The sequence below is a fragment of the Lithobates pipiens genome, unplaced genomic scaffold, assembly GCF_037356315.1.
Source record: "Lithobates pipiens isolate NorthernLeopardFrog02 unplaced genomic scaffold, aLitPip1_a1.2 Scaffold_8, whole genome shotgun sequence".
Classification (NCBI taxonomy): Eukaryota; Metazoa; Chordata; class Amphibia; order Anura; family Ranidae; genus Lithobates; species Lithobates pipiens.
The window spans coordinates 305509403-305581491 of record NW_027507903.1 but is presented as its reverse complement, the minus strand read 5'-3'; the positions used below and the strand labels follow the sequence as shown (position 1 = coordinate 305581491).

Below are 72089 nucleotides of genomic sequence, written 5' to 3'. Positions count from 1 at the left end.
ATAAGAGAATCCTGGAGTTTGTTTGATTTGTTTATTCACTTTGTTTGAAGGTGAGAGTTCTGGGAGCCTTGAGTAGCGGACATTCTATCAGTATTCTATCATTGATCCCTTCTCCATTTTTTATATTTTTACCCGTGCTGTTTTATGAACTATATATTTTTTTCACGGCATTATATGTATGCACATGTTTATATTAGTTTGAATTTGTGTATTTATTTGAGTGGCACGATTTGCGCAGGACCCACCCCTCTATATCCATAGCTCTGGGATGCCCTTCTCTGAGAAATACTTCCTTCCTGGGACCTTCCATTGTGGTGTTCCAATGGCCACAAATTTGCGAAAGGCCTCGGAGTCCACCAGTTTATATGGCAGTAGTTGGCGGGCTATGAGTTCTGACAAGCCAGCCGTCAACCGTTGGGCAAGAGGGTTATCTGGCGTCATCATTTTTTTACGCTCAAACATTAGGCCCACGGAAGCCTGCCTTTTTGCAGAAAAACGTGAGCTTGGCGTGATGGAAGGTGGAGTGGAGGACAATTGTGAGGAGAGAGGAGAAGGAGAAGTAGAAGACGAGGCTGGACGGTGAGAGCCTGCAGTGTGGCTTTGTGTGTTCCGTTGCTCCCACTGGGCTCGGTGATGGCTGCTCATGTGCCTTCTTAAGGCGGTCGTCCCTAGGTGAGTGTTGGGCTTACCGCGACTAATGCGTTGACTGCAAAGATTGCAGATGGCAACGCTATTGTCAGCAGCGGACACGTTAAAAAAAGCCCACACTGCGGAGCCATGTGCCGGTGTCCTGGGAGTGCCAGATATGACCGTACATGGTCGATGACTCGCTCCTGATACATTAGCAGTCTGCTTTTCCCTCCTGTGCAATGTAAGTTATTCCTGCTTCTCCTCCCTATCTGCTGGTCCATATCTCCCTCTGAACTCCCCTCCTCTTCCTCTCTTGTGGGCACCCACGTGACATCACTAGACACGTCATCATCAACGTCATTTTCCCCACCGCTATAAGTAGAGATCTCGGAGTAGGCAGCAACACCGGGGACCAACCTCCTCCTTGGGCTGATCTGGGTACTGTCGTCAGACTGCTGAGTAGCGGTTGTTGCTACCTCCTCTTCCTGATCCAATACCAAGAGTGGCTGCGCATCAGAAATGTCCTCTTGATATGGATCGGAAAATAATTCCTGTGACTCAAGCGGAAGGTATGTGGTGGTGGTGGTGGTGGTGGTGTTGTTGGTGGTAGTGTCTTTGGGGGTGCACATAGCAGAGAGTGAAGAAGAGGGTGCAGATCGAGAGGATGAGGAGGGTGCAGAAGAGTAAGGCTGAGCGAGCCACTCAACCAAGTCTGGTGCATCCTTTAAAGTAATTGAACGCACCTTCTGCAACTTCCCACTTTGGCTCAAGCCTGTTTCGCCTGCCCTACCCCTACCACCCCTGCGGAAGGGCCTGCCTCTTCTTCTGCTTGTCATTTTTTAAATGACCCTGAAGGACTGCTGCAGTATAGGGCAGCGGTCAGCAGTAGTGCACCTTAACCCTATGTATTGTGGACCGATACCAGTCCTTATAGAATGGCAGACTGTATCTCACTCAACCCTATGTACTGTAGCACCCTATACCTTACCAGTCCTTATAAGGACTTTTGTGGACCAAGTAGGTTGTGTGTGAGTGATTAGCAGACTGTACGTCAGTCCCTATACCGATGAAGGACTGCTGCAGTATAGGGCAGCGGTCAGCAGTAGTGCACCTCAACCCTATGTATTGTGGACCTATACCAGCCCTTATAGAGTAGCAGACTGTATCTCACTCAACCCTATGTACTGTAGCACCCTATACCTTACCAGTCCTTATAAGGACTTATGTGGACCAAGTAGGTTGTGTGTGAGTGATTAGCAGACTGTACGTCAGTCCCTATACCGATGAAGGACTGCTGCAGTATAGGGCAGCGGTCAGCAGTAGTGCACCTCAACCCTATGTATTGTGGACCGATACCAGTCCTTATAGAATGGCAGACTGTACCTCACTCAACCCTATGTACTGTAGCACCCTATACCTTACCAGTCCTTATAAGGACTTTTGTGGACCAAGTAGGTTGTGTGTGAGTGATTAGCAGACTGTACATCAGTCCCTATACCGATGAAGGACTGCTGCAGTATAGGCAGCGGTCAGCAGTAGTGCACCTCAACCCTATGTAGTGTGGACTGATACCAGTCCTTATAGAATGGCAGACTGTATCTCACTCAACCCTATGTACTGTAGTACCCTATACCTTACCAGTCCTTATAAGGACTTTTGTGGACCAAGTAGGTTGTGTGTGAGTGATTAGCAGACTGTACGTCAGTCCCTATACCAATAAAGGACTGCTGCAGTATAGGGCAGCGGTCAGCAGTAGTGCACCTCAACCCTATGTATTGTGGACCTATACCAGTCCTTATAGAGTAGCAGACTGTACCTCACTCAACCCTATGTACTGTAGCACCCTATACCTTACCAGTCCTTATAAGGACTCTTGTGGACCAAGTAGGTTGTGTGTGAGTGATTAGCAGACTGTACGTCAGTCCCTATACCGATGAAGGACTGCTGCAGTATAGGGCAGCGGTCAGCAGTAGTGCACCTAAACCCAATGTATTGTGGACCGATACCAGTCCTTATAGAATGGCAGACTGTACCTCACTCAACCCTATGTACTGTAGCACTCTAGACAGACCAAGTTAACAGTCCTTATAAGGTGGTTTGTGGAACAAGTGGGTTGTGAATGATTAGCAGACTGCAGCAGAAGGGAAGCAGTCAAGTATAATATGCTTTCTATATTTGGAAGAAAGAATATTATACGTGTACAGGCCTATTACCATACCAGTCCTGAAAAGAACCTTTGTGGAACTAATAGTAACAGCTACTGATTAAACTGACCCCTCACTCAACCCTATGTACTGTAGCACCCTATACCTTACCAGTCCTTATAAGGACTTTTGTGGACCAAGTAGGTTGTGTGTGAGTGATTAGCAGACTGTACGTCAGTCCCTATACCGATGAAGGACTGCTGCAGTATAGAGCAGCGGTCAGCAGTAGTGCACCTCAACCCTATGTATTGTGGACCGATACCAGTCCTTATAGAATGGCAGACTGTATCTCACTCAACCCTATGTACTGTAGTACCCTATACCTTACCAGTCCTTATAAGGACTTTTGTGGACCAAGTAGGTTGTGTGTGAGTGATTAGCAGACTGTACATCAGTCCCTATACCGATGAAGGACTGCTGCAGTATAGGGCAGCGGTCAGCAGTAGTGCACCTCAACCCTATGTAGTGTGGACTGATACCAGTCCTTATAGAATGGCAGACTGTATCTCACTCAACCCTATGTACTGTAGTACCCTATACCTTACCAGTCCTTATAAGGACTTTTGTGGACCAAGTAGGTTGTGTGTGAGTGATTAGCAGACTGTACGTCAGTCCCTATACCAATAAAGGACTGCTGCAGTATAGGGCAGCGGTCAGCAGTAGTGCACCTCAACCCTATGTATTGTGGACCTATACCAGTCCTTATAGAGTAGCAGACTGTACCTCACTCAACCCTATGTACTGTAGCACCCTATACCTTACCAGTCCTTATAAGGACTCTTGTGGACCAAGTAGGTTGTGTGTGAGTGATTAGCAGACTGTACGTCAGTCCCTATACCGATGAAGGACTGCTGCAGTATAGGGCAGCGGTCAGCAGTAGTGCACCTAAACCCAATGTATTGTGGACCGATACCAGTCCTTATAGAATGGCAGACTGTACCTCACTCAACCCTATGTACTGTAGCACTCTAGACAGACCAAGTTAACAGTCCTTATAAGGTGGTTTGTGGAACAAGTGGGTTGTGAATGATTAGCAGACTGCAGCAGAAGGGAAGCAGTCAAGTATAATATGCTTTCTATATTTGGAAGAAAGAATATTATACGTGTACAGGCCTATTACCATACCAGTCCTGAAAAGAACCTTTGTGGAACTAATAGTAACAGCTACTGATTAAACTGACCCCTCACTCAACCCTATGTACTGTAGCACCCTATACCTTACCAGTCCTTATACGGACTTTTGTGGACCAAGTAGGTTGTGTGTGAGTGATTAGCAGACTGTACGTCAGTCCCTATACCGATGAAGGACTGCTGCAGTATAGGGCAGCGGTCAGCAGTAGTGCACCTCAACCCTATGTATTGTGGACCGATACCAGTCCTTATAGAATGGCAGACTGTATCTCACTCAACCCTATGTACTGTAGTACCCTACACCTTAACAGTCCTTATAAGGACTTTTGTGGACCAAGTAGGTTGTGTGTGAGTGATTAGCAGACTGTACGTCAGTCCCTATACCAATAAAGGACTGCTGCAGTATAGGGCAGCGGTCAGCAGTAGTGCACCTCAACCCTATGTATTGTGGACCTATACCAGTCCTTATAGAGTAGCAGACTGTACCTCACTCAACCCTATGTACTGTAGCACCCTATACCTTACCCGTCCTTATAAGGACTCTTGTGGACCAAGTAGGTTGTGTGTGAGTGATTAGCAGACTGTACGTCAGTCCCTATACCGATGAAGGACTGCTGCAGTATAGGCAGCGGTCAGCAGTAGTGCACCTCAACCCAATGTATTGTGGACCGATACCAGTCCTTATAGAATGGCAGACTGTATCTCACTCAACCCTATGTACTGTAGTACCCTATACCTTACCAGTCCTTATAAGGACTTTTGTGGACCAAGTAGGTTGTGTGTGAGTGATTAGCAGACTGTACGTCAGTCCCTATACCGATGAAGGACTGCTGCAGTATAGGGCAGCGGTCAGCAGTAGTGCACCTCAACCCTATGTATTGTGGACCGATACCAGTCCTTATAGAATGGCAGACTGTATCTCACTCAACCCTATGTACTGTAGTACCCTATACCTTAACAGTCCTTATAAGGACTTTTGTGGACCAAGTAGGTTGTGTGTGAGTGATTAGCAGACTGTACGTCAGTCCCTATACCAATAAAGGACTGCTGCAGTATAGGGCAGCGGTCAGCAGTAGTGCACCTCAACCCTATGTATTGTGGACCTATACCAGTCCTTATAGAGTAGCAGACTGTACCTCACTCAACCCTATGTACTGTAGCACCCTATACCTTACCCGTCCTTATAAGGACTCTTGTGGACCAAGTAGGTTGTGTGTGAGTGATTAGCAGACTGTACGTCAGTCCCTATACCGATGAAGGACTGCTGCAGTATAGGCAGCGGTCAGCAGTAGTGCACCTCAACCCAATGTATTGTGGACCGATACCAGTCCTTATAGAATGGCAGACTGTATCTCACTCAACCCTATGTACTGTAGTACCCTATACCTTACCAGTCCTTATAAGGACTTTTGTGGACCAAGTAGGTTGTGTGTGAGTGATTAGCAGACTGTACGTCAGTCCCTATACCACTAAAGGACTGCTGCAGTATAGGGCAGCGGTCAGCAGTAGTGCACCTCAACCCTATGTATTGTGGACCTATACCAGTCCTTATAGAGTAGCAGACTGTACCTCACTCAACCCTATGTACTGTAGCACCCTATACCTTACCAGTCCTTATAAGGACTCTTGTGGACCAAGTAGGTTGTGTGTGAGTGATTAGCAGACTGTACGTCAGTCCCTATACCAATAAAGGACTGCTGCAGTATAGGGCAGCGGTCAGCAGTAGTGCACCTCAACCCTATGTATTGTGGACCTATACCAGTCCTTATAGAGTAGCAGACTGTACCTCACTCAACCCTATGTACTGTAGCACCCTATACCTTACCAGTCCTTATAAGGACTCTTGTGGACCAAGTAGGTTGTGTGTGAGTGATTAGCAGACTGTACGTCAGTCCCTATACCGATGAAGGACTGTTGCAGTATAGGGCAGCGGTCAGCAGTAGTGCACCTCAACCCAATGTATTGTGGACCGATACCAGTCCTTATAGAATGGCAGACTGTACCTCACTCAACCCTATGTACTGTAGCACCCTAGACAGACCAAGTTAACAGTCCTTATAAGGTGGTTTGTGGAACAAGTGGGTTGTGAATGATTAGCAGACTGCAGCAGAAGGGAAGCAGTCAAGTATAATATGCTTTCTATATTTGGAAGAAATAATATTATACGTGTACAGGCCTATTACCATACCAGTCCTGAAAAGAACCTTTGTGGAACTAATAGTAACAGCTACTGATTAAACTGACCCTCACTGCCTGACACACTGCTTCCTGCCTGTCCCTATATAAACTTACAAAACAGAGGCTACTGGAACAATAACTGGAATAGCACTTTTGTGGACCTGATAGTAACAGCTAATGATGATGACTAAACTGACTCTCCCTGCAGCACACAGCATCCTGTCCCTTTCTCTAAACTGACAAAAGACACTCAGGCTGCTGCAACAATCAGTAGCACAGCAAACCTATATACACCTAACACCTATACCAGTCCTGAAAAGAACTTTTGTGTACCAAATAGCTAGCGATTTGGGTCACTGGAATCTCTCCCTGCTCCACACAGCAACCTCTCCCTATAGTGACAGAAGAAAGAATGTAAAATGGCCGCCGGATTGGGTGAATTTATAGGTTGCGGGGAATGTCCAAGTGTCCATGTGCTGTAATGTCTCAATTGGCTGTCCTGTACCCCATGATGGATGTGTCATCATAGGTCAAAGTTCTTTTACACAGAAAACACGGAAGTCCGCCGGGCGAACGGCGGCAATAGTCCGCCGATCGGGCGAATCGCGAACAGCCGAAATTTGCAGCGAAACGACCGCTGGGCGAACTGTTCGGCCATCACTAGTCTTGGTATGCCTTACGAGTTCCCTTCACTGGAACTAAGAGGCCAAGCCAAACCCTTGAAAAACAACCCCACATCATAATCCCGCCTCCACCAAATGATTTGGACCAGTGTACAAAACAAGGTCCATAAAGACATGGATGAGTGAGTTTGGGGTGGAGGAACTTGACTGGCCTGCACAGATTTCTGACCTTAACACAGCAGAACACCTTGGGGATGAATTAGTGTGGAGACTGTAAGCCAGCCCTTCTTGTCCAACATCAATGCCTGACCTCACAAATTCACTTATAGGAAGAATGGTCAAACATTCATATAGACACACTCCTAAACCTTGTGCACAGCATTCCCAGAAGAGTTGAAGCTGTTATAGCTGCAAAGGGTGAGCCAAATTTATTTTGAACCCTAAGGACTAAGGCCGCGTACACATGCGAGGACTGTTCGCCCAACTTTGTCCGTCCAACAGTTTCAGCAAACAGTCCGCTCAAAATTAGCATGGACGGACATGGCCACACACGACGAACGAACAGTTTGCTGAAACCGTGCGCGATGACGTGAACGGCACGTACGACGGGACGAAAAATACGACGTCCTATACACTGCATTATAACTTTCGGCGTGTAAATCCTTTCTGAGCATGTGCGGAACTTAGTTTGACGAACAAGCCTACACACGGGCGGACTGTTCGCTGAAACAAGGTTTCAGCGGACAGTTTTTCGGAAATTCCGTAAAACCTTGTTCGTCAAACTGTCCGCTGAAACTGTCCGCTGAAAGCACACACACGAGCGGACTGTCCGCCCAAACACTGTTCAGCGGACAAAGTTGGGCGAACAGTCCGCCCGTGTGTACGCGGCCTAAGACTCTGATGCAATTACAGTTCATGTGCATATAAAGGCAGGTGTCCCAATACTTCGGTCAATATATTGTCTATTGCTTGTGACACCATGCATGGCTATGGTCTTAGGGCTGGTTCACACCACAGAGATGTAAACAACATGCGTGAGGCTTCCTGTTAGCAGCACTAGAGTTGCTGGTTCAATTCCCCAACATCCTTTTGCTTGTGTTGAAGTTTATATGTTCTGCCTTTGTGGGTTTCCTACCACAATCCAAAGACATGCTGGTATTTAATTTGTCTCCTGTCTAAATAGTCTCCAATGTAAGAAAGATAGTTTTGGACTTTAGATTGGAAGCTCATTGCAGCCAAGGACTGATGTTAATGTTTGTTAGCACTAATCATGCCCAGGGACTTGGACATTTAAAATGGTAGGGTTTACACTGCACGAGTACATATGCTTAGAAAACTGTTGCTTTGTTTATGTTCATGCAAATGAACTTCGATCTTTTGCCTGTAGTGGGAGATTTGATGCACATAGCCAAGAGCTAACAGAGTTGCAAGTAGTATTATGTGTTCCTGCTCATCAGGTGCAATCACTTTAGACATACATAAAGAGACAGATTGAAAGATACTGGTGTGCTAACAATACAACCCATTTGCCGAAAGACAGGCACCGTAGACATCGGCGTGCAGGAGCACTGAGCGCGCCGTGGTCAACGGCGATATGCCGCGAGTGGCGGCTCCCGTGCGCATGTGTGGGAGTGATGTCATCGCGGCTTCACCGAATGACAGCGGCGGAGCTGCGAGACCCACCGAGAAGATGGATGCGCCGTACTACAGGGGACAGCAGTGACTTTGCTGGCTCTTGTGTCAGGTAAGTGACACATAATGGACTACTATGCAATGTACAGTAGTCCATTATGCTTTACCTTTGCAGGGAATGAAAGAGGAAGTAAACCCATCAGGGTTTACTTCCTCTTTAAGTATGTTTCTATATTTTTTTTTTTTTTTGAAGCTAGTAAATTAATGTACATAATTTTGTTTCTGCTGGCAAAATAAAAGTACATTATTAAGCTTGTTTGTTGTGTGTTTTTTTTCTTCTCTTTTCTTTCTATTTTTTTTTTTCACAAGAAAGAGAATGTTTATTCGATATTTACAGTACAAGCAATGCATATTCCCAGTTGTTCACAGGAATATTGTTACATGAATTGTCACAATATAAATGTGTTGCACATTTAAACAGGAGAAAGGTGCAGAACTGTTAAGTTACATTACATTAGAATACGGGTTTAGAGGTAGTAGATTCCAGCAATAATATTTAAAGAGGTCCCGGGGGAGGGGGGGGGGGTCCGGGAAAGGCAGGATATGTGGAATATTAAAAAAAGGAGGGGGGAGTGGTGAAAGAGGGCGAAGGAGGGACCCCAGCTATTTTCCTAAGTTCACAGAGCTCGAACAATGATTAGACATTAAGGAGATCATAACAGTGGTATCCTATTGCGGGGCAGGTCCATCAGCAATATCTCGGTGGTCATCCACCACTTCTGTGCCCAGGCATTTATCCATCCTGACCATATATTATCAAATTTGCCAGGGCAGTTTCGGTTGGCACAGGTGAGTTTATGCAATGGTAACACCGAGTTCAGTGTTATGCGCCATGAGGACACTCTGGGAGGCGCAGTGTCCTTCCAATGAAGGAATATCTCTCTGCAAGCATAAAAAGTAGCATAATTCAGGACTAGTCTAGTATATTTGCCCCTTACCCTAGAGTCAAACACATTTAGCAGCATCATTATGGGGTCTGTTCCCAGTTCTAGGGGGGTAATCCGACTAAGGGTGTTAGCTATTTCTGACCAATAGTCTCCAAGGTGGGGACAGGACCATGTCATATGAAAGAAGGAGGCTGATCTCTTATCACATCTAGGGCAGGCCACCGGGGTGTTAGGATTCATAATTGTTAACCGCTTTGGAGTGTAGTAGGCCCTATGGAGGAACTTGAACTGCATAAATCCTTTACTTTCTATTTAGTTTTGGGGGTGGTGGTTTTGGAAAAATGCTATATTTCTATATGTATTTGTGCACCAAAAAACAAATCTCTTCAGCACACCTGCAAGTAAATGATAAAGGTGGAGAATTGCAGGTAATTAATTCAGCTGGTAGATAGGCAGTGTTGTATGTGTCAGCCCTGGTTCCCATTGGTGCAATTTGACATGCGATTGACATGTCAAATTGGCGGCAATTGCACCGTTCTATTTGTTGCAGCACCGCAATTTCCAAAAGTAGTTTCTGTACTACTTTTTGGCGACTTCAGGGTGCAATTTTTATTGACATCATTGCAGAAACCTGCACAGAAGTCTCTGAAGTTCCCCCCACAGTCGGGACTAACATGCAGGAATGAAAACGTGTCAGTTCAGCTGAACTCACGCGATTTTCTCCCGCTGTCAGTGTGAACCAGGGTTCAAACTGGTCCTTTGTAATTCACCTGCTGCTATCCCATGGACACCATTTCTTATCAAACTCCCTTAAGTTTACCTTCAAATAGCATATTTAGAAATACAGATTCACATATATGCAAATAAACAAAAAGAAAAACTTCTAATCGTGGTTGCGACCAAATATTCGCAGCTGTGATCAAGAGCGTGGTTTCACCTTCTGACCCAGAAATTAGTCATTGTAATCACCCAGAAGTACCTGTGCTTGTCAGGATCTCCATCTAGGTGGACATGGCGAGGTGCCTCTTTAGCAAAGAGGAGGTGCTGCTCATTTGCCGGCTAAGTGTAGGATATGTATTTGTGCTTACTCAATGTGGGGGGTGGATGTGGTAGTTAGATTTGATGTGGATGAGGTTTATTGATCTGTTTGGTATCACCACACGTTTGCTTCTGGACACACCACTTCCTGCATTTGTTCTGCTGATGTAAATCAGTAAGAACTATGCAAATATAAATGAGAGCTCCTTTCTGTTAAAATATATATGACTTATTTCACAGTTGGGTGATTTTTCCAGCAAATTTAGACCTCCGAGTTGTATGACAAGTTGTACCCCATGATTCTCAATGATAACCATTCATATCTGTGCTACTTCAAGTTGCAACAACTTCAGAGTTTTCCCTGTACTACTTTGGTGTGACTTTTATGTGACTTGAGGTACATAGGGCGCAATATTACACAGGCATTACCTGAAGTTGGGGCCAAGTTGCAGCAGCAAAGTGGCAGCAAAATAGTGTGACCTTCAGGTCGCAGCAGTGTGAATGAGATTAATGGATAATACCTTTGAATTAGGCACTATTCTTATTTTTGCATCCTGCAAGTGGGTCAACTTTGTCCCTGCACTACTTTGGTTTGACATAGATGCGACTTGAGGCCCATATACCGCAAGATTACACAGGCATTGGTCACACATGTGCGATTGGGGCCTAATTCAAAGGTGTTATCAATGAATTTCATTAGGTTTCTTTCACACTTGGCTGATTTTTCATACCACTTGAGGTCCATAAGGCCGCTTTCACACTTGTGCGACCAGAAAGTCGCGCAATTTTGCAGCACTTTTTTTCACAAATTTTATGTGATTTGAAGCAATGCCAGTGTAATCTTGAGGTCTATGGATGCAGGAGTCGCAGGACAAGTCACACAAGTGTGAAAGGGGCCTTAAGGCTGGTTCACACTGCTGTGCTGTCTGACATCGGATGTGATTTGCCCCGCACTGCAAATCACATGCAATGTCTGTGTGATGCAAAATCAGCCATAAAGATTGTATGGGTGAATTTGCATCGCATTCAGACCAAACTGACACAGGACCCTTTTTTTGGTCCGCAGCAGAATTGGATCGCATGGGTGTTGTCTGAAGTTGCAGTTTGCTCTGTGATATGCAAACTGATTTGGGGGTGTCATTTGCTTTCTACTGACACTCCCAGCAGTTTGCATATGGCAGTGTGAACTGCCTATGAGTTGTATGCGATGCTGGAACCCGCACTGGATTCGCAGGGTTCCAACATCGCTCCAGTGTGAACTGGCCCTGACCCTAAGTTCACACTTATGCATTTTTTAGTGCATTTTGCAGTTAGCAGAAACACTCCATCTAACATGGTTTCCTATGGTACTAGTTCACATTTATGTGTTTTGTGGCCAGTGCATTTTTGGAAATGGACGGGGACTATTTTCGTGCGATTTGTGGGTAATAGATTTCCGTGGAACCACACCAGAAATTCAACTGATTTTTGATGTGTTTTGCAGTTCTTATTTTATCACTGTATATAGCTGGTTGCTAACTGGGGGCCGGGAAGCCAGCAGCCACGTCCATAACAACAAATGAATCATCGGCTGTCAGCGGCATAACCACTGAAAGTAAAAAAAAAAAAATGCCTGCCAAAAAATTGCTAAAAAATTGCATTGGGTCCCCCCAAGGTCTATACCAGGCTTTTCTGGTCTATACCAGGCCCTTATCTGAGAACGCAGTCTGGCAGACCACAGAAAAAGAGGGGGGATGAGAGAGCGCCCCCCTCCTGAAATGTACCATGCCACATGCCCTCAACATGAGGAGGGTGCTTTGGGTCCCCCCCAAAACACCTTGTTGTTTCCAATGCTGGAGGCAATTTACAGCAAACAGTCATTTTGATAGCATAGTTATTAATATGGAATGTATGTTCTTTGTTAACCACTTGCTGCCAAATCGCATACCTGTACATTATTGGCTTCAAGTGGGTGTACTGGAGTGATACCTGCAGCTGCAGACATCACCCTGTTGCTGTTTTTAAGAGTTGACAGTCAGCTCTCTTGTAATAACAACCGTTGCAGCTAAGTAGCCACTCAATTGGTATTACAAATATTTGGAGGGGAAGTTCCCCCTCCCGCAGCTCACCTGGGCTCTCCTGTTTCACTGATAGACCCGAGCGACCAGCAGGCACATCCGCTTTCGGCTTTGATCAGATCCCCAGATCCCTCCATAAAGAGTACCCATTCCTGCCTAATACTGTCACAAGGGATGTTTACATTGAAGTATTGCCGCGATCATTAGAGCGAGTGCAATAATTATAGGGCAAGACCTCATCTTTAACTCTAAACAGTTAACCTTGAAATTTTTTTAATGCGTGGCCTATGGAGATTTTTAGGTAATGCAGTTTGTCGCCATTCCATGAGAGAGTGCAATTTTAAAGAATGACATGTTAGGTATCTATTTACTCAGTATAACATCTTCTTTCACATTATATAAAAAAATTGGCTACTTTACTGTTTTGTCTCTTTTAAATTCATTAAAGTGTATTTTTTCCAAAAAAATTTGAAAGACCGATGCACTAATACCGTGTGATATAAAATATTGCAACAACCTTCATTTTATTCTCTAGGGACTCTACTAAAAAAAAATATATATATATATAATGTTTGGGGGTTCTAACTCATTTTCTAGCAAAAAATACTGATTTTAACTTGTAAGCAGCAAATGTCAGAAAAAAAGGCCTGGTCTTCAAGTTGATTCAAAGGATTCATAGATTCATAGTTTGTAAGGTTGAATAAAGGCACTGGTCCATCCAGTTCAACTAAGAGTAGGTGTGTGTATGTGCATGCGTTTATTTTCTGTCAATAACATTGCCCATATGCCTGTGTATTACATTCGCTGAGATGCCCATCTAAGAGATTTTTTAGATCAACACTTCCCACTGATTGTGAAAAGGAGTTCCACATCCTTACGGCTCTACAGTAATTGTTATTAAACTGTTATGGGTAAAATTCTGCGTTAACAATGGTATAATATACATACAGTGACATTACTGTGGCTCAAAGTTTCCATTCAAGATAGTGATAGTTACTTGAGTGGGCAATCACATGGATCCCATGACTGGTAAATGTCTTATAAACACATCACATCTTCTGTGATTTTAGTGGCAAAAACAGTGGTTAATCATCTGTGAATGTAACATCTGATGTTTGATAAATATGTTCCGTAAAATCTTAAAACGGGTGGAAAAGTGTGTATTTAAACACTAAACATACTCCTGGTTCACTTAAAATCAAAGAAAATAAAACTAGACTGACTGGCTCTTTTTGTAAAGTAGCATGGTATTACCATTCTTAGGTTGATGTGCAAGTGTTCTATTCAGGACAGATGTCTTTCTGTGGAGCACCACTTCTTTTTCAAAAAGGTATTCATGTTTTGATTTTGGTTATCAATGTTCATGTGGCTAAGCAACAATTATTTTCCAATAGTGGATCCATATCAATAGAGTATTGAGTTTTTCATGTTTTTGGACTTATTGTAGATTTGTGACAAATAAAGGCATTTACTTGTGTTGATGTGCCCCAGTATATAGTATAAGGATAAAAAATAACTATTGATTTTGCCAGAAATGCCATGCATTCCTATGTTCTGTGAACTTTGCAGTGTTATATCTTCACAGGCTTATCTTTCTACCAGAGCCTATAAAAGCAGAACTGTGATTAAGTGTTGTCACCCTAGAACAGGAAGTGTATAACTGACAGAATCACTTGGTGAACATAAAAAGAAAGAAAAAAAGAAAATGAATGCAGCCGCCACATCTAAGAAGTGGTAAGCAATTTATTAAATTTCTGTTCTTGAGTTTAGATATGCTTTAATTGATGGACATTTTTGTTCATCCATACTTCTGAGGAAACTAAGGACAGCCTTACATTTCCATATTGCTCAACAAGTTAAGCTCTTTGTTTCATCTCAGTATTTATCCCCAATTTTTGTTCTTGTTTGTCAATGTGTTGTATACGAATCTTTGCTTTCTGTATGCAGTATAGTTACCTTCTGCAGATTCTGTACTATGCACCAGCATCCATGATCTCAAACTCACTAAGAAAAAGATTCTGATTGATTGCTATAGGTTACTGTACTTTGAAAACAACTATTGCATTTAACTGCCTAATTAAATAAGCTCACATGGGGCATTCTCACAGGTCAGGGTAATATGTCTATAAACTTCAAATAAAAGAGGAAATAAGTACAGCTTGATCCTTTTTATTTGGTGAATATATAAACAAAAAATAATAAAACAAATGTGATTACACTGCGATGATTTGGCAAACTCAGGCAATCTTTTCCTACAAGAGAATACAAAAGGCATGTTATTGACCAATATTATCTAGTGGTAGACTCCATGTTTCCCTCACTACAGGATTCTTTTCACTGCACTATTCGTATAATATTTCCTTACAACTTTACGATCCACTTTACAAAAATCTTAGCGCATTCGCATAAGTAATATTCCTTGATTACATATTTCCAGAAGATGAGGCAATTCAGTGCAGTCAACAGGATAAAAATGCATTAATTGAAGTTGATTATTTCTCTGAACTTTCTATGACTGCGCCTCATTCTTTCAGAGTACTTATTCTACATGAGTATGTATTGCCACACACTTGCTGCTTTGAGATATTTGTAAGTTATAAAAACTAACAGGTTATATCTTTTCATACAACTCTTCTGCACCAATTATTAATCCAAAATGTTACAAATACTTACATGGATTTCTTTTTTCTCTAGGCCACAGTGTGGACTGGTCTGGTTTCTGCAAGCCCTAGGTCACTCTAGTAAAATGAAGATATGGTACTTTGTATAGCAAATGTTGAAAATCAATAAACCGGATAGCTGTAATTCATCTATAAATGACCCTTACCAAAACGCGATCCAAAATTTCACCTCCAAGACTCTAGTTTAAAAAATAAATAAAACATGACATTTGCTTTACTCTTTTGCTTTATACTTTAATAGTATATAAAAAAGCAAGTGTATCTACATTTACTTTTGCACTGATGATGCCTAAATTCAAACTCATCTCCCAGATTTCTACTCATAATACTTACACCCAATTCAGCCATGTATAACTGTAAAGCAGTTAGGCTGCCTATGCAGTAATAAATATGGATGAGGTTTAGGCTGCACTCTGGACAATTGAAATTACTCTCACTTTCAGTCCTAGTAACATTGGCGATCGGGACAATAGGGACACAGATAGCAATAAAAACCTGATGGTGGTGCTGATAGGATGGTTGTTATTTGATGGTTAGCACTGGGGACTAGTGTTCCCAGTTCCTAACAAATGTGTGGAAGGACTGCAACAAATGACCAATTAAGAGTCGAGTGTGGAGTTGAGATCAGTTTGGGGGACTGCAGTGAATAAAGGCAAATATAGTCAAAGAACCATTTAGTATAGGGGAGTTCTGTGTTTTGAGTAAGGGAGGAGATCCATCGCTTAATAGGTATCTATAATACTCCTTCAGGGGAGCATCATGGTGCTCCTGTAAATCTGACCAAGACAGAAAGAGTTGGGAGGTAAAAATGTGGTGCTGCATACCAGGTCCGCCAAACAAAGGACCTAGGATCTCCATCCCCAGCTGGAAAAGAAGGTTTTTAACTATCCGCAATAGGGGTAAGAACTGGGACATTAGGTTGCAGAGGTATCCATTACTTTCAAACTGTGAAGGACCAGGGGTTGAGAAGAGTGATGAGCTAAATTTCAGAGTAGGTCTGTGATCAGGATTTGACCATAGATCCTAAGTTCATGAAAAACTCAAAGAGGAGACTCCCTGGTTGCATGTAGCAAGGTAAGTTGGGGAAGCTAAGCAGCCTGAAGTACTGTAGTTCTTATTGTGATGGATACCCAAATCACCTTGCAGTTTTTGTGCATAAAGAGTGGATTGTGCAATCCTCAGTTGTTTATGAGCCTGTATAAATGCAACGATGCAGCTCTAAAGTATTCACAGATAGTGCAGTGGAACTAGAATTTTTTTTTTTTGGTCTTAAAGTCTTAAAGTAAGATCTTAGGCAGGACAGTCATTTTCACTGCGTTGATGTGGCCTGTCCAGGAAAGGGAAGGGAAGTCCCAGTTCCTCAGGAGATAAGATCTAATTGAAGGGCAATCACTTGCACTGAAGAGGGAGGCATAATGTGGGGCGAGCTTAATCCATAAATATTCCAGCGATGAAGTCGCTCAAGCAACGGGGAATTTATGATTAAATATGAAATACGACCTTTGAAGGAAGGAAAACATTCAGAGATGTGGATTTGAGCTGATTATTCTTAAAGGAATATTAAACTCAAAACCTAAAATGTAATGTACTGAAGCTGATCAATTATTAAATGTGGCGGCTGCATCTGTTTTCTTTTCCTAGGCTTTTTCCCTCTGTTTTCACCTATTGATCTGGTCAGTAATACATCTTCTGTATGAGAGTGCCCCCACTATGGATGAATGAGCATAGTGTACACCTTCAGATAGTAGACTTGTATCCCTGAGGGGAGTGTTAGATGTACTAGCAGATTTAGATACACTAACAAATTGAAGCCAAGCTCCAGTTAATACTTTATAAGCAGTTTTTCCTCTTAGGATAAAGGTTTTACATGCGTAAATAAATAAAAGTTGATAATTGCAAGCATCCCTGCTAGTGTTAAATGGTTTGTCTCGTCTCTGAAACTGATACATTCTGTTGAGGAGGTTGTTCTTTTTTTAAACAGAATTACAGGTAGGATTGCCAAATGAAAACAGAAGACCATGAAAGCAGCCATCGAATCTTATAAATGGTAAGTTGGAAAATAGTAATTGTTTGCTTTTGGGTTTAATACCACTTTAAGGCCTCAGAATTGGGCAAATTGGTCCACAAAGATTGGAGTGGGTAATGTGGGGATTGGTAAGGGTTAGGAGAGCGTGGAAATGTATATTTTTTTCAATTCATCTGCGCATAATAAAGTTTTCAAATAAGTACACAATGTTGAGGATTGCCAGGTAGAAAGAAGTCCTGAGATTTAAAGCGGAGGTTCACACAAAAATTGAACCTCCGCTTTTCAGAACCCTCCCCCCTTCCGGTGTCACATTTGACACCTTTCAGGGGTGAGGGGGGTGCAGATACTGCAGATATGCAGGTATTTGCAGCCACTTTCGGGCATAGACTCCCACGGGAGTCTACGCCTCTTCCTGTCCCGCCACGTTGTCTGCTGGGGCACACACAGGTCCTAGGAACAGCGCGGACCATTCTCATTGCACTGCATGACTCACGCATGCACAGTAGGGAACCGGGAAGTGAAGCCTCAGTGCTTCACTTCCTGATTCCCTCACCGAGAATGACGCCGGCAGCAGCAGAGAGCTGAGTGATTGCTCGGCTTCAGCGCTGGACTCCAGGAAAGGTAAGTGTCCATTTATTAAAAGTCAGCAGCTGCAGTATTTGTAGCTGCTGGCTTTTAATATATTTGTTTTTTAGGTGGACTCCCTCTTTAAATAACTCTAGAATATACTCATAGGTCATAGACCATTTTGCAACATTAGACATATATAACCAGTGTACAAATATTCACTGCCATCAGTCTTTCCAGCATGTATTCCAGGTTATAACATACATGGCTGTAGTGACAATGACAATATACATTTTTTTGAGAGGTTTTTGGGACAGAGTTTTGGGTAAGCATGTGTGGATTGAATCACTCCTATAGCCTTTTTCAATCTTTTGTATAATTTCAGAGTGATATTTTCTTGTAATGGTATTACTCTCTTGCAGCTGGACTGTTATATGTTTTTGAGTATTTTATTTTTTAAAGGGACTATATAGGGTAATTATGACATAATAATTTCAAATTGTAATGGTCATGGCAGGAGAATGTACATTTTGAGAATTACATTTTGAGAATTACTGAGAAATATAAAAAGGCAGGGGGCGTGTCCGGACGAGGAGCGAGAAGGACGTGTGGTGAACGAGCTCCGAACGGGACGGGTGAAATCCACCGCAATCCACCGCCATCCACCCCTTAAAATCGGGAATACTAAGACACCGGACTTGTGTTGAGCCCGGGGACCACGGAACTGTCCCCTGGAGGCCATCTGACGGGACATATCTACCCGTAACGGCATACCCACACAGGCCGCATCGCGGAGCACCCGGCGCCATATTGCGGCCTACGAGGTCACCGGCCCACGTCAGCCTCTGCCGCAGCGCCACTATAGTAAAGAGGGAGCGCGCTCGGCGGGCAAGCAAGCACCGCCGCTCACTCGGAGACATTGCGGCCGGAACGACAGGGCACAGCGTCCAGCGGACTCCCGGAGCAGCCATCCAGGCCCTGGAACAGGCCTACATCATCACCAGGCCGCAGTGAGTATAAACGCGGCCCCCCCCCCCTCGAGGCGGACTTAGTGGGCACATATAATCTATACTGTTCTGGGGAGAACAGATACTGGGGGCATAGGAATTGAATCAAGCGGAACACAGCTACATGGCCACCAGAGTAAGGAAAGCCTGAGGCTCCGGCCTACTCACTGGAGACGACGGCCATCTTGCTACTCCAAGCACACCCTGAGTCTCCCCACCTAACACTAACTCTGTTTGGACTATAACCACCTAACCCTACCCTAGCATAACCCCAGCACTGGTGCATACCCCACTAGTAATACAGTTCTCCTACCCAAGAACTGGCAAACTCTATCACAGGGGCAGTGGCCTGGTGAGCAACACACATGCCTGTAATGTAGAAAAATCCTGGTGACCAGAGGGGCCTGTGCACTGAAAACAGACCTGATAGCCGAATATGTCCACGCAATCAAGGCGAAGCGCACACAGCCATACTCTCCGTTCTCTGGGAACGCCCCAGAAGAAAAAAAAGAGCTCGCCAGCAAACCTCAGCAAGTTTAAATATTGTGGAGGGAGTAAAAGCTCCAAAATGGCACTGTCACAGAGAAACAGTATTGTCGAAGATATGGAAGATGACGAAGTCTCCCTACCAGCATCTGAAGACTCAGCCGCAGGGAGCGGTAGAAACGACCAACCTCTTACTTACGCAGCTATGGCGGACATCGCCGCTGATATCAAAAGCTCTTTTGCTGCAGCAATCACAGATATCAAAACTGAGCTAATGAGACTAACTGAGCAAATGGCAATCTCAGACAGAGCTGGGAAAAGGAGGGACAGAGCACTGGTCAGACTGGACGATATCACAAGTTCGCACTCCCAACATTTGATCGATATGAACAGGCAGATTGAAGACCTGGACAACCGTGGTAGACGGAACAATATCAGGATCAGAGGAGTGCCTGAAACGGTATCCCCAGACCAAATTAGACCAGCCCTAACCGCTATCTTCAATACTCTAATCGAACGGCCGGAACAATCCCCCATCGAATTTGACAGGGCACACAGGGCTCTCAGACCCAGAGCGCAGGACGGAATCCCCCCAAGGGACATCATCTGCTGTCTAACTAACTTCAGCTTGAAAGAAGACATTCTCCAAAAAGCACGGATGAAGGAAAGGATAGTGCATGAAGAAGCCACGATTCAACTTTTCCAAGACCTTTCACCCATCACACTTAAAAATAGAAGAGCTCTACGTCCACTTTTAGAAGTACTGAAGCAAAAAGGAATCAACTACAGATGGAAATTCCCATTCGCACTACAAGCAAACTTCCTGGGGAAACAACATATGCTAAAAGTCCCTGATGACCTCAAAAATTCTGTGAGGAGCTACAAATTACACCGATGGAACTCCCGGACTGGTATGCTGAATTCCTCACACCACCGGCAATCAACAATCCACAATTCACGGAGGGACCTCCTCACGCGCAATCGCCTTATCAGCTAGGCAAGCACCGCAGAAGCACTGACAGACACAACTTTGAATCCCCAGCATCCTCTAAAAGTGCCAGGAGCCCGAGGGCAAGGGACCCAAGAGGCTACTGAAGTGGCTACAATTTCCACAATACACATCTTGGCTTGAAGCAAGTTACTATCCAGTTTCCTGGTATGGAACTTTGACATGGCGCAACCCACCTTGTTTTGTTCCATTTTTTGAGCGACTCACCCATTATCCCATCCGGCGGCTGTGACTATTTTTTCGCAACAGGGGAGCCAACAACCCTAAGAGCTCAAAGTTCACAAGCCACTGCTGCTCTCTGAAATTCACACCGGCAAATGACATGACCTGCCTATCTGGGGCCCCCTTTCCCCCCCCCCTTTTTTTTTTCTCTTCCCTAACCATTGCTTGATCTACACATTCAGCGGAGAGACTTTAATACCCTACGACAACGCTGTTCACTTCTATCTTATTATGCTTTAACTTTTATCTTACATTTAGGTTCTGAAAACGGCAAAAGAGTTAAGCGTCTTACATGTCGCCACTTGCAAGTGTGACTTTCCCCCATGTCCTCTGAGATGGTGTCTCTCTTTTGACTGCAGAACCGTGAGTAGCATTGCACGAGTCACCACTTTATATGTACCCCCCTCCCAACATAACAAGGGGGAAGGCATATCCTAGCGACTTATGGCAGGGAGCAGCGACTGGTTGACCCTACGGGCACTATTTTAATATATCTTGACTGCACCTTCTTCATGCATAACCCAGGCAACCATCAGCGAAGTTCCTCCTCCCTAACCTGCTTAGACTTACCTTGCTTTGGGACTGTGAGAACGGGCTGGACCTTATATGGGAAGGACACCACACTGTGCCTTACTGTGGAAATAGACACACCTAACAATGATCTTGTGGCTCTCCTACTTGAGCTGGGAAACTCACTGTCCTTGCATAGGGATAAAAATGCCCACAGGGTACACGGAGGCATCTAGTACTCAGTATGCAATACAGAAAGGTGAAAGTCAAATGCTCAGGATATGGGTTAAAAGTTTATAAGTTTTTGTTAAGCTAGTATTTGTTATACAGCCTGGCGCCCAGGCCATAGTTTCTTTTGAATGGTTTATTCTGTGTTTATAATGTTAATCTCTTCTGTGAACTGGTTAATGGTAACTCGCACATCCCCTTCCCCTCTCTCCCCCCACTACTCAAGTCTACTGTAGCTTATAATAGTTGATAATAGATGGTCTCAGATACCTTACCTACAGATAACCTCTCGATGAGGCTTAGAACCGAAAGCTGTACAGGTCCCATCCACTGGTCACCTTCATCACTGTCATAGCACAGTCCAAAGAAACAGTCGTTGCTAGACTGTTTGTTGATCACCTCCCACTCTCCCCCAAAGGGAAAGTACTAACACATACGCACGTTAGTTATTTCCCAAACTGACCCACCACCAACTGGTGGCTGGTGGGTACTCCTCTTCTTATACCCTAACCACTTACGTCTTTTTTTTCCTCCTTACCCCCTAACCTAACGCCCCCTCCTCCCCACTCCCACCCCCCCCCCCCCTCTCTTACCCCCACGCACGCTCGCAATTTCCTTCTCAAACCCAAAGCATCGTATCCTAACACACTCTGTGTCACTAACATCTCTTGTGAACACCGTTCACACACGCAGTTTCTCCAGAACCTGCCCATCCTAGATTAAAAGACAGGATGGCATATGATTTCTTAGGGAAAACACCGACCCTTATCTCACACAATGTAAATGGTCTGAATACTCCTGAAAAACGGTCTAAATTGTTTAGAGAACTTAAAAAAGTACGCCCCTTAGTGGTATTCCTACAAGAGACCCACTTCAAAGATAAGAGTATTCCTAAACTCACTGACAACGTATACACAAAAGTCTACCACTCTACCAACCCCCATGCTAAAACAAAGGGAGTGTCCATCCTTTTGAACAAAGATGCGCCCTTTGACCTGAAGCACCAACTTACTGACCCTGAGGGAAGATATTTGTTTCTGAAGGGCACATGGGAGGGATCCCCTATAACACTTGCTAACGTGTACTTCCCGAATACATCCCATGTGCCATTCTGTAGCAAAATAATTGAAGAACTTAAATGGTTTGCAGAGGGGTGTGTTCTTCTGGGAGGGGACTTTAACATTCCTCTTTCCCCCCTCAGGGATACCTCTACTGGACACACCCACGTCAGTTACAGGCTTCTCAAACGAATGAAATCACTATTGCAGTCCCTGACTCTGGTTGATGCATGGAGATCCGTCCATCCATCAGAGAAGGACTTTACCTTTTTTTCCGCACCTCACAAACGGTACTCAAGAATTGACATGATCTTCGTTTCACAAAGGGACCTAGGCAATTTACTTGCAGCCAAGATAGGCATTATTGCCCTCTCTGACCATGCACCCACAGCTATCTCAATAGAACTGGGTGCACACAGCAAACCTGCGTTTAATTGGAGACTCAACCCTACACTCCTCACTGACCAAATAGTGAAAGACGACATCCACAACACGATTAGTGCATACTTCCACAACAACACTGACAATGATACAAACCCGCTAAACAACTGGGAAGCCCACAAATCAGTGGTGAGGGGTGAACTGATAAGGTGGGGCGCCAAAAAGAAAAGGGAAAGAGAGGGAGAAATCACAAAACTATCCCAGCAAATTGCTAACTTGGAATTGCAACATAAACAATCTCACTCTCTCCGGGTAGAAGAGCAACTGACCGAATGCAGAAAGGCACTACGCCTTATACTAGATCTCAAAATTAAAAGATCCCTGTTTTTCAAAAAAAATATTTTCTACGAGCAAGGAGACAAGAGTGGGAAACAACTAGCTAAGGCCCTGAAAGAAACAACACTATCAAGTCATATACACGCCATAAGGGACAAAGGGGGGACTCTGAAATATAAGTCTAAAGAAATGGCAGACCTGTTTCACAATTATTATGCCAAACTATATGATCTGCCGGCCCAACACAAACCATCCCACATAACTCACTCAAAACAAGAAGCAATCAAAGACTTTTTGGGAAATAGCAATCTACCCTCCCTGGCAAGTGAGGACGCACACAGACTGGATGACCCTATAACTATATCAGAAATCTCAGACGCAATATCAGATTTAAAAACAGGAAAGAGCCCTGGCCCTGATGGCTTTACATCACAGTACTATAAGACTTACACAATCTCCCTCTTGAAACCTCTCCAGTCTGCTTTTAACTTTCTAGCAAAACACAGAAACAACTCCAATTCATTCCTAATGGCACACATAGCTGTGATCCCCAAACCTAACAAGGACCATGCTGACTGCGCAAACTTCAGACCCATTTCACTCCTAAATGTTGACCTCAAGATCCTGGCCAAAATACTTGCCAATAGATTAAAACCCCTTCTGGCAAAGATCATAGGCCCGGAACAAGTGGGTTTCATGCCAGGTAGGGAAGCTCGTGACAACACTACTAAGGCATTGAATCTGATCCACTTTGCTCAAACCTCTAAAACAGCTGGAATATTGCTTTCCACTGACGCAGAAAAGGCTTTCGATAGGGTCTCCTGGGATTACATGATGGACACCTGTACCCATATTGGATTAAGGGAAAACATGCTATCATGGATCTCGGCACTCTATCGAAACCCCCAGGCCCAAATTAAAGTAAATAATATACTCTCCGACCCCATCTCGATCCACAATGGAACACGCCAAGGATGTCCTCTGTCACCACTCCTCTTCATCCTCACCTTAGAACCCCTAATAAGAACAATCAATTTACACAGAGATATTCAGGGCTTCATAGTAAAAGATCGTGAATACAAAATAGCCGCATATGCGGATGACCTTTTACTCTTCATCACCAACCCACATATATCCTTACCAAACCTTCAAAAAGTGTTTCAAACCTTTGGGTTTATTTCTAATTTTAAAGTGAATCAATCAAAATCTGAAGCACTCAACCTTACCCTCCCATCTGATCAACTTAAGAGACTGAAAGACAACTACCCTTATAAATGGGAACAGACCACACTCAAATACTTAGGAATAAACTTAACTAGCAACATCGATGCTTTATACAACTCCAACTTTAAGCCTCTATTGTCCACAATAACGAAAGACCTGCTGAGGTGGCAACCGAAAAAATTCTCATGGTTTGGCAGGGCGTCTATTTTGAAGATGACAATACTGCCTAGACTACTGTACCTATTCAATGCTCTACCCATAAAAATTCCGGAAACCTTTTTTAGCACTCTTCTTAAAGCGCAGAGAAGCTTCCTCTGGGCAAACAGAAAACCCAGAATCAATTTCACTTTACTAACGCTTCCCAAAAGTAAGGGGGGTATGGGTCTTCCTGATTTTAAGAAATATTTTCAGGCTGCACATATCACCAGACTCATAGACTGGCACTGCCATGGCCACAATAAAGATTGGGTCCAATTAGAAAGCAACCTAACCTTAAATAAAACGCTATACTACCCATGGTCCATGCACTCCAAAAAAGACAAGCAGATAGGACACCCACTGATCGAAAACACAATCAATATTTGGCACAAAATAGCGAGTCTATACAAAATAGCCTCCATCCCGGGCCCACTGACACCGCTTGCCAATAACCCTGATTTCACGCCAGGTATGCATCACAAACTGCCATATGACCTTCTCATTCACCATTGCATGACAAACTCGAAAATTAAAACATTTGACGCACTTAGCTCCGAGGTGGGCGGGACATTTTCTGGCATTTGGTTTTATATGCAACTACGGGACTTTGTGGTAAACAGTAAGCACAAATCCAAATTTAAACTCCCGTTGACGCAACTGGAATCCATATGCTTAAAAAGATCACCAGTAGCCCACACCACGTCCCTTGCCTACTCATGGCTAATTTGCACGCCACATGCGGATAACAATAAACACAAAAAGAAGTGGGAACATGACCTTAAAATGAAAATCTCTGAAAAAGAATGGGAAAAGGTGTGTACTTTGACACACAAATGCTCGTTAAGCACCAAATACCAAGAGATTTCCTATAAGGTCCTCACTCAATGGTATATGACACCACAGAATGCTGGGAGATGGTCCCGCCCTACCTCGGATAAATGTTGGAGATGCAAAACTTGTATAGGCTCATTTATACATATTTGGTGGGAATGTCCCCTCATCAGCACCTACTGGGATGAAATTAAGACATGGATAAAACATATAACGGAAACTAATCTCGAATTGAACGCAGCCACATGCCTGATCAATTTAGCCCCAACTACCCTAAGTCGGTACAAAAAATCTCTCTCTAGACACCTACTCGTTGCTGCGAAAACACTCATACCTATCTATTGGAAATCCACCACAGTCCCAGGAGTCAAGGACTGGTTAAACAGAGTGCAATACATTTTCAAGATGGAGGAAATAGTGGCAATGAAAAAAGAGAACAGCACACCCTTTAACAAAACCTGGCAGCCTTGGCTGGCTTTTACCCTCTCTTCCGATTACCAATTACTTACTGGTTGAATCTCCCTTCCCCATTTCTCTATGAAGGAAAAGGAAATAGAAAGGAGAAAACAAACTGATTGAGTTATATATACTCCTATTAGACACACACCTAACCTAAAGAATTGAACCCTAGTGCGATGGCATCCCCCATTGGCCCCCAATTCCCTTTACCCTGCACCCTCTTCCACCCTTCCCCAAATACATATCCTATCCTATGGTATCACTAGTTTCTATTTTATCTATATGATTTGGTTTTATCTTCTGTTCCAATTGAGATAAATGGTTACAACATACATGCTATCTAATTGTATCAATGCTTGTATACATACCATTGTTGACAACATCTATAATTTCATGCTAATTGTAAACCTGCATACTTTTTCAATAAAAACCTTTTTGATTGTGAAAAAAAAAAAAAAAGGCAGTACCTGAGTCAGATTGCCAGTACCCATGTGGATTTCACATTTAATTAATATACAGTAGCTTTTATATCAATAATGAAATTATATGCCTTCTTACCAGTATGTCTGCAACCTTTGGCAGGATATCTTCCTAAAGAAAAGAGATAAACCAATAAATATAACATGGGAAAAAAAACAGTTGTGAGTAAAAACCCATTTTTAAAAAAAATAATATGAGTTATAAAAACAGTCAGTGCAAATATGTTGAAAATATTATTTTTTGGCATGTTTAGTTTTTGAACTTTTATGTTATTACTTACTAGTACATCACATGCAACAGCCTTGACATCTTCTATATGTTCAAGAATTTTCTACAAAAAAGATAATGTATATTCATTCTCAATTGCTCAGACATGATATACAGTATTCCTTGTTAGTGTTTTGGGTATTAAATATGTGTTATATATTTATTTTAGATTACTTTGCTACCTTAGTATACAGTAATATTTTCCAAACTTCTAAATATGTACGGTATATAACATCACAATAAAAATAATTAGCTACAATTATTTAAACATTTAAACCACATATATGTGTTTTCTTTAATACATCCGCTTTACAAATGTGTTTTGTTGTTAAGAAGCATTGCTTATGTTCTAGGTATCCATATAAAATGCTAGAAATCTGTTATAGCAATATCTTGTTTGGTTATGGACATCTCATACAGGAGAAGGTAATGAAAAGATAATGCATCTTCTTTTTGGAGACTGCAATTGTTGCAAACATATAGTCTTATTTTGATGTAAAGTTTGTGGCAGATTTAGCAAAGAAAAAAAAGTAATGTTTTTAAATGGTCTAATTTTTCAGCTAAAGCTAGGAATGTTACTCTTTTTATGCTTACACACTCGAGTATTGTTTTTTTTTTGTTTGTTTTTTTAATCAGCCTTGATGACCATTGGAAATTTGCATTTTACAGAGATATCCTGTGTTTTACAGAGTTAGCCTGTGTTGGCAGAAATAGGCTATACATTGTTTACCATTTATTCTATAAAAAGTAGTATAGCTACCATGCTAATCACTGAACAATAAAGTAGCTCATAAGATCTGTTTGTACTGGCTGCATGCTCTTTGTGGGGACGTAAACTAGAACTTTTCTCTAAATACAGAATTCTTTGTAGACTTAAATTCAAACATATTTTCTTACCAGCACTGTAGCAACTTCAGGCAGCAAAAAATCCTGGGGAAAAGTGTATCTGGTTACACTGGCATTCATAAAAGGACATATTTGGCACAATATCACTTTCATTATGAGAATCAGTTTGTCAAATGGGCCATTTAGATTAAGTTCCCCTTTACTCTTTTTTTTAATAGATTTTTTTCAGATATTTAACAGATCAATAAGAACATTTTGAACAAATAAGACAGTTCGATATACACAGTATACATCTGTATGAGATCATTGAGTGGTTAGCAATACCAGATCATTAACTAATCAGTAGAAAGGCCAAAGAGGCTTTACATGCAGTTGTCACGTTTTGTCCATATAGACCATAGTTTGTCAAACATTTTCCAGTGCATAGATTTGATTGGCATAAGTCACTCAAAAGTCTGTGGACTGCTCTTGTAACATCTGAGAGATTTCCTGAGGTGTTATTTTTCCAATTACGAACTATCAATATTCAGGAGAATGTGGGTAATGACTGGTCTGAAATTGGGTGGAAATTTCTTCATGCCCAAGTGAAGGATTGCTAGTGCTGGGTCGAGGGGGTAACATTCCGGTGAGGAAGGAAATTAGCTGGAATATTCGGTTCCATAGGCTTGTTATATTTGGGCACTGCCAGAACATATGTAATAAGTGTCCAATTTGTCCGCAGCTCCTCCAGCATTGTGGTGATGTGTCTGGGAAATAGCTTGCTATATTGGGTATTATGTCATCTATTTGCCATTTTGATCATCAGTTCCCAGTGTTTAACACAATGTGAAGCTTTGTGTGTTTCTCTGAAAGTATGTTGCTATTGTGCTTCTCCCACTTCCCCATTGCTATAGTTTTCTTAAATACTAGTTTGTTGTGAATGAGGTTGTAAAATAATGAGATTCCTTTTAAGTTGTGTTTGGGGGTTGAGTAAATATTGCCATACTTTGGATGGTATTTTTATCTTTGGACTTGGATGAGATTTGAGGAAATGTGCTTTTCATAAACATAAGAATAACTTTTTATTTGGCAATTGATACTGTGTCATTATTTGTTCTGCAGATTTAGGCTAAAGTCCACTATAGAGGTCTGATATGTGTGTGATAGCATGAGTTACTAGGTCCTTAACCGATAACATAGGAATTTTTTTTTCTAGGAAGTCCAATGGTAGCTTGAAACCTATATTACATGTATCAGTGTGGTTCTGGTTTAGGAGAAATCTCCACTCCATCAGTGAAGTCTGAATAGGAGGGTATAGAGTTTGCGTGTCCCATGGTGTCCAGATCTCATCCATGAGTAGTGTTGTTAGGTCATTCATTGGGGATTTCGTCTTTTCTATGTCTACCCATAGTGGTGTAATACACTTGTATAACCAGTGTTTAATGTGGTCCACTCTATCTGCCCAGAGATAGTCATAAAAGTCCACTATTCCGGCCACACCTACCTTTTTGTGAGAAGTGAGGTTGTTGCAGGAGCATCTAGCTTTTTTGCCAACCCAAATGTATTTCCAGGTTAGGTTGGACAGGGTTTTGAGATAAGGATGATGTATGTGGATTGGTAAAGTATGAAATATATATATATATAAGATTTGTGGCAAGATTGACATTTTGAAGGCTGCTATTTTGCTTATCCAAGATAGTTCTTTTTTCAACATTTCTTTTAGTTGGGTTTCCAGTTTGGCAGTCAGCGGACTCCAAAGACATACAAAAGGTTAATTGGCTTCTGTCCAAAATTGACCCTAGCATATGAATGGGGACCTTGGATTGTGGGCTCCTTGAGGGTAGGGACTGATGTGAGTGTGCAATGTACAAGGATAGGGACAATTGTAGACACTCACTCAGGTTGAACTGGATGGACTGGTGTCTTTATTCAACCTTACTAACTATGTAACTATGTAACTATGTAACTATGTTAGCTTTAACTAGTGCAGAGGTTGTATTTGACAGCGTAATTCCTAGGTAGGTGATACCGCTCTTACTCCACGTATACAGGAGTTGTTTTTGTAGTGTATTTCGTATGGAAAGCAGTACTCCTGCGTCTATAAAAGTGCATTACTAAAACCTTTAAATGAACAAAGATCATTGAATGGATCTCACAATGGTTAGTGAAAACAAATGTGGGACTCTAGTGAAAATAGAAACACAGTGATTTGATATAAGTAAATCAAGAAAAGAACAAGTGGTTTAAATAAACATAAAGTCCATAGGGGAAAAGGAATATGTAGTGAAACTGAATGTCCTTTAAAGGGACAGACACCAAATGTTCATAACATCATTGAGACTAGTGATGGCCGAACGGTTCGCCCGGCGGTCGTTTCGCGGCGAATTTCCGACTTTCGCCGTCCGCGGGTTCGAACGCCTTTTTCCGTCGTTCGCCCCGGCGGACTTACGTGTTTAATGTATACAAGAACTTTAACCTTTCGTGACACGTTTATCATGTGTTACAGGACAACCAATTGAGACATGACAGCTCATGGACACTTGGACATTCCCCCTAACCTATAAATACACCCGATCCGGTGGCCATTTTACATTCTTTCTTCTGTCACTGTAGGGAAAGGATCCTGTGTGGAGTAGGGACAGAGAAAACGCTAGCTATTTGGTACACAAAAGTTCTTTTCAGGACTGGTATAGGTGTTAGGTCAGCAGCCTGAGTTTCTTTTGTCAGTTTAGATAAAGGGACAGAGCGCTGTATGCTGCTATTTTAGGGACAGCTCAGCCAGATTAGTCTTTCTTCATCATCATCATCATCATCATCATTAGCTGTTACTATCAGGTCCACAAAAGAGCTGTTCCAGCTAATCGTTCCAGCCTACTCTTTTTTGCCAATTTGTATAGGGACAGGCAGGAAGCAGTGTGTCAGGCAGTGAGGATAATTTTAAAGACTTGCTGTTACTATTAGTTCCACAAAGGTTCTTTTCAGGACTGGTATCAGTGGTACGGTAATAGGCTTGTACACGTATAATATTCTTTCTTCCAAATATAGAAAGAATATTATACTTGACTGCTGCCCTTCTGCTGCAGTCTGCTAATCATTCACAACTCACTTGTTCCACAAAGCTCTTTATCAGGACTGGTAACTTGGTCTGTCTAGGGTGCTACGGTACATAGGCTTGGGTGCGGTACAGTCTGCTGTTCTGTAAGGACCGCTATCGGTCCACAATACATAGGGTTGCCGTGCACTACTGCTGACCGCTGCCCTATACTGCAGCAGTCCTTCATTGGTATAGGGACTGACGTACAGTCTGCTAATCACTAACACACAACCTGCTTGGTCCACAAAAGTTCTTATAAGGACTGGTAACTTGGTATAGGGTGCTACGGTACATAGGCCTGAGTGCGTTACAGTCTGCTGTTCTGTAAGGACCGCTATCGGTCCACAATACATAGGGTTGCCGTGCACTACTGCTGACCGCTGCCCTATACTGCAGCAGTCCTTCAGCGGTATAGGGACTGACGCACAGTCTGCTAAACACTAACACACAACCTGCTTGGTCCACAAAAGTTTTTATAAGGACTGGTAACTTGGTATAGGGTGCTACGGTACATAGGCCTGAGTGCAGTACAGTCTGCTGTTCTGTAAGGACCGCTATCGGTCCACAATACATAGGGTTGCCGTGCACTACTGCTGACCGCTGCCCTATACTGCAGCAGTCCTTCATTGGTATAGGGACTGACGTACAGTCTGCTAATCACTAACACACAACCTGCTTGGTCCACAAAAGTTCTTATAAGGACTGGTAACTTGGTATAGGGTGCTACGGTACATAGGCCTGAGTGCGTTACAGTCTGCTGTTCTGTAAGGACCGCTATCGGTCCACAATACATAGGGTTGCCGTGCACTACTGCTGACCGCTGCCCTATACTGCAGCAGTCCTTCATTGGTATAGGGACTGACGTACAGTCTGCTAATCACTAACACACAACCTGCTTGTTCCACAAAAGTTCTTATAAGGACTGGTAACTTGGTATAGGGTGCTACGGTACATAGGCTTGAGTGCGGTACAGTCTGCTGTTCTGTAAGGACCGCTATCGGTCCACAATAGATAGGGTTGACGTGCACCACTGCTGACCGCTGCCCTATACTGCAGCAGTCCTTCAGCGGTATAGGGACTGACGTACAGTCTGCTAAACACTAATACACAACCTGCTTGGTCCACAAAAGTTCTTATAAGGACTGGTAACTTGGTATAGGGTGCTACGGTACATAGGCTTGAGTGCGGTACAGTCTGCTGTTCTGTAAGGACCGCTATCGGTCCACAATAGATAGGGTTGACGTGCACCACTGCTGACCGCTGCCCTATACTGCAGCAGTCCTTCAGCGGTATAGGGACTGACGCACAGTCTGCTAAACACTAACACACAACCTGCTTGGTCCACAAAAGTTTTTATAAGGACTGGTAACTTGGTATAGGGTGCTACGGTACATAGGCCTGAGTGCGTTACAGTCTGCTGTTCTGTAAGGACCGCTATCGGTCCACAATACATAGGGTTGCCGTGCACTACTGCTGACCGCTGCCCTATACTGCAGCAGTCCTTCATTGGTATAGGGACTGACGTACAGTCTGCTAATCACTAACACACAACCTGCTTGGTCCACAAAAGTTCTTATAAGGACTGGTAACTTGGTATAGGGTGCTACGGTACATAGGCCTGAGTGCGTTACAGTCTGCTGTTCTGTAAGGACCGCTATCGGTCCACAATACATAGGGTTGCCGTGCACTACTGCTGACCGCTGCCCTATACTGCAGCAGTCCTTCAGCGGTATAGGGACTGACGCACAGTCTGCTAAACACTAACACACAACCTGCTTGGTCCACAAAAGTTCTTATAAGGACTGGTAACTTGGTATAGGGTGCTACGGTACATAGGCCTGAGTGCAGTACAGTCTGCTGTTCTGTAAGGACCGCTATCGGTCCACAATACATAGGGTTGCCGTGCACTACTGCTGACCGCTGCCCTATACTGCAGCAGTCCTTCATTGGTATAGGGACTGACGTACAGTCTGCTAATCACTAACACACAACCTGCTTGTTCCACAAAAGTTCTTATAAGGACTGGTAACTTGGTATAGGGTGCTACGGTACATAGGCTTGAGTGCGGTACAGTCTGCTGTTCTGTAAGGACCGCTATCGGTCCACAATAGATAGGGTTGACGTGCACCACTGCTGACCGCTGCCCTATACTGCAGCAGTCCTTCAGCGGTATAGGGACTGACGTACAGTCTGCTAAACACTAATACACAACCTGCTTGGTCCACAAAAGTTCTTATAAGGACTGGTAACTTGGTATAGGGTGCTACGGTACATAGGCTTGAGTGCGGTACAGTCTGCTGTTCTGTAAGGACCGCTATCGGTCCACAATAGATAGGGTTGACGTGCACCACTGCTGACCGCTGCCCTATACTGCAGCAGTCCTTCAGCGGTATAGGGACTGACGTACAGTCTGCTAAACACTAATACACAACCTGCTTGGTCCACAAAAGTTCTTATAAGGACTGGTAACTTGGTATAGGGTGCTACGGTACATAGGCTTGAGTGCGGTACAGTCTGCTGTTCTGTAAGGACCGCTATAGGTCCACAATAGATAGGGTTGACGTGCACCACTGCTGACCGCTCACCTATACTGCAGCAGTCCTTCAGCGGTATAGGGACTAAGAGTTTTGTCACAGGGTCATTTAAAAAATGACATGCAGAGGAAGAGGCAGGCCCTTCCGCAGGGGTGGTAGGGGTAGGGCAGGAGCAACAGGCTTGAGCCAAAGTGGGAAGTTGCAGAAGGTGCGTTCAATTACTTTAAAGGATGCACCAGACTTGGTTGAGTGGCTCGCTCAGCCTTACTCTTCTGCACCCTCCTCATCCTCTCGATCTGCACCCTCTTCTTCACTCTCTGCTATGTGCACCCCCAAAGACACTACCACCAACAACACGACCACCACCACCACCACCACATACCTTCCGCTTGAGTCACTGGAATTATTTTCCGATCCATATCAAGAGGACATTTCTGATGCGCAGCCACTCTTGGTATTGGATCAGGAAGAGGAGGTAGCAACAAGCGCTACTCAGCAGTCTGACGCCAGTACCCAGATCAGCCCAAGGAGGAGGTTGGTCCCCGGTGTTGCTGCCTACTCTACTTATAGCGGTGGGGAAGGTGACGTTGATGATGACGTGTCTAGTGATGTCACGTGGGTGCCCACAAGAGAGGAAGAGGAGGGGAGTTCAGAGGGAGATATGGACCAGCAGATAGGGAGGAGAAGCAGCAATGACTTACATTGCACAGCAGGGACAAAGCAGACTGCAAATGTATCAGGAGCGAGTCATCGACCATGTACGGTCACATCTGGCGCTCCCAGGACACCGGCACATGGCTCCGCAGTGTGGGCTTTTTTTAACGTGTCCGCTGCTGACAATAGCGTTGCCATCTGCAATCTTTGCAGTCAACGCGTTAGTCGCGGTAAGCCCAATACTCACCTAGGGACGACCGCCTTAAGAAGGCACATGAGCAGCCATCACCGAGCCCAGTGGGAGCAACGGAACACACAAAGCCACACTGCAGGCTCTCACCGTCCAGCCTCGTCTTCTACTTCTCCTTCTCCTCTCTCCTCACAATTGTCCTCCACTCCACCTTCCATCACGCCAAGCTCACATTTTTCTGCAAAAAGGCAGGCTTCCGTGGGCCTAATGTTTGAGCGTAAAAAAATGATGACGCCGGATAACCCTCTTGCCCAACGGTTGGCGGCTGGCTTGTCAGAACTCATAGCCCGCCAACTACTGCCATATAAACTGGTGGACTCGGAGGCCTTTCGCAAATTTGTGGCCATTGGAACACCACAATGGAAGGTCCCAGGAAGGAAGTATTTCTCAGAGAAGGGCATCCCAGAGCTATATGGCCATGTTCAGCGGCAAGTGAATGTATCTCTGGCACACAGTGTCGGTGCCAAGATACATCTGACCACAGACACGTGGTCTAGCAAACACGGGCAGGGAAGGTATATCAGTTTTACTGCCCACTGGGTGAACCTTCTGACGGCCGTCAAGCATGTAACCCGTGGCACCCGTGTAGATTTGGTTTTACCGCCACGGATTGCATGCAGGCCTGACTCTTCTTCTCCTCCTCCTACTCCATCCTCCTCCCTCTCCTCCTCAGCTGCCTCCTCCTTTTCCGCTGCTAGCGTCTCTTCCACTGCACCGCCCAAGCTCCCCAGAACCTATTCCACATGCCAGGTGAGACGTTGCCATGCCGTGCTGCGTCTGTTGTGCCTGGAAGCAAAGAGCCACACTGGCCCGGCACTCCTTTCAGCTTTGCGTTCACAGGCAGATGAGTGGCTAACACCGCTCAATTTGACAGTTGGTAAAGTGGTGTGTGACAACGGTGCCAATCTGCTTAGCGCATTGAAACAGGGCAAAATCACGCACGTGCCGTGCATGGCACACGTCTTAAACTTGGTCGTGCAGCGATTCCTTGTCAAATACCCTGGGGTCCAGGACATCTTGCGGCAGGCAAGGAAAATCTCGGCCCATTTCAGAAGATCTTACACGGCCATGGCTCGCCTTGCTGACATTCAGCGGCGACACCATCTGCCGGTCAGACGTCTTATTTGCGATTGCCCGACGCGATGGAACTCAACCTTCTATATGCTTGATAGGCTGCTCCAGCAGAAACGTGCAGTTAACGTCTACCTGTATGAACTCTGCGAAAGAAACGGTTCTGGGGAGCTGGGTTTTTTTTCACCGCGCCAGTGGCTGCTCATGCGCGACACATGCAGACTTCTGCGGCCATTTGAGGAGATCACCAAACTGGTCAGTCGCAGCCATGGCGCCATCAGTGACATGGTACCTTATGCCTTCTTTCTGGAGCGTGCATTGCGTCGTGTCATTGATCAGGCTGTGGAGGAGCAGGAGCGGGAAGATGAGGAAGTCGCAATGCTGGATGAATTCCCAGGGGGGGCTACTCTATCTGAGACAAGTCAACAACAGGAGTCTGATGAGGAGTCAGAGGAGGATGGTGCCGGGGCGGATGAGCAGGAGCAAGAAGAGCATGCTTTAAACCTTTCTGGGATCCCTGTTGTGCGAGGATGGGGAGAGGAGAATGAAGAGGACGACATTATCCTGGATGATGAGCAGGAGCCAGGCCACCACACCGCTTCCACTTTAGTGCAAATGGGGGCCTTCATGCTCCAGTGTTTTAATAGGGACCCCCGTATAAAAAGCATGAGGGTCAAGGACCAGTACTGGGTGGCAACGTACTTAGACCCCCGGTACAAACACAAAATGGCGGAAATGTTACCGCCGTCGCAGAGGGCTGTCAGAATGCAGCACTTCCAGGCCTTGCTTCGAGAAATGCTGCATTCTGCTTTTGCGTGCGCTGGCAGAGGAGCAATTCCCACTCCCAGAGAAGGATTTGCGGGTACCAATCCAACAGCGCCTGCAAGAAGAGGCCGGTTTGAAGATGTGTTGGTGACTTCGGATATGAGGTCATTCTTTCAGCCGACCCATCGACAGGTGTCATCCGGATCCAGCATCAGGGAACGCCTAGACCGTCAGGTGTCCGACTACATTGGGTTAACGGCCGATGTGGACGCTCTGAGGAGTGATGAACCCCTAGACTACTGGGTGGGCAGGCTTGACCTCTGGCCAGAGCTTGCCCAATTTGCAATCGAACTGTTGGCTTGCCCCTCATCCAGTGTCCTGTCCGAAAGGACGTTCAGCGCAGCAGGGGGGATTGTGACCGATAAGCGTACTCGCCTAGCTCACCACAGTGTTAACTACCTCACATTTCTAAAAATGAATGAGGCATGGATCTCGGAGGAATTCAACACATGTGATCAGTAGACCATGTATATGTCTATAAACAATTTTTGGAATCAAGCACACAGACCTTCTTAATTCATTTGGCTCACTTCCCTGACCCAAAAAAGCACACCGTACTATATGCCCCTACCCTCCTCTTTGAAGAGGTTGAGCGGTGTCATATTTCTACTGGGGCTGCTTATTATGAGGGGTTCCCACCATCCCTGTGCTGTGCTGACTTCCTCCTGGGTGTTCTTATTATGAGGGGCTCCCACCATCCCTGTGCTGTGCTGACTTCCTCCTGGGGGTTCTTATTATGAGGGGATCACACCATCCCTGTGCTGTGCTGACTTCCTCCTGGGGCTGCTTACGGTGCTGCTGTCAGCGCTGTATGTCACGGAGCTGCTGTCAGCGCTGTATGTCACGGAGCTGCTGTCAGCGCTGTATGTCACGGAGCTGCTGTCAGCGCTGTATGTCACGGAGCTGCTGTCAGCGCTGTATGTCACGGAGCTGCTGTCAGCGCTGTATGTCACGGAGCTGCTGTCAGCGCTGTATGTCACGGAGCTGCTGTCAGCGCTGTATGTCACGGAGCTGCTGTCAGCGCTGTATGTCACGGAGCTGCTGTCAGCGCTGTATGTCACGGAGCTGCTGTCAGCGCTGTATGTCACGGTGCTGCTGTCAGCGCTGTATGTCACGGAGCTGCTGTCAGCGCTGTATGTCACGGAGCTGCTGTCAGCGCTGTATGTCACGGAGCTGCTGTCAGCGCTGTATGTCACGGAGCTGCTGTCAGCGCTGTATGTCACGGAGCTGCTGTCAGCGCTGTATGTCACGGTGCTGATGTCAGTGCTCTGTATTACGGTGCTGCTGTCAGTGCTCTGTATCTCCTGCACCCTCTTGTTTGCCTACCCTGGTCCCTGACCTTCCCTCTCCTCCATTGCCTTCATTAGCTCCATAGTCCTGAATTGTCAGAACAATTTCCCAAATAAAAAAAAAATGCTTGTAGTTATCGATCCCAAATTCACCTCATACATGTATTATGCTATTGTCCAGGTGGTGGGACTACGTGCTACCCCCTAATAATTACCCCGTGGCCGCAAATTCGACCTAAAGGTTTGCGAAATTCGCCTCCCATTGAAGTCAATGGAGCCCGCGGCGAACGGTCGTTTTCGCGAACGTTTGTGTCCGTTCGCGTTTCGCGTTCGCGAAACGTCCCGTCGGAAGTTCGTCCATCACTAATTGAGACCTCAAAAAATAATGAATGGGTGATGAGATAGATTGACACGTAAACCAAATCCTCATGCAGTCATTGGGGTAGTGATCTCCATAGAAGGTATTTCCATACAGACAAATGGATGGTTTATCCCATATATTCACATGTATATCAAAGAAAGGGGAACAAAGGAAGGCCACATAGCATAATTCCGTATACAAAAAAATTGAAATTTAATGAGGTAAAAAACTCACATTTGAGAAGAGTAAACAGCGCTTTAAAAGTATGTATGGCAGCAGTGGAGCCCGTCCTCCACTCCTACGTCTAGAATTAGAGATTTAATGAAGTTAACTTTGTAATACGAGACATCACCGAAATCCGTTTTGTGGGCCTGTTCTAGGGATGTGAGCGGGTTGGTTAATAATAGAATGGCATTGTCCACAAATAAGTTTATAGTGTGCATGCTAGAGCCAAACTGGAAACCTGTAATCAAGGCTGTGTCCTAACTGTTTTGGCCAGTGGTTCTATTATTAGATTAAAGAGGGTCAGTGACAGGGGGCACCCCTGGTGGGCCCCATTTGATATGTTGAAGGGTGTAGATAGGAAGCCAGCTATGTATACCTGTGCAGATGGGCATGAGTACAGAGCTAAATAGCTGTTAGTATAGATCCCTTGAAGCCAAACTTGGACAATACCATTTTCATGTAGGTCCAATGGACCCTGTTGAATGCCTTCTCTGCATCTATAGACAGAAGCAGAGAAGGCAATTGACTCTTTTCAGCATGGTGTATCACATTTATGATTCTTCTAGTTGCATCTGAGGTTTGTCTGCCCTTCACAAATTCCATCTGGTCGCGTGGAATAATTGAGGGAAGGATATTCGTTAGTCTTTTGACCAGTAGTTTTGCATATACTTTGATGTCTGAGTTGAGAAGGGATATTGGTCAAAAGTTGGCTGGTGTATTGGGATCTTTTCCCGATTTGGGTAGGGTTACTATATGTGCTCTCAGCATCTCTTGGGGAAATGTTGATGAGTTTGAAGCTTTTTTAAAGACTATTTGCATGTATGTTTTTAAATGTCTTGAAATATTAGTTGGGGAAGCCATCTGGTCCAGTGATTTACCGTTTGGTGTGTTTATGAAAAGTTATTTTTCTTGGGTTGTGAACGAGACGTTTCATTCGTCAAGTTGATGTTCGGAGAGAGCTGGAAGGTTTAGTCCCTGTAGGAATTTTTGTATTTTCTCTGTGGTTGGTTGAGGCATGGTGGAATCTTAGTGTAAGTTATATAGCGTGCCATAGTATTTGGCAAATTGATTTGCTATGGCTTGTGGGTTAGTGATTTTGTGGTGTGGGGTAGGGTGTTTCAAGTATGCTATTCTGGATTTAGTGTGTGCTGCCTTCAATCGATTTGCCAAGTATTTGCTTTCTCTGTTGGCGTTTGTGTAGTAGTTTAGCTGTAAGAGTCTAAGATGTTTGTCATACTGTTGGGAGAGGTGTTTTCTCAGATTCTCTCTGAGTTTGGTGTGTGTTTGTTAATGTTACTGTAGGCCACTTTATGTTTTGAGTATCTGTATTGTGAATTTCAGATAACAAGATATTACGTTTTGACGTGTAACATTTTTTGTCCCCTAATTGGATGGATATGCCCCTCATAAAAGCCTTATGGGCATTCCATAGGATATATGGGTCATTTACCGATGATGCGTTGTCTAGGAAAAAGTCCTGGAGATGCTGAGAGATTTTTGTGAGGGTTTGGGGTTCTTGTAGAAGTCGCACATTACAGCGACAGATGAGGGATGAAGAGGAGACTCCCTGTTCTTTAACAGACATAGATATAGCAGCATGCTCTGACCATGTAATGTCATGTATTTGATTGATTTCTACTTGCACTAAGAGCCACTTATCCATCAGGAACATGTCAATGTGTGAATATGAGCAATGTCTATGTGAGAAAAAGGTATAGTCTTTTTCATTAGCGTGAAGGCATCTCCATGTGTCGAACCGTTCCTAGTGGATTAATAGATGAAAGGGATGCTGTACCATTAGGTTTACTTGTGGTGGTGTCCAGTGAGGGATCTGAAGTCGAATTAAAGTCTCCACATATCAAGAGGTTTCCATATTTCATAGAGTTGGCTTTTTTGAGTACCTTCCTTATAAATCAAAGTTGGTGGGAGTTCAGGGAATATAGTGTGACTAGCATGTATGGTTTGGAGTTGATGTCCCCAGCTACAATTATGTATTTGCCCCCTTCATGCAGGAATGTCTCCTTAGGTTGCAAGGAGAGGGGATTTTTTTATGGCTATCAGTACTCCTCCTTTCTTGTGATTGGGTGTACAAGCCAGAAATATATGCGGGTAGTCTTCGTGTGAACAATTCTGAATTTTGTTTAGTTGAAAGTGAGTTTCTTGCACACAGAGGATGTCTGCCTTCTGATTGCATACTTCTTTTCACAGTGAAAATCTTTTTGCTGGCTGATTTAGACCCCGGGCGTTAATTGAAAGGCATGTAATCGTCATTGTAGGTGTGATACATTCTGCTGTATGATTTTGTGGTGTAGGTACTCACTGCGTCCTCAGGGTTTGCTCTGGTATGGTTCAGTACGATGTGGAAAAGGTATATGAGGCTTGTTTTCTTCAGTAGATTCGTATAAATTGCTTTGGGTATGACTGTGTATATCGAGTAAACAACAAAAGGAACACAAAACATAAAGAGACAACATAGGTAACATAAGAAATGGATCTTGTAATGGATCCACGTGCAGATGTAGCTTCTACTGGTAAATTAGAGGGGGAGAGGAGAAAAGAAACTGTTATGTCCTATAAACGGAGATATGTGCGGGTAGTCATGTGGTTTCTTTAAGAGATTATGAGATACTACTTGCCACTCATTTTATATTGATTCTGGTCCAATGAAGGTGAATGTAGTAAGGCCTGGTCAGGCAGTATGTCCCATTTCCGTAGGGCAGTGATCCTATCCTCCAAGGTTGAGGCTGATGTCGTGACCCCTTGTGGGTGATGGAGAGAGTGGCTGGATCCACTTATGGAGGATTTTGTGGTTCCTTAGGGCCTTAGTGGTTGTCGCCAGGCTACTGCGTCGTTGCAGTGTGTGCCTGGAGAGGTCTGGGTGTAACCGCAAATCGCCATATTGCGGGGAGATGTTTTCTGGTTTACGTGACGCTTGCAGTATTTGTTCCTTTACATGGTAGTAGTGAACTCTCAGTAGTACATCCCCTGGGGTCTCTTCAGGGAGAAAGGATGGTTTGGGGATCCTGTGGATCCTGTCCACTATAAGGTCTTATGTTGTCAGTGCTGGCACTAGTGTAGAGAACAGGGTGTGGGCATATTGCAGGAGCTGGTTAGGGGAAACAGACTCCTTCTGGATCTGTCCTCAAGGTTTTTGCCTTTCATCCATGTTATGTCTTCTCCCTGTGCTGTATGGGCCTCTACCATTATGCTATATGAGGCTGTATATTCCTCCATCTTTCATTCAACTTGATCCACTCTGTTTCCTTTGGCTTGGACCTCTCTTTAGCACTTATTGATCCCTCTGACCATGTCAGCTTGTAGTGAGGACCGCAAAGACAGTAGCATTTCTTTCAGCATTGTGCCGGAAATGGGTCTATCTGATGTTGGAAAGTCAGCTATGGGATCTCCCTCATGTGCGTTCTGGGCTGTGGTAATATGTTGTGGCCTGCTTACCTCTGTATCTGGGTCAGCCTGCAGCCAAGCTGGAGAGTCCCTTCCCAGCTTGGATTTTGCTGGGCTTCTCGTAGAGGGGCTGGATGTCCCAGAGGATAACTCACTGTGTGGCTTGGCTGTGGAGGATGATGTAGAAGGCATTGCACTGCTGCTGTTGTGTGTTCTGGCCCTGTGTTCAGGCTGTTGTTCGTGAGCGCCACTGCCATTTTGTTGTAGCTCACGTGGGGCTGCCATAAAGAGGCTCAACCATTTCTGCAGCTGCTGTGGGTTTTTCCTGTTCCTTGTCATCATTATGCTGTGCAGTGGGTTAATGGCGATGCAATTGCGGTGTGCAGGGCTGTGGATGGTGCCGGTAGACTTGGATGGCTGTGGATTGTCTCCGGCAGATAATCGGTCGCCACGCCCCAAGTTCCCTTTTACCAAGGGACACAATAGCCTGTGGTTTTACAATATGCTCACTACACACACCTGACAAAACTGTGTGTAGTGTTACAGTGTCGTACCATTGCATATTTTATATAGGCATTCCAAACACAAAACATCATGCTTACCACTACATCTGTTACAACTGATGGAAGATCTTTCTAAATAATAGAACAAAAAAAGTTTTATTCAATAACACCTGCATATGCGGCTCTAATACTACTTTTGTCACTGTTCATATAATAATAAGTACAAAAAAGTATAGCATTGAACATTTTAGGAGTATTAAATGTGAGTCAAAGGTTTCTTTTATTGTCCACATATCAAGTGTTCTTTAACCACTTGCCGACCAGCTGCTGCAGTTTTACTGCAACAGAATGACACGGCTGGGCGAAATTATGTTATGTTACGTCAATTCGCCCGGTGCCCACTAGGGACGCAGCACCGGAGGCACTGAGCCGATGTGAGTGCTTGGCAAGCTCATGACACAGCTAGAACCATGATCTGTGTGTGTAAACACAAAGAGGGAACACAGTTAACCTCTTGATCGCCTCCTAGTGTTAACCACTTCCCTGCCAGTGATATTTTTACAGTAATCAGTGCATTTGTATAATTGCCAATGGTCCCAAAAATGTGTCAAAAGTGTCCAATTTGTCTGCTGCAATATCACAGTACCAATAAAAATCGCAGATTGCCGCCTTTACTAATAGAAAAGTAAATAATAATAAAAATGCCATAATCTATCCCCTATTTTGAAGACGCTATAACTTTTGCACAAACCAATCAATATACGCTTATTGCAATTTTTTTTACCAAAAATATGTAGAAGAGTACATATTGGCCTAAACTGAGGAAAAAAAAATATATAAAAAAAATGTGGGATATTTATTATAACAAAAAGTAAAAGATATTGGGGGTTATTTACTAAAGGCAAATCCACTTTGCACTGAAAAAGAACTTGGAAGTAAAGTCACTGTAGATCCGAGGGGGACATGCAAAGATAATAAAAAACAGCATTTTAGCTTGCACATGATTGGATGATAAAATCAGCAGAGCTTCACCTCATTTCAGATCTACCCCTCAGATTTAGAGCGACTGCACTTCCAAGTGCACTTGTAGTGCACAGTGGATTTACCTTTTGTAAATAACCACCATTGTGTTTTTTTTTCAAAATTGTCACTCTTCTTTTATTTATAGCTCAAACAAAAAAAAAAAAAAACACTGAGGTGATCAAATGCCACCAAAATAAAGCTCTATTTGCGGGGAAAAAAGGACGCAAATTTCATTTGGGTACAGCGTCGCACAACTGCGCAATTGTCAGTTAAAGCGGCGCAGTACCAAATTGTAAAAAGTGATCTGGTCAGGAAGGGGGTATCTTCTGGGGCTGAAGCAGTTAAGAGCTTACAGTATACTACAGCACTGTACTGCTACAGTAATATACTACTACAGTATACTATATTGTAGTAATATTTTTTATATTTATACACTGTGATGTAATTTAATAGGGGAGTAAAGGATGTTAATTTAGCAAATTGAATGTTACTTTTGCAGCATTTAATTAATAAGGTTATTTTGAACATTCTACCATGTGCAAGGGAAATGGAAAAAAATGGTTAGCACATGATTAGTTAAAGGGGCGTTCCGGCCGGGTTTTTTTTTTTTTTTTTTTTTTTAAGTCAGCAGCTACAAACACTGTAGCTGCTGACTTTTAATAAGGACACTTACCTGTCCAGCGATCCCGTAATGTCACCCCCCCATCGGATCGGCTGCTGGCGCCCCCATCTTAACTAAGGAAAACAGACAGGGGAGCCTTACGGCTTCACTGCCTGTTTCCTACTGCGCATGCGCGAGTTGCGCAGTGCTTTATGAATGGCCCCATTGTTTTCTGGGACACACACATGTCCCAAAAGGCAACGGAGCCACTCGCCGAAGAGGAGGAAGCGCCGCGGAATAAGAAGAGGCAGATTAGGAAGACTGCCTAGCAACAGGGGTTTCTGGTAAGTTAAAAAATAAAAAAAATTCAAATGTTTAAAAAAAAAAAACATGAATGCTATTTTTTATTTTAGGATGGCCCTCCGCTTTAATTGAAATAATAAAAAAAACAGCAAAATAAACATTTTCTGAATCAGGCTGCCTCTACTTCTTTAGTAAATCAACCTTTCTATGTATGGCATGCGATGGGGCTAATTTACTAACAAACTGTTCACTGTGCAAAGTGCGTTTTCACTTTGCAAGGTATATGTTTACTAAGCTTAGTAAACATGATGTGACAGAAGGTGTGTTCCCTTCAAATCAGTCAGGTTCTTTTAAAAAGCCTGTGTTTTTTTTTAACTACCCTTGCATATGATTTGGGGTTCAAAGTAAACACAGGTTTATCTTAATTACTAACACTGACTCTGAAAAGTGAACATTCACTATGCAAAGTTACCAGCCTCAACTCTATTAGTAAATCAACCCCAGCAGAGTTACTGTCACTGAGATGTTTTGGGACATAAAACATTCCTGATGAAAAAGTCATGGAATTAAATGCAATGTGAAGTACCACTGTACATTCTTATAGTTCTTACCAAAACATCAGCAACGCAGGCTAGGATGTTATTCTAGATAGGAAGATAGAAGGATTATTTTTTATTATTATAACAAACATCACAGTAAACATGACACTCTACAGTTCATTTTTTGATCTGTATGACATCATATATCAAACTAAAGTTGGTTCTTTTTACCTTTCACAATAAAAAATAAAACACCTTGGTCTAAACTGTATTACACCCACTCCAGATAACCAAGACATTATAAGGAAAAACAAATTTGACCTATAGCTAGCAAATTTCTGAAATCCAATCGAACCTACAGTTTAAACTAGTACATTCCTGGTGCATCAAAACAAAAAATGCTCAATGCTTTACACTTAAGTTTCTTGTTTGTCCTGTCTTAATCTTAGCAGAAAAGCCTGTCTACTGCCAGCAGCTGATGAGTGGGACCCTTGTTGTCTTGGGGAAGCATTGGTCTCATTGCAAAGATCCAAAAACCAAACCAGAGTCCAACGTATATATCTCTTCAATCAGCAGAGTTCACGCTGCCAGCTGATTGGAGAGCTCTACATCTAACTCGGCAGGGGACAATTCAGACTTCTGTAAAAGAGTTCACTGCTTCACCACAGAGAGCAAGGGTCCCACTCTGCAGCATGTTGTCAGGGGACAGGCTTTTAACTAAATCTGGGGCTAATTTTTAGGTAAATGATTTGTAAGACTTTTTTTCACACATTTTTATAAGCACCTTAAATCTTATTAGCTAATTTAAACTGAAAGTTGAATTGAGTTTTAAAATGAAACATGGCTATTTTACAATCAGGCATCAGGAAGATGTGCATACATTTTATGAAGAAGCAAGCAAGGAATATCAAAATGTTGGCACCGGGTATCTGATATAAATGTTACCCTTGGGGTTGTGGAAAATGTTGGTGTCATAGTTCATCTGGGCTAGGCCTAAGGCTTTGTTTAATTCAAGGGGTGGTCATAGGACTAGCGATAAGGTTTGGGTTTGCCAATATTTGTGAAGTTTGCAGACAGGTTCACCACCAGAAATAGGGTACAACCTGTAATGTAGAATGTAACTAGTCTTTACCCCTGGTCAGATGAGTAGCAAGAGCCAATAATTTGAGGGAATGGATAACCTAACCCTCTTTTTTATAAAAAGGTGGGCACACAGCAGTCATAGTGTCAGTGCGTGTTAGGGTTGTTAGGGAGAGCTGACAATCCTGTGGGGGAAAATACTGTTTATTCATTTAACATGTTATTTTTTTACTTATTTTTTTGGCATTGGTAATTATCCCCCAGATGGAATGGCCCAGCCCCAGATTTGCAAAAAATATGTATGTATATATATATATATATATATATATATATATATATATATATATATATATATATATATATATATATATAAATTGAAGCAAGCAATAGGGATCAGACAGTCTGCCACATGTCAAGAAGGATATATGGAGATGGATGCTTAAAGTGGTTGTAAAGGCAGAAGGTTTTTCATCTTAATGTATTCTATGCATTAAGATAAAAAGCCTTCTATATGCAGCAGCCCTCCTCAGCCCCCCTGATACTTACCTGAGGTCCCTCTCTGTCCAGGGATGTCTATGAGTGTCTTAGCCTTCCAAGATTCCCACTCCTGATTGGCTGAGAAGCAGCAGCACAGCCATTGGCTGTTGTCAATCAGAGTCAGCTAGCCAATCAGGGGAGGGCAGGGCTTTGTGTCTGAATGGACACAGGGAGCTGTGACTCGGCTCTGGTGCCCCCCATTACAATCACTTTAAGTTAACATTTGATCTGATGAAAGTTTTTTGTCTTTAGGTATCTTGATGCTATGATTAGTATAATTCATTCCTGACAGCCCCAAATTAAGCAAAAAAAATGCATATGGAGGATTTGTTAAAACTGGAGCAGGCAGAATCTGGAGCAGCGGTGCCAAGTAACTAATTGGCTTTTAGCTTTTGCTTGTTAATTTTTAAAATGAGAGCAACCGGTTGCCACGAACAGCTGCTCCAGATTCTGACTGCTTCAGTCTAAAGGCCTGTACACACAATATGAAAATCGGAAGTAAAATTTCGTCCGACGAACAATCTTCCAATTTTCAGATCATTAGTATGGTGCTTTCGACACCAGATTTAGATTTTTTGCATGTCAAAAACTGGATGTGCAGACTATAACATTTTTGTTGGATGTGAACACAATGTCCGATTTTCGTTTAATCAGTACAGTTTTCATCCGAAAAAAATTGTAAGAGCAAGACTATGCATGCTCAGAAAATGAAAGAATACATACAAAACTATTCAACACATTACATCATTTCTGAAGTTGAATTCTGTCATACAAGAATTTTCATGTGGTGAGTCACCTCTTCACTTTCGACATTAGACTACCATGCAACAAAACACATTTAAAAAAATGGGATCATGTGTGCAAGGCTTTAGTGAACTCCCCTCAGTATGTTTTAATGCTAAGTAAGATAAGGACTAGGGCAAAAGGGTTAACATGCTTAAGCTTTTATAAACTCCTTTCTTTTGGTATAGTTCAGTATAGTTTAATTATAAAAAATACAGTGTGTGATTTTTTTGTGAAATATTTGTATTTACCATAAAATCAAACAATATTTCAGCAACCTGGTCAGCAATTTGTTCGCAATTTTTAAGTGTAGGCACCTAAAAAGAAAACAAAAAATAAATCTCAAAGGTACAGTTAGATTAATTTCATGGCTACAAAACTGATAAGGATATGACAAGGATATGACATATCACTCAAGACTGACTACGACTGGCTAGCCAAGGAATTGTTCACATACCACCCATCAAAGAATTAAACAGTGATCAGAAGGACTTGGCAGTGGATGTGCACATGACTGCGGTTTAACCCCTTTGCGCCGACCCCTCCCGGACCTTTAAGAGGTTTCAGATGCCTAGAGGCGGGGCAGGGTTTATGATCATATGACAGGCGGGATTATCTGTCACAGCGATCACATGATCGTTAGTGACCGGTAACTGCTGTGTCTGCTAATTGGTAAGCAAATATGCAGTCACTCGGCACCAAGGTCCACCTGAAAAGAGGCCACATATTTGCTTAATGTTCGGTCCTAGGGGTTAAGTTAAGCAAAAATGAGGATTTAAATCTTTTCCTAACCCAGTAATCAGTGAGAGGGAGGTGGGAGGGAATGGAGGGGTTTAATTTCATCCTACAGCTAGGCTTTAAATGAATGTGTGTTGCTAACATACTGTACCTGTCATTAGGCTGAAGCAAAAGATACAGTATATAACTATAGTGTATTTTTACAGAGCTAAGCTATGCTTTCTACATTTGCATTTTCCAAATATATTGTATCATGTTTGTTTTTGGTATAGGAAATTTTACCACTCTAATTCCAAGCAAACTGTCCAGAGTACAGCCAACAGCTTCCTGAAAGAAAACACATCCAAATTTAGAAACAAATGCAGAATTAGAAAATGAAAAATATATGACATTTATGAGTATATGCTACTCTACTATAAACAATGCCAATGAATATATAATATGCAAATGCCAGTAGCCAACCTCTGCTTTATGTGATACTTTTGCATTGGGGGTCATATTTGCATGGAAGGCCACTGTCCCTGTCCTTGCATTAAATCAGTAGGTTCTGATGTTTTTACCTGTCGGATGAGCATTGTCCAATGCTGCCTGACAGGTGGCAGTGGAAAGTACATTTCTTCCAAGTTTTCTGAAACAATTACCAAGCGTACAGGGCACTAAGGAGTATTTAGCTACAGATAGGAAACAATAAGAGGAAGAAAGGACACAGGGCTTCTATTTCTGTAACCTGTTTGTTTCAATTTCATTGCTGGCCCTGCTGATACAATTTATGTATTTACATCACAATCTAAGTACCGTTGCATTTACCCTAATGCCAGTCATATGAGGTAACTATTTAGTTATTGAATTTTGCAGAGATGGGGAAATCTTGAGGACCTACAGTATTTTCCCATCAAGTCACCTTAAGGCCTTATTTACACTTGCATTGCTTATTAATATACACTATATTACCAAAAGTATTGGGGCTCCTGCCTTTACACGCACATGAATTTTAATGGCATCCTGATCTTAGTCCGTAGAGCTCAATATCCAGTTGGCCCACCCTTTGCAGCTATAACAGCTTCAACTCTTCTGGGAAGGCTGTCCACAAGGTTTAGGAGTGGGTCTATGAGAATGTTTAACCATTTTTCCAGAAGCGCATTTTTGAGATCAGGCACTGATATGGATGAGAAGACCTGGCTTGTAGTCTCTGCTCTAATTCATCCCAAAGGTGTTTTATCGGGTTTAGGTCAGGACTCACTTTCCATTTGACATCACTTCCCCTTTAAAACAAGTAGAAAACATACAAAGAGCTTTGTCAAGCTTCATTAAAGCAGTACCTCCCAGTCTTTGCTCTAATTCATCCCAAAGGTGTTCTATTGGGTCGAATTAAGAACTGTACAGGTCAGTCAAGTTCCTACACCCCAAACTCGCTCATCCATGTCTTTGTGGACCTTGTTTGTGCCCTGGTGCGTATTGGTGTTGGAACAGGAAGGGGCCATCCCCAAGCTGTTCCCACAAAGCGAGCATGAAATTGTCTAAAATTTATTGGTATGCTGATGCCTTAAGAGTTCCCTTCACTGGAACTAAGGGCAAAACAACCCCTGGAAAACAACCCCACACCATAATCTCCCGTCCACCAAATGAATTGGACCAGTGCACAAAGCAAGGTCCATTAAGACATGGATGAGTGAGTTTGGGGTGGAGGACTTGCCTGGCCTGCACCATTTTGACCTCAACCCGATAGAACACTTTTGGGATGAATTAGAGTGGAGACTGCAAGCTTGTCAAATGCCTTTTGTGTCTTTTCTACTTGTTTTAAAGGGAAAGTGATGTCAAATGGAAAGTGAGGATGAGGAAGCCATCAGATGTAAGATGTAGCTAGGTGTTGGTGTGGTATCTGGTTTCTGGGCTTATTAGTACCCCACTCAGCATATCAGTTTCCCAGCTCAATAAATCTCCCATTCAGCATTTTCCTGGACCAGTAGTACCCCCTGCTCAGTAGCACATTCCCCCCTCAGTAGTATCCCATCAGTGGCACATTATCCAACCCCATCAGTAGTACACTCACCCCCCTTAGTAGTACCCCTCTGCTCAGTAGTACTCAACCTACTCAGTAATACATTCTATACTGCCCTTATCAATAGAACACCCCACTTGGTAGTACATACCTCACACATCTGCTCAGTAGTACCCTCCACTCAGTAGTATATTACCTCCCACAGCTCCCCACTCGATAGTACATTCCCACCCCTCCCCCCCCCACTCCCTGTTCAGTAGTACATTCCCAATTACCTCCCGCTCACTAGTACATTTCCCATAGTCCCCTTCCTACTCAATAATGCCCACTTGCTTAGCAGTACATTCCCTCTCTGAAAGTAGTATCCCCCTCCCCACTAGGTAGTAACACCCCTCCACCTTCCAGGCTCCCCTTCGCTTAGTAGTAATCCCCCCTGCACACATTTCCTTCCCCTCCCAAGACACTCTGCTGGCCCCCTGTTCTACTAAAACTCCATACTGCTGATCTCCTTCTGATCATCCATTCTGCTGATCTCCTTCTTTGCTGATCTGATCTGTTACTCTGCTGATTCCCTGCCAATCAGTTTCCTGTTTCATCTCCACTCATTTTATTGCTGTATCACTCCTGCACTGTACACACGTGTGATATCTGCTGATCCCCCACCTTCCTGCTTCTCCATACTGAACATCACAGCCTGGACATGAACACAAAGCACAGCTAACACTAAATAAGTGCCCCTCAACAGCTGCAGGTGGGGTTAGAGAGCACCTATTTTACACGTAAAACCCAGTGGTTGGGCTGTGTTTTTACCACCCCTCGACCACTCTACCTGTTGCTGCTGAGGCAGCAGCTGGGGGTGTACACATGTCTCAGTCACAATGTTTTGCTAAGTTGCAGGAATTATGCCTCCTGTTGTGCATTCAAGTGAATGCTACTGCACACAAGGTTGTTGTACATTAATTAGAGAGTTAAAACAGGCAGTGAGGAGATATTACATCACCTCCTCACTGCCTTTCTATTGCTGTCAGAAAAACAATCTTGTTTAGATAGCAAAGCAAGTCTAAACAAGGCCATACAATTCTATGGGGGATTTAGATGCTGCAAAGCACGATAAAATGGGGTATACATTTTGAAGCAAAATAAAGCAAAGCATACTCAACAATGAGTACAGCACTGTACGGTAACCAATTCATTTAGTGAGTGGTGCTTTGATTGGTATTTGGAGTGCTTTAAAAAGTTGTCAAATTACACATTTTAAAGCAAGTGTAAATGAGGCCTAAGAAATAAATATAAAATATAAAATTTTTCTTCAGTGGATGTTTATGGTGAACACAGGAAGGTGGCGCTGCCCCTTAACTGAAGAGTAAGGATGAGCCGAACACCCCTGGTTCAGTTGGCACCAGAACCCACTAACAGACCTAAACTTTGTGTGAACTTTAGAACCCTATTAAAGTCTCTGGGACTCGAACGTTCAAAATCAAAAGTACTAATTTTAAAGGCTTATATGTAAGTTATTGTCATAAAAAGTGTTTGGGGACCCGGGTCCTGCCCCAGGGGACATGTATCAATGCAAATTTATTTTTTTAAACGTAATTTTTCAGAAACAGTGATTTTAATAATGCTTAAAGTGAAACAATAAAAGTGTAATATTCCTTTAAATTTTGTACCTGGGGGGTGTGTATAGTATGCCTATAAAGGGGCACATGTTTCCCTTGCTTAGAACTGTCCCTGCACAAAGTGTAATTTCTGCAGGAAAAAAAGTCATTTAAAAGCACTCGTGGCTATAATGAATTGTCAGCCCCCCGCAATACATTTCACTTTAAGCATTATTAAAATCACCGCTCCGGAAAAAATTGATGTTTTTAAAAGTTTTTTTTGCATTGTTACATGTCCCCTGGGGCAGGACCCAGGTCCCCAAACACTTTTTATGACAATAACTTGCATATAATCCTTTAAAATTAGCACTTTAGATTTCTCCCATAGACTTTTACAGGGTGTTCCCGCGGTTTTTCGAATTTGCCACGAACACCCCAAATTGTTTACTGTTCGGCGAACAGGTGGACAGGCAATGTTCGAGTCGAACATGAGTTCGACTCGAACTTGAAGCTCATCCCTACTGAAGAGTGACCTTCAGAAGTGTATCACACTTTGCATCAGTGAGTGCAAGTGTTAAATGAATCCACAATAGTGTAGTGTATTAAACCACTAAAAATGCATATGGCATTAAATAAACTGTATAGTGCAATGTGCTAATATATCACCAAGTGTGTGACACAGCCTACCATAAATGTGCAATTTGATTACACAAATACATGATTAATTCAAAATAAAAACTGTGAATATATGAAAAAATATAGATATACTCCCCTAAAAAATAATCCTTCAAAAATGTGGAACCAAAGGGAAGCACTACTGTCACTTCATAATTTTGCTGCACTTGAGTCACGAATAAGTGTATGCACAGAGCACTTTGGACATCTGCATAAGTCACTTGAGAATATTGCATATATTTATACTAAAGACTGGATCATTATATATATATATATATATATATATATATATATATACACAAATATATATATATATATATATATATATATATATATATATATACGGTATATATATATATATACAAATATATATATATATATATATATATATATATATATATATATATATATATATATATATATATATATATTGTATATATATATATATTTGTATATATATATATATATATATATATATATATATATATATATATATATATATATATATATATATGTATATATATATATATATATATATATATACACATATATATATACTATATATTACTATATATATATATTTACATGAGGACATTCAGTTTTGGTTAATTTTTTTAGGTTTATTTTTTAGAGGAGAGGATATCCTGCACCTGGTGTACCGCGGATGGGATGATCGTTCCGGATATTGCTATTAAAGCAAACCTGATTACATGCGCTCTACCCCTGCAGGGGTAAAAAGATCTGGTGAGTGTGGAACTGAAGGGGAGTGCTACTGTCACTTCATCATTTTGCTGGACATCTGCACAAGTCACTTGGGGATATTGCATATAGTTATACTAAAGACTGGATCATTTATCATATGTGTATATATATGTATATATATATACACACATATATATATATATATATATATATATATATATATATATATATATATATATATTTATTTTACATTACATTACATTTTTGGAGGATTATATTTTAGAGCAGTATAGAGAAATGTTTTCATATATTCACAGTTTTTTTTAATTAATCGTGTATTTGTGTAATCAAATTGCACATTTATGGTAGGCTGTGTCACACACTTGGTGATATATTAGCACATTGCACTTTACAGTTTATTTATTACCATATGCATTTTTGGTTTAATACACTACGCTATTGCAGATTAATTTAACACTTGCACTCACTAATGCAAAGTGTGATACACTTCCAAAGGTCCCTCATCAGTTAAGGGGCAGCACCACCTTCCTCTTTCTTATACCTCTGTAGTTGCTCCAATTTTTGGAGTTTACCAGAGGAGGCAGCAGCCCAACATAATCCTAAATGCAGAATCGTATTAACTATATGGTGAACACAGGTTAGCTAGCCTGACAAGTCTTTAATAATTATCCTACAACATTAACTTTTTGTAAGGTAGGTACTCCTGCGCTAAAAGGAATTTATGATATATTCAAATAATGGGTGCTGCAACCACCGTATGGACCAAACTCGTGTCCAAATTTGTGTAAGTTGTGGAGAAGGGGGGTGGTGTTGCGCTCCTTATAATGTATTTTTCTTGTGATGTGTTACCACAATATTACCAAAATATCAATTATATACCTGACTGTTCTTTATCACGATTATCGGTAAGGTGCATAAGTGCAAAATCAATAAATAATCTAAATTACTTGGCAAATATGTTAAAAAAACATAGTAGTTTTTCACTTGTGCAAAAACAGCAAAAAGCAAAATAAACAATATCTAAGTGATATAAATATTATCAACATAAAAAGTGTGGCTATAGGTGGTTATATCGCTGTGTAAAGTATATAGAACATAGGTGAATGGTTCATACAGTGACTGGTATACAAACGAATAAAGCAAAACAAAATATAGTTAAAAAATATATAAATGGCGTATACAAAAAATATTTTAAATCATCTAACTAAACAAATGTTCAGTGCGGTATTGGACCTTTGATCCTTAGTCCAATGTGCAATATTAGTGCAAACGTGCAAAGTGTTTCACTGGAACACTGTGTATAACTGTCTTGGCATCATCCCAGTTGAAATCACGTGTGTGACGTAACGCGTAGGACCCGAGGCTAATCAGATACCGGAACAGACGCTCAGACACTGAGACACGAGCTAGGCGCTCGTTTTTACAACGCCATTATAACCCCACAAAAATGTGAGTTTTTTTAATATATGCAAATAAAAGTTTTATTTCCATTCAAAAATACTACACTATGGTGGGCCTCCTTTATCTCTTTTAAATGTACATTGAGAACCCTATGATCTGAAGCACCCAGTGGAAAGAGAGGAAGAAAAGGATCATTCCTACCTCTCCCCCCATTCCCTTGGCTCCACTTAAAAGTGAACGAATGCCTAGGAAAAGATCGAGTTGAAGGGACCCCCCCTCCTCCTTTAATTATTCTGCTACATGCTGTTTACCTTACAGCAGTAAGGTAATCATTTACTTTTACCACGGGTGTCATTGACACTGAAGATTTATCCTATTTTCTGCACTTAAAGGCACAGTGTCACTTTAATGCCAAGACAGTTATACACAGTGTTCCAGTGAAACACTTTGCACGTTTGCACTAATATTGCACATTGGACTAAGGATCAAAGGTCCAATACCGCACTGAACATTTGTTTAGTTAGATGATTTAAAATATTTTTTGTATACGCCATTTATATATTTTTTAACTATATTTTGTTTTGCTTTATTCGTTTCTATACCAGTCACTGTATGAACCATTCACCTATGTTCTATATACTTTACACAGCGATATAACCACCTATAGCTACACTTTTTATGTTGATAATATTTATATCACTTAGATATTGTTTATTTTGCTTTTTGCTGTTTTTGCACATGTGAAAAACTACTATGTTTTTTTAACATATTTGCCAAGTAATTTAGATTATTTATTGATTTTGCACTTATGCACCTTACCGATAATCGTGATAAAGAACAGTCAGGTATATAATTGATATTTTGGTAATATTGTGGTAACACACCACAAGAAAAATACATTATAAGGAGCGTAACACCACTCCCCTTCTCCACAACATTAACTTTTTATTTCAAATTATAATCAGTTATGGTAAGATGGGCTTAAAGGAAAGCCCTCCAACAATCCAGTACAAAGAAAAAAATGATTTACATTTCTCAATCCGTGTCAACAATTTTTTCCATGCAGAACAGCTGTTTTATAGCACAGACTATTTCTATAAAACTATTTATCATAAACCGCATACACTTGTTTCAGGCTAGTTGGTTACCCTCATGAACAAAATCAAAATAATGACTTCTAAGTAGTAAAATAAATATATCTAAAACCAAAACTTTTTTTTATTTTGGGTAGAATGGAACAGGGTTAAAGCACTCATTTTTGAGAGTTCCCTTCTATTCATGTTATAATAGGATAACAGCAGCAGGTAAGATGACATTTTCCCAAAGTGATATAAATCCCCTCCTCATACATTTGTCACTGGAACAAGTATCTCCATTGGAAGATTTAAACTTCATTTTTGTTTTGATGAGAACTCCAAACTTAAAATGTCTCTTTCATTTTCATTACCAGTGAAATTGGTCACCAGGACATTTGAAGAGGATGAACCTCCTGAGCAGCGATACAGAGAGCAATGAAAAAATGTCTCTTTTCTAACTCTTTACTTCTCTATCCAAATTTTAAACAAAAAGTTTTGGGTTTAGACAGACTTTAATATCCAGTATATTTTCAATGATTTAGATAAAGGCTGGAAAAAATATCTTGTGCATAAAAATGGGTTATGTGGTTTATCAAATATAAAATGAATATAATTTCACTTTCAATTTTACTTTGAATGTTACACCATGTGGATAGAAATTACACATTTATTAAGTTTGAAAATTGTATCAATTATTTACCAACAATGTGTTAACTTCATTTAGAAAATCCATAAAGAGTTCCTGATTTTGTGTTGTCTAAAAATAAATAAAACAAATATAGTAAATGCAAAAATTCCCCCACTTTACTAAGTAAATATTTTGTCAAAATTCTAAACAATAACAGCCATCTGCTCTAGCTTCAAATACTTATGGCACAAGAAGTAAGTTAAACAGATAACAATTGTTATTATAAAAACATGCTTTTCATTCTGTAAGGCACATTTTATTAATATATATTACATGCTAAAATTATGTATAGGGATTTCAAGGGCATTTGTGTTTAGTTAGTTGTACGGTCTTATTAATAAAATAGCTGTATGTTTAAATAAAAATGTCTTGCTAATTGCGCACATGAGGTTTCCCTCCCGTATAAATGTTGGGGTAATTTACTGAAATTTAAAGTATGACAGCCCATCTTTGTATCTTTACAATGTAAATTATTTAGTAAATCATCACCATATTATAGATCATTGGTATTAGATAATGGTTTTTGCAGTATTTTGTTTTTTTTAAGTTGGTGTTGATAATCTTTGCCTTTGTTGCAGGTTTAACATATAGATTTCTGAGAAAAGAAACCTGGGGACTTTATGGTGTCTTCTGATTAATTGTCAATGTCATTTTATCTTTACCTTTGCAAGTTGATATTTGCACAAAAGATTTCCCAACTGCTGAAGAAATTGTGGTGCATCATTCTAGAACAAAAAAATATTTATATATATTATGATATGATTTTTTTGTGGTTCAGAATCTACAATCTAAACATACATATTTTGTGAAGAAGTGAATTTGTGTCATGTATAGGAAGACAATGTAACTAACAAATAATGATACATTACAAAATAAAAAAAATATTCAATCAACTTTTAGTTGTCTGTTTATTCATGCCTTCACTTTAGATTTATACAACTTTCAGATTAGATTCAATTAAAAAAAATGTTTGCATCTTGGATAAAAACATGAATACATAGATCTGTTATACATGTAAAAAACATTAAAATGTAAATGTGTATTTGCATAGTAATAAAGTTGTACTTACCTGAAAAAGCTGTATAAGACAAGTATTTTGAATGGTAGCAGCTGACAAGTCTAAGAAAAAAAAAATATTATGATTAATACATTATTTATGGACTGTATTTGTACAATTTCCAATTGTCAAACATGCTCTATGATATGTGTTTTAAAACACAACTTTTGGATTTTTTTTTCAAAATAATACACATTCAAAAACATCAAATGACATTAGAATCTAAACAGTCTAACAATATATTTTATGTCTTTAAAATATATAACCATATGTTTTTAAATTTTGATTATTTTTTATTTACCGAGGCTGCTGGTCAAGGTCAATAGCAAAAAAGTCACAGCAAGCTTCATCATAGAACTGTATTGCTTGTATGGAGTCACACAATTAGAATGCTAATAAAAGCTTCTTTGAGTAAAATGTCTTAATAGATCTATTTATAATGGGATTGCGTGTTTCAATTTTACAGTCATTTACAGAGGTTTATCTTCTTCACAATCTTTAAAGTTTGCTTTATTTTATTTATTTAGTATTTGTGAGCTCTAAACCCTATTATTTACTAGGTACAAGATGAATAAAGGATATATGTTTACATCTCAATGTTTAATGTTCCTTCATGTTTCACCTTCCAGGTTCAGTTGGTTTTGTCATGGATATGAGCACAACAGGTCATTGTTATAAGAAGGTTGTGGCGTATGTACACCTTTCAATAGAAATGTATACTGAAAAGGGTCACCTTGTATTGCTCAGTGTAAACTTGTTGTCAACCCTTAATGAAAATACCCCCTTCCCTCTTGGTTTGCTATACTCTGGCAAATAACAAGTTCTAATCCAGACTCCAGCTGACTGCAGGCCCTAGTCCAATTTGTGGCTGTGATGTTACGTGTCCACTCCTATAATCTACCATAATCCTACTTGAACTGTTTTCACAGCCAAAGTGCATCATTGGCTGGTTAGTCAGAGTCAGCTAATCAGGGGTTCTTGCTAAACTCAATTCTTGAATTATGCTAAAGATTTTTTTCCCCTTCATTTCATAGAAGAGTGATGGCAAAAAAAAGACTATGCAGTCCATCAAGTCTGCCCTTTTGTTTCAATGCATATGTTTTTTTTAAACTATTTTCGTGTGAGTATAGATCTATGTTTGTTTCAAGCATTTATGAATCCACTTAGGCCGCGTACACACGCGCGGACTGTTTGCCCAACCTTGTTCGTCAAACAGTTTCGGCAAACAGTCCGCTCAAAATTTGCATGAGCGGACTTGCCCACACACGAGCGGACTGTTTGATGAACAAGGTTGGGCAAACAGTTCGCTCAACTTTTGAAATGAACGGACTCGCCCACGTAAGGAGGAGGCAAATCCGCCCATTTCGAGCGCGTGTACAGGTAGGCGGGGCCCGCGAGGGAGACGTCGCGGGCTCCGCCGCCTGGAATGGGCTTAAAGGGGAACCCCAACGCCGAAAAAAATCGGCGTGGGGGTTCCCCCAAAGTCCACACCAGACCCTTGTCCGAGCACGCTACCCGGCCGGCCAGGAAAGGGGGGCGAGCGAGCGCGCCCCCCCCTCCTGAGCCGTACCAGGCCGCGTGCCCTCAACATGGGGGGGTGCCTTGGGGAAGGGGGGGCCGCGCGGCCCCCCCACCCCAAAGCACCTTGTCCCCATGTTGATGAGGACAAGGGCCTCTTCCCGACAACCCTGGCCGTTGGTTGTCGGGGTCTGCGGGCGGGGGGCTTATCGGAATCCGGGAGCCCCCTTTAAGAAGGGGGCCCCCGGATACCGGCCCCCCACCCTATGTGAATGAGTATGGGGTACAATGTACCCCTACCCATTCACCTGTGAAATAAAGTACAAAAAAAAACACAACACAGGGAAAAAGTATTTTATTGCACAGCTCCGGGGGTCTTCCGTCTTCGGGGGTCTTCTCGCCGGACTCCTCCGCTATCTGTGTGTAGCTCTTTTACTAGCGGAGGAGTCCGGCTTTCTTCCTCCCCGCCGCCGGCCTCTTCTCCCGACTTCGGGGGTCTTGTCCCCCTCTTCGGTTCTTCTGCCGGGCCACCGCGCCTTCTTGTAGCTCTTTTACAGGCGGTGGCCCGGTCTTCTGTCGCCGCTGTCGTCGTCGTCGCCGCCGCCGCCGCCGCCGCCTTCCGTTCTTGTTCTTCTTCTTGTTCTTCTTCTTCTTCTCCTGGAGATGTTGACTCGACGATCTCTCCGGCCGGAATGCCAGAGCCAAGCTGTGCGGTCACTTATATAGTGACAATGGGGCGGTGTCACATGGTATATGTCACATGGGTTGGTCACATGGTGACCCCGCCCCCTTACGATGTCATAGTCCCCATGTGACATCAACCCATGTGACCAACCCATGTGACATATACCATGTGACACCGCCCCATTGTCACTATATAAGTGACCGCACAGCGCGGCTCTGGCATTCCGGCCGGAGAGCTCGTCGAGTCAACATCTCCAGGAGAAGAAGAAGAAGAACAAGAAGAAGAACAAGAACGGAAGGCGGCGGCGGCGGCGGCGGCGGCGACGACGACAGCGGCGACAGAAGACCGGGCCACCGCCTGTAAAAGAGCTACAAGAAGGCGCGGTGGCCCGGCAGAAGAACCGAAGAGGGGGACAAGACCCCCGAAGTCGGGAGAAGAGGCCGGCGGCGGGGAGGAAGAAAGCCGGACTCCTCCGCTAGTAAAAGAGCTACACACAGATAGCGGAGGAGTCCGGCGAGAAGACCCCCGAAGACGGAAGACCCCCGGAGCTGTGCAATAAAATATTTTTTCCCTGTGTTGTGTTTTTTTTTGTACTTTATTTCACAGGTGAATGGGTAGGGGTACATTGTACCCCATACTCATTCACATAGGGTGGGGGGCCGGTATCCGGGGGCCCCCTTCTTAAAGGGGGCTCCCGGATTCCGATAAGCCCCCCGCCCGCAGACCCCGACAACCAACGGCCAGGGTTGTCGGGAAGAGGCCCTTGTCCTCATCAACATGGGGACAAGGTGCTTTGGGGTGGGGGGGCCGCGCGGCCCCCCCTTCCCCAAGGCACCCCCCCATGTTGAGGGCACGCGGCCTGGTACGGCTCAGGAGGGGGGGCGCGCTCGCTCGCCCCCCTTTCCTGGCCGGCCGGGTAGCGTGCTCGGACAAGGGTCTGGTGTGGACTTTGGGGGAACCCCCACGCCGATTTTTTTCGGCGTTGGGGTTCCCCTTTAAGCCCATTCCAGGCGGCGGAGCCCGCGACGTCTCCTTCGCGGGCCCCGCCTACCTGTACACGCGCTCGAAATGGGCGGACTTTCCGAGCGGGAACAGTCCGCTCATTTCGAAAGTACAGCGGACAAGCCCACACACGGGCGGACTGTTCGCTCAAACACAGTTTCAGCGGACAGTTTTTCGGAATTTCCGAAAGACTTTGTCCGTCCAACTGTCCGCTGAAACTGTCCGCTGAAAGCCCACACACGAGCGGACTGTCCGCCCAAACACTGTTCAGCGGACAAGGTTGGGCGAACAGTCCGCCCGTGTGTACGCGGCCTTACTGCTGACTGACTCACTACATCTGCTGGAAGCCTATTCCAAGCATCAACTATTTTTCGGTAAAATAATACTTTCTAAGAATTGTTTCAAAATTTTCTCATGTTCTTTTTAATCATGTCTCCTCTTTCCCTTCTTTCTTTTAGACTGTGCATATGAAATTCCTGCAGACTCTCCTGATGTTTTATCCCTCAGACCTTTCACCATCTCAGTATCAATATCTTTTTGTAAGTGGGGTCTCTAGTAATGAAAACAGTATTCTAAGTGAATATCAAACTAAAAATCTATATAGGAAAATCAGAGCCTTTTTAGTTTTTATATACTGTAATGTATTTTTGCTATAGCCTGGCAGTATTGTTAATTTACAGTCCAGGGTCCCTCGTTCCAAAATATGTTAATATGTTAAAGTAGAACTAGAAATAGAATAAAACATGTCATACAAGTACAGTGTATATCCAATCTGTCTAAAGCTTTAACCCAGTTGTTTTTATTTGTCTAGTCTATGTTACATCAATTGTTAAAGATTGGATGACAGCACAGTTGCCTGTAGCTCACACATTGGTTTGGCAGAACAATCCAGGATGCCTGTGGCCAATTACAGCTCAGGCTGTGTAGTACACACCCCACACTATATAAGGCTGCCAGCGCAGCGTCTGCAGGAGTTAGTCGGTGTTGTATGGGTGCCTTCAGCGCAGTATACACCTGTATCTACCTATATTGCTCTTCTCTAATTGAGCCATCTGCAGGAGTTAGTGGGTGTTGTCTGTGTGCCTTCAGCGCAGTATACACCTGTATCTACCTATATTGCTCTTCTCTAATTGAGCCATCTGCCATCTGCAGGAGTTAGTGGGTGTTGTCTGTGTGCCTTCAGCACAGTATACACCTGTATCTTCCTATATTGCTCTTCTCTAATTGAACCATCTGCAATCTGCAGGAGTTAATGGGTGTTGTCTGTGTGCCTTCAGCGCAGTATACACCTGTATCTACCTATATTGTTCTTCTCTAATTGAGCCATTTGCCATCTGCAGGAGTTAGTGGGTGTTGTCTGTGTGCTTTCAGCACAGTATACACCTGTAGCTACCTATATTGCTGTTCTCTAATTGAGCCATCTGCAGGAGTTAGTGGGTGTTGTGTGCTTCCAGCGCAGTATACACCTGTAGCTACCTATATTGCTGTTCTCTAATGAGCCATCTGCAGGAGTTAGTTGGTGTTGTGTGCCTCCAGTGCAGTATACACCTGTAGCTACCTATATTGTTGTTCTCTAATTGAGCCATCTGCAGGAGTTAGTGGGTGTTGTGTGCCTCCAGCACAGTATACACCTGTAGCTACCTATATTGCTGTTCTCTAATTGAGCCATCTGCCATCTGCAGGAGTTAGTTGGTGTTGTGTACCTCCAGTGCAGTATACACCTGTAGCTACCTATATTGCTGTTCTCTAATTGAGCCATCTGCAGGAGTTAGTTGGTGTTGTGTGCCTCCAGCTCAGTATACACCTGTAGCTACCTATATTGCTCTTCTCTAATTGAGCCATCTGCAGGAGTTAGTGGGTGTCGTGTGCCTCCAGCTCAGTATACACCTGTAGCTACCTATATTGCTCTTCTCTAATTGAGCCATCTGCAGGAGTTAGTTGGTGTTGTGTGCCTCCAGTGCAGTATACACCTGTAGCTGCCTATATTGCTGTTCTCTAATTGAGCCATCTGCAGGAGTTAGTGGGTGTTGTGTGCCTCCAGCACAGTATACACCTGTAGCTACCTATATTGCTGTTCTTTAATGGAGCCATCTGCAGGAGTTAGTTGGTGTTGTGTGCCTCCAGCACAGCACAGTATACACCGGTATCTACTCTTTAATTGCTGGTGTTCTATAATAAAGGCATCTGCAGAAGTTAGTGGGTGTTTTGTGCCTGCAGCACAGCACCGTATACACTGGTATCTACCCTTTAATTGCTGGTGTTCTATAATAAAGGCATCTGCAGGAGTTAGTGGGTGTTTTGTGCCTCCAGCACAGCACAGTGTACACCGGTATCTACCCTTTAATTGCTGGTGTTCTATAATAAAGGCATCTGCAGGAGTTAGTGGGTGTTTTGTACCTCCAGCACAGCACGGTATACACCGGTATCTACCCTTTATTGCTGGTGTTCTATAATAAAGGCATTTGCAGGAGTTAGTAGGTGTTGTGTGCCTCCAGCCCAGTATACACCTGTATCTACCCTTTAAAGCTGGGGTTCTATCATACAGGCATCTGCAGGAGTTAGTGGGTGTTGTGTGCCTCCAGCACAATATACACTACCCAATTGCTGGTTTTCCCATCTCCCTGCAAGCCATTACCATGTCTGGAAGGCCAACAAGGAGAGGCAGACAGGTACGAACCAATAAAAGAGGGCAAGCAGGCTCTGTTTCTAGAAACAACAGTGCTGGTCGTGGACGCAGTGCATCGTCATTAGCACGTGGCCATGGGACACACTTGTCCTTATTTTCAGCAGCTGGACATGTTGAGCCACATCATACTGAAGACTTGGTAGAGTGGATGACCAAGCCCTCTTCATCCTCCTCATCCTCTCTCACCATGGCTCAGGGTACTAGCAAAGCAGCTGCCAATGCATCCCCTCCCTCGTCTCAATGTCATCATCAGTGACTCCTTCCCTAGACCCACCATGTCCTCCTGAGGAGTCCCCCGAACTCTTTGAGTACAGTGTTGGGTACATGTACATTTGTAGGCTCTGATGATGATACTCAGCTAGAGGAAGGCAGTAGCGTGAGCACAGTGAGTGGGGATGCTCAAGAAGTACAGAAATCTAGCAGTCATGTTCCACAAGCTGCAGCATACTGCCAGGTTTGCTCCAGTGATGAAGAGGGAGGGGATAATGAGGGCACTGACTTCACGTGGGTGCCTGGTAGGAGAGAGGAGGAGGAGGAGGAGGCACATCTCCAATGAGGCAGGATGCCCTCCGGGGGCCAGCTTAGGGGCAGCACACCGACTGAAATACACCGCAGGGCTCCGCCTGTGCAGGGCACTTCCTCTGCGCATTATTCTAAAGGTTCTTTGGTGTGGGCCTTTTTTGAGACCAGTGCATCAGATCGCACCACTGCTATTTGCAACATATGTCTCAAGCGTATCTCGCGTGGCCAAAACATCAGCCGCTTGGGCTCCACATGCTTGACCAGACATATGTTGACCTGCCATGCAGCTCATTGGCAAGCTTACCTCAAAGACCCACATCAAAGAACAGAGAGGACCTCTCCTTGCTCCTCATCAGCTGGGATCTCCAACCCCACTAGACCTTCAGTCCTCTCTGAAACCTGCACTGAGAGGAATGAAGGTGTAGAATTAGGTGTGTCACAGCCAAGTGCTTGCGGGCACTCTGCTAGCAGTACACCCACGTCCGATTGTAGCAGGCAAATTTCCCTGCCCCAGCTGCTGGATCGTAGAAAGAAGTTCACTCCCAGCCATCCACATGCCCAGTGGTTGAATGCTAGCTTGGCTAAATTTCTAGCACTTCAACTGCTTCCTTTTCAGTTGGTAGACTCGGCCCCCTTCTTGTTCACCTGTTGAAGCATACGCTGCATGGAATAATGGACAGGGCACTTGAGGCAGAACAGAGGCAGGAAGAGGAGGACTTCCTTGCCTCTCAAGGCCCCCTTTATCCAGACAGTGTTCCTGCTGTCCCACCCATCACACAGGAAGAGGATGAAGAGGAGGAGGAGGAGGAGGAGGATGATTGTGTCAGCATGGAGGTGGAGCCTGGAACTCAGCATCAACATCAGCAGTCTTGTAGGGATGATTTACAGTCCCAATAAATCCATAAACTTGTACGTGGCTGGGAGGCGGTAGCTGTGGATCATGTTGTCCTTAGTGACCCAGAGGACTCTGGACCGAATGCCTCAGCTAACCTACGCTGCGTGGCCTCCCTGATCCTGCAAAGCCTGAGGAAGGATCTTCGTATTCTTCGGATCAAGGAGAGGGAACATTACTGGCTGGCCACTCTCTTTGATCCACGGTACAAGGGTAAGATTGCCGACCTTATCTTGCCATCGCAGAGGATGAGACATCTCCGGGAGGCCTTGCAGAAAGGTGTGTGCAACGCGTTCCCAGAGACTGGGAGGTTACAAACTCCTGGTCCTGGACAACGTGTTGCTGAGGCATCAGTCAGAAGGAGCAGTGGAGAAGGTGGCTATCTGACCGATGCGTTCAGACAATTTTTTAGTCCGCAGCCCCAAGGTATGATCGCCAGCGTCTGATTTACATGGTACAGGAATACCTAGGGGCAAGGTCAGACTTGGACACCTTTCCCACCAAAAATCCTCTGGCTTACTGGGTCTTGAGGATGGATCACTGGCCAGAGCTTGCACAGTATGCAATTGAGCTACTGGCCTGTCCTGCATCCAGTGTTCTTTCAGAACGCACCTTCAGTGCTGCTGGTGGCTTTGTAACTGATCACAGGGTGCGCCTGTCCACTGACTCGGTTGATGGACTGACCTTCATAAAGATGAATCAGTCTTGGATGACCACCAGCTACCAAGCACCTGAAGCTGATGTAACCGAATAATTTTTTTTTTAAATATTACATCCCTTCAAGACTGCCTATGCTGATGCTGAGTGACTGTCTTGTTATGTTGACTGTCTATCCTCTTCCTCCTCCGCTGATATCTTGGAAGAACATTTTTGGTTCTGGGTGATGCCACCAGCCCAATTTTTCAGCCACTGTTTAACAGGGGCGTGTAATTACAATTTTTGATGCAATGTTTTGCAGCAGGGCTCATTCCTGCACTCCAACTATAGTATATGGTAGAGGTTGCAGTGTAAAGGCCCAATTTTGCAACCCCTTTTTAACAGGGGCATGTAATACAATTTTTGATGCAATGCTTTGTATCAGGGCTCATTCCTGCACTCCAACTAGAGTATCTGGGAGAGGTTGCAGTGTTGTGGCACCAGCAAGCAGTGCCTAAGGCCCAATTTTTCAGCCCCTGTTTAACAGGGGCATGTAATTACAATTCTTGATATAATATTTCACAGCAGGGCCCGTTCCTGTGCCCACAAGAGTAACTGTGAGGACTTATAGTGTTGTGGCACCAGCATCACCACCACAACCACCACAACCACCAAAGGCCCAATTTTTCTACCACTGTTCAACAATGACGTGTAATTACAATTCTTGATATAATCGTTCACAGCAGGGCGCTCCAGCGCCCACCAAGATTCACTTTGAGGGCTTACAGTGTTGTGGCAGCACCAACACCTTGTTCCGCCATTTCTGCATAGCATATAGGGCAGGCCCCTACTTTCAAACATCCAACTTACAAACGTCTCCTACTTGCAAACGGAAGAAGACAACAGAAAGTAAGATGAAAAAAGACAGACGGCAAAACATGTATACAGTATAAGTATACAGGGGTGATAACCCTTCCCTATGTTTTCCAAAAAGCTTAAAAATATGTTTTTTGACTGGAGCTACACTTTCAAAATGTACCAGTTCAAAATTACAAACAGATTCTACTTAACACAACAAACCTGCACAGTCCCTGTCTTGTTTGCACTGCCTGTATGCTCCTGTTCTGGGTATATAGGGCCTGGGGGCCCCACGCCTTTCCTTTTTTTAATATGGGTAAGGGGTTCCCCTTAATATCTGTACAAGACCCAAAGGGGCTGGTAATGGACAGGGGGGGCTACCTATGCCATTTTTCTCAATGATTTTCATCTATATTCCCAGAACCAGATATTACATTAGTAATGCAGTTTTAAATGACTTTTTTTCCGTTAAATGTCATTTTGTGCAGGGACTGTTCTAAACACGGGTTAGAACCACTTCACAGACATACTATAGACACCCCCCAGGCATGATATTTGAAGGAATATTTCACTTTTTTTTCACTTTAATCCTCATTAAAATCAGTGCTCCCGAAAAAACGTCTGTTTTTAAAAACATTTTAGGCATTGACCCATGTCCCCTGGGGCAGGAGACAGGTCCCCAAACCCTTTTTAGGACAATATCTTGCATATTAGCCATTAAAATTAGCACTTTTTATTTCAAGTCCCATAGACTTCAATGGGGTTCTAACCGGGGGGGTGTTCGGCTCATTCCTAGTGATAACTGTCAGAGAGAGCAGAAACTAAGAGGATCAACAAGCATTCAGGCATTTATTAAACATTTATTCATGGCAGTATTAAAAAAACTGCACAACTGCATTTACAAGATAAAAAGGGATTTGTTTACACATTTTTAATGTTTGGGTTTACATACACTATAAATGATTTCTAACAAAAATTGACATATTTATGGATGGGACCCACTAACACAAACCTCCAGCTGCTTACATACATCATTCATTTAGTGACAAAATTAATAATGCCGCTAGGTGACAGCTTCCTGCAGTGCAGGCTCAAGCATCTTTAGTTGCTAGAATGTGGTGTGGTCTAGGAAGCCAGCAGCCATATGGTCATTGTTTGTTTTGGTGTATTATAATAACCAATGATGGTTTTGAAAAAAAATAAAAACACATGGGATTATCCTAGATAGGGGTCTGGTATGAACTTTAAGGGAGGACACCACACAAAAAACAAACATATATGGTGTAGGTCCCCCCAAAAAAAACATACCAGAACCTTATCTGAAAATGTAGCCTGACTGGACAGGAAAAGGGAAACAGTGAGCATGTGCCCCCCTCCCTCTCACCCCGAACCATATCAGGCCACACGCATTGAACATTGGGAAGGTACCTTGGCAAAGCATCTTGTCCTCATTCTGGTGAGGACAACGTTCTCTTCCCCACAGCTCTGGCCCTGTGGTTGTGGGGCTTTGTGGAGTGAACTAATCAGAATCCGAAAGCCCATTTTGAATAAGGAAGTCCCACAGATACCAACCACCTACATGGAGGAGTAAGGAGTACATATTACCATCAGTTACTCATTCACAAAATTAATAAATAAATAAATAATCATCTGTAAATAAACAGACAGCTACACTATCGAGATAATCCCACCCCAGTTTCCAGAAAATAAGAACTGTATAAAATTGTATAAGAAGGAAACGTATTGGATCTCAAAACTCAATACCCATGTACTTAAAGAATAAGTTCACCTTTTCGGAAAAATGTATAAATACAGATATTTTTGCAAAAATATGTTTATTTAACCACTTGACCACTGGGCACTTTTAACACCCTTAATAACCAGACCAATTTTCAGCTTTCGGTGCTCTCACATTTTGAATGACAATTACTCAGTCATGCAACACTGGACCTATATGAAATTTTTGTCCTTTTTTTCACACAAATGGAGCTTTCTTTTGGTGGTATTTAATCACCGCTCGGTTTTTTATTTTTTGTGCTATAAAAGAAAAAATACAGAACATTCTGTAAAAAAATGAATTTTTCTTTGTTTCTGTTATAAAATTTAGCAGATTAGTAATTTTTTCTTCATAAATTTTGGCCAAAATTTATACTACTACATATCTTTGGTAAAAATAAGTACAAATTGGTGGATATTAATTGGTCTTTGTGAAAGTTATAGAGTCCACAAGCTATGGTGCCAATATCTGAAAATTGATCACACCTGAAGTACTGACGGCCTATCTCATTTCTTGAGACCCTAACATGCCCGAAAAGTACAAATACCCCCCAAATGACCCCTTTTTGGAAAGAAGACATTCCAATGTATTTAGTAAGAGGCATGGTGAGTTTTTTGAAGTTGTCATTTTTTCCCACAATTCTTTGCAAAATCAAGATTTTTTTTACTTTTTTTTTTTTCACAAAATTGTCATATTATCAGTTTATTTCTCACACACAGCATATGCATACCACAAATTACACCCCAAAACACATTCTGCTATTACTCCCAAGTACGGCGATACCACATGTGTGAGACTTTTACACAGCGTGGCCACACACAGAGGCCCAACATGCAGGGAGCGCCATCAGGCGTTCTGGAGCACTCAGGACAATTCTGACATTTCTCTCCTACATGTAAAAATCATCATTTATTTGCTAGAAAATTACATAGAATCCCAAAACATTATATATGTTTTTTTAGCAAACACCCTGGAGAATACAATGGTGGTCGTTGCAACTTTTTATCTCGCACGGTATTTGCGCAGCAATTTTTCGAATGCTTTTTTTAAAAAAAAAAAAAGTTTTGTGCTTAAAAAAAAAAAAAAAAACACGGTAAAGTTAGCCCAATTTTTGCATAATGTGAAAGATGAAGTTACGCTGAGTAAATAGATACCTAACATGTCACTCTTCAAAATTGCACACGCTCGTGGAATGGCGCCAAGCGTCCCTACTTAAAAATCCCCATAGGCGACAATTTACATTTTTTTTACTGGTTACATGTTTTGAGCAGGTGTGGCAGGTGACGTGGCAAGTGACAATCCGTAATGTGTGGCAGGTGACGTGGCAAGTGACAACCCGAGACGTGGCAAGTGACAATCTAGGATGTGGCAAGTGACAATCCGTAATGTGTGGCAGGTAACGTGGCAAGTGACAATCCGGGACGTGGCAAGTGGACAATCCGCAACATGTGGCAGGTGACATTCCGCAACGTGTGACAAGTGACAATCTGCATCTGGTGGCAGGCGACGTGGCAAGTGGACAATCCGCAATGTGTAGCAGGTGATGTGACAAGTGACAATCCTTAATGTGTGGCAAGTGACAATCCAGGACGTGGCAAGTGACAATCCATAATGTGTGGCAAGTGACGTGGCAAGTGACAATCCAAGACGTGGCAAGTGACAATCCATAATGTGTGGCAAGTGACAATCCAGGACGTGGCAAGTGACAACCCATAATGTGTGGCAGGTGACTTGGCAAGTGACAATCTGGGATGTGGCAAGTGGACAATCCGCAACATGTGGTAGGTGACATTCCGCAACGTGTGACAAGTTACAATCTGCATCTGGTGGCAGGCGATGATGGCAAGTGACACGCTCAGGGATCCCACTGATTTTGCATTATGGTGAGTTGAACTATTTCATTTTATATAACAGAACAGAAATTGGTTAAAAGGCCTGGAGGTTTGCAATGTGTTACCTTCAGGGGCTGCATACAGTATACTGCATACTTTGTTGTTCAAAATTAATATAAGCTGTTGCCTGGGTACTGTGCCACATGGGTGTGGTAGTCTGTTGTTTAATGGCATTAGTTCATTTTTTTTTGGTGGGGGGGGGGGCCCATACAACATTTTGCTATGGGGCCCTGTGATTTCTAGTTACGCCCCTGCCCTCTGGCCTTTAAAAGAGTGACTGCAGCACATGGACATATCTGACTGGTCTTCAGCTTCCTGCTTCCTGTTCCTGAGTGTGTGCTTATGCTCCTGATCTCCTGTTAATGACCCGGCCTGCCCTTGGATACCTCTTTTCACTCTCCCAGCTCTGACCTCAGATTGCCCATGAATCTGCTCTTGTCTCTTGTCCTATGTATGACTTTGGCTTGCCTGACCACGTCTCTGTTATTCTGTTTACTGACCACTGGCTTATCAACTTTGGCATCCGACTCTGACTGCGCTTCCTGCTTTATCATGTCTGCTGTTATCCGCCCTGGTGCCTACCTGCAGTACCCAGCCTGCTGTACCTACCGGCAGTACTTACCTGTTGCTCCATCCATACTTGCTGCACTTTCCACTGCAACCTGTTTCCTACTATGTGCAGTCTGCATAATCTTCAGCTCCTCTGTATCATACTGCTCACCACATCTGGTATCCACCTACGAAGAGATCTTCACACATGCATCTCTCATCTGTGGCATAGCTGACAACCCCTTCTTCTCTGGGCTTCGCATTCCCTGTTTTCACCTTCAGGGACACCAAGCACTCAGCCGCAAGGAGAGCCCTCTCAGCATTTCAGCTTCAGGACCAGGTATGTGACAGTACCAGTCACCCATAAGAGGTCAGAAGTTGACAGAGGTGCATCTCCATTGGAGGCTCTGTGCCAAGAAGTTGCAGCCCTCACACAAGCCATAAGAAATCTGCAAGAAGGCTATTTTCAACTGGAAGCTCATCTGCTGATTCTATCCACTACTCCTTCTGCCTACCAGAACCCGGAAAATACTGCCTCATCTTCTGATGCCTCTGAACGCACAGCTATCACACCCATGATAGTCGTGCCTCCATCTGAACCAAGGGTCCCCATACCTAAAAGTTTCTCTGGGGACTGAAGAAAGTTCAGGGCTTTAAAAAATGCTTGCCAGTTATACTTACCTCTGCAACCACAGATTTTTTCTCTTGAAACCGTTAAAGTTGGATTTATCATTTCTCTGCTCACAGATGACCCTCAATCCTGGACCCATCATCTTATGGAGAAAAATAACTCAGTCCTCAGCTCAGTCTTAGCTTTCTTCAAAGCCATGTCACAAGTTTATGACGACCCCCAGCGGATGGCCACGCCCATGGCTGAGGCAGGCCTACACACTCTCCAACCTGGGCGCCGGCCTGTAGAGGACTAGAATGAGAATGAGGCCACGTTACCAGTACCAGTTTTGGCTTGGCTTATCTGAAGCACTTAAACATGAGCTGGCTCTAGAACAAATGTGTATCTATCACAGGGTGGTGTCTGTGGATACACTGATAAATAAAATGCCACGTCCTGGTTATCACTTTGTAAATGTAAATATTGACAAGGAAAAGGGGGAGTAAGGGAGAAAAATAAAAAATAAAAATAAAAAATAAAAGAACCTTCACATAAAAGACCTCAAAAGAAAAAATGTGGGTTCAGTTGGACTTTTTAGGCATAAAGAAAGTTGTAAACACAACCAGTATATTCAAAAGGAATTATTTCTATTTATTTTTAAAACAAAAAATAAAAACAGAAAATAAAGAGTTCAATTTCCTTTTTACACACAAAAAAGAAATGTTTCCTCCTTATAACTACACATTTAAGACCTAATTGACATCCTATCAAAAGTAGTAAAATCCATTTCAAATTTCCAAAAAGGAAAAAGACAAAATATATATCTATATAAATAAAGGGATAAAGGATATCAACCATACAGTCAGCAATTACATATATTTTTGGTGCTCTACATGTTTCGCGTCTGTGATGACGCTTCTTCAGGAGCTGATAACAGTGTTATTCCTTCATAGAGTGTGTCCCATATAGAGAGACCACCATTTCCGAAGGAGACTGGGGAAGTTGGTATGATTGATTACACAACCATTTCTCCACAAAGGGAAAAAAAAGGGAAGAGGCCGCCATCTTATACACAACAAACAATATGATAGGGGTGAATGGGCTGAATAGTCTGCCTTTTTGATTCCCCCTTTTACCTTCCTTCTTTACCCAGTGGGAACTTGGTCCGTTTTCATTGCACCTTGAGCTCAGGGGATACTAAACAGTATCCATCACCGATCCTACTTCTATTTACTTACGTCTCAAGAATACTTATTAAACACTGAAGATTTGAAACCTTATGAACCCAATACACCTTTAAAGTGATTCCACTAAGCTCAAAATCTATATTTATATTTTTCTGCTCAACAATTACTTCCCCCTTTTTTCTTTTCCCCCCTTTTTTTCCCTCCCTTTCTTCTCTTCCCTTTTTTTCCCTTTGTGGAGAAATGGTTGTGTAATCAATCGTACCAACTTCCCCAGTCTCCTTCGGAAATGGTGGTCTCTCTATATGGGACACACTCTATGAAGGAATAACACTGTTATCAGCTCCTGAAGAAGCGTCATCACAGACGCGAAACATGTAGAGAACCAAAAATATATGTAATTGCTGACTGTATGGTTGATATCCTTGATCCTATATTTATATAGATATATATTTTGTCTTTTTTGTGTGTAAAAAGGAAATTGAACTCTTTATTTTCTGTTTTTATTTTTTGTTTTAAAAATAAATAGAAATAATTCCTTTTGAATATACTGGTTGTGTTTACAACTTTCTTTATGCCTAAAAAGTCCAACTGAACCCACATTTTTTCTTTTGAGGTCTTTTATGTGAAGGTTCTTTTATTTTTTATTTTTATTTTTTATTTTTCTCCCTTACTCCCCCTTTTCCTTGTCAATATTTACATTTACAATGAGCTGGCTCTAGTCGATGCTTCTGCCACTCCAGAAAACCTCATCAAAATGGCCTTCCAGCTTGATCGCCAACTGCGGGAGCAACGATCTGAATGTAACGTCTGATTCATCCACTGGGGGCTCAGTCATCTCCACTATCCCCTTAGCCCATTGATGAGGTCTCAGCCACATCACCTGATACCTCCTCTTGTTCTTATTTAAACAGCTGCTTCATTTGGGCTGGACAGAGCCCCCACTTACTACTCTTCCTTTTGGGCCAATGAACGCTTCACCACCATCTCTCCAGACCTACGGAGTGTCCCCGTCAG

At 42.9% G+C, this 72089-nt stretch overlaps 1 protein-coding gene across 1 annotated transcript; it reads right to left on the bottom strand.

Annotated features, from left to right (window-relative positions):
• Positions 1-14595: 14595 nt before the first annotated feature.
• LOC143960885 (uncharacterized) lies at positions 14596-56681 on the bottom strand. Its single transcript, XM_077469864.1, has 14 exons — positions 56563-56681; positions 56274-56323; positions 55867-55929; positions 55217-55273; positions 47330-47374; positions 46561-46626; positions 43982-44014; positions 41543-41575; positions 27308-27340; positions 26424-26474; positions 26222-26254; positions 15268-15300; positions 15114-15178; positions 14596-14692 (listed from the first exon to the last, which is right to left on the bottom strand). Exons 1-13 carry the CDS (start codon positions 56612-56614, stop codon positions 15131-15133), a joined length of 597 nt encoding a protein of 198 aa, XP_077325990.1. The 5' UTR covers positions 56615-56681; the 3' UTR covers positions 14596-14692; positions 15114-15130.
• Positions 56682-72089: the final 15408 nt, after the last annotated feature.

What these genes read in the sequence shown, in the direction of transcription:
- LOC143960885 (XM_077469864.1), bottom strand. Translation starts at nt 56,614, where the DNA reads ATGATGAAGCTTGCTGTGACTTTTTTGCTATTGACCTTGACCAGCAGC. An exon ending in GACCTTGACCAGCAGCCTCG is followed by an intron (nt 56,324 to 56,562) that starts GTAAATAAAAAA and finishes TTTTTTTCTTAG; the next exon opens with ACTTGTCAGCTGCTACCATT. An exon ending in ATGAAGTTAACACATTGTTG is followed by an intron (nt 47,375 to 55,216) that starts GTAAATAATTGA and finishes GTTTTCTTTCAG; the next exon opens with GAAGCTGTTGGCTGTACTCT.